This window comes from Gossypium hirsutum, chromosome A02 (assembly GCF_007990345.1).
Source record: "Gossypium hirsutum isolate 1008001.06 chromosome A02, Gossypium_hirsutum_v2.1, whole genome shotgun sequence".
NCBI lineage: Eukaryota > Viridiplantae > Streptophyta > Magnoliopsida > Malvales > Malvaceae > Gossypium > Gossypium hirsutum.
The window spans coordinates 8202213-8274301 of NC_053425.1; the positions used below are offsets into that span (position 1 = coordinate 8202213).

A 72089-nucleotide genomic window follows, 5' to 3' on the forward strand; every position below is an offset into this window, starting at 1 on the left:
GCCCCATACCCGAGACCATCGCCGGAGTCGAAAACGAGGTGTTAACAGACTTAATTCATTACTTAAACAGCTCAAACAATTTATTTTAAAAATTTCCAGTCAAGCTAGCAATCTGCGTCACAGTTGCTTAAAAATTCATATCTCGATTTCCAAAACTTGAAATCTAATTCCGTAAATTTTTCCTGAAACTAGACTCATATAGATATTTACTAATTTTTTTCTAGAATTTTTGGTCAAGCCAATTAGTACAGTTTATTAGTTAAAGTCTCCCCTATTTTAGGGTTCGACTACTCTAACCTCTGTGTATTTCGAATCAGATATCTCCCTGTACAGAGTTTCAATGACTATTCTATTTGTTTCTAATAAAACTAGACTCAATAAGGAATTTGTACATATAAAGCATGACTTCTAATTATTTTTGTAAAACTTATGATGAATTTTTAAAGTCAGAACAGGGGATCCAGAAATCGCTCTGGCCCTGTTTTATAAAAATTTAAACATCTCATAAAATATAACTCATATACCTGTTTTGTTCCATCCATATGAAAATAGACTCATAATTCTTCAATTAAATATTTTATTCATCATCTAATTATATCTCTACTATTTTTAATGATTTTTCAAACTCACGTCACTGCTGCTGTCTGAATCTATTTTATGGTAAATTTTACCTATTTCATGGTTTCCATGGATTAGCTAGCAATTTAGCATACATAACACCAAAGATGATCACGATTAGCCATTCCAATGGCTAATCATTACCAAGCATTTCCATACCACTCAATAACCATATCATAAGACCATACACACATAATGATTATAATGCTATACATGCCATGCTCAAAATATACAAGCCATTATGCCAAGATGATACACGGATAGTGTGAGCGAGCCTCCGACCGTTCCCGATTTCCGAGCTGGCTTGTCAAAACTACAAGGAATGAAAAGGAGGGAGTAAGCATAAATGCTTAGTAAGTTCACATGCAAATAGCAAGTAACATAACCATATAAGTAAACATAAAACATCAGTTGCATAATAATCACCAAGACATTCATATCATATTTTCATTTATCATCTTACCATATTGTTGTTATATCGAGTTTTCAACCTGAGGGTTAAGTACATACCTGTTCAAAGTATCCATTTCACAACACTTACCAATACGTCCCTTTCATCTCGAGTATTCCTCCATTTGAGTAGAATTTTACCCGTTGAACACATTGGAATATAGTTCGGATACATGGAAAGTTTGCACATAAGTGCCACATATGTAGCCAAGCTACCATGTAACCCGCCCATAAGTGAACTCAGACTCAACTCAATGAGCTCGGGCGTTCGCATCCATAAGTGAACTCAGACTCAACTCAACGAGCTCGGATGCCTAGTTACATCTCTCGAACTCGGACTCAACTCAACGAGTTTGGACATTCGCATCCATAAGTGAACTCGGACTCAACTCAACGAGTTCGGATGCCCAAATATCCTAGTGACATGTCACTTGTATCCTAATCCATTCCTAAGGTTCAACGGGACCTTTTTCCCAATCATGTGTCTCAACCATCTTCTACGGAATGCCGATACCGATACTCGGTAGTATTTCACATTTTCAAGTATATCACATAATTTGACATATTATCAAACAATTATCACAAGTATAATATTTCATAATAATTATCATATCATTTAAATAACATTAAAACATTTAAAATAATAACTATGTTACCAACATTTACATATGAACTTACCTCGTATGCGAAAATGGCTACTTTCACCATTTCGTCCACAACTTGGTATTTTTCCCATTTTAGCCCGAATTTTAGTTTTCCTTGCTTTATTATTTAAAATATAGTCTAATTAGGACTCACATTATTCAAATTGACCCAAAATCATATTTTGGAAAAATTACAGTTTTGCCCCTAAACTTTTACATATTTACACTTTTGCCCCAAAGCTCGTAAATTAAACTTTATCCTATTTTCTTATTTTTTATGACATGCTGATCATTTTTCCCTTCTATGGCAACATCAAATTCTCACTCTAACACGATTAAGCCCTTTTGTTCGTTTTCACTTAAAACCGAGTAGCACAAGTTGTCTAACATAATTTAAAACCTTATATTCTATCATAAAACACCAAAATACACAAATTTCACCTATGGGTATTTTTCCAAATATAAACCCTAGGTTAAATTATTGCTAGCATAAGCTAAATCAAGTTACCAGGATTCCAAAAACGTAAAAAAACATTAAAAACGAGGCTAGAACGGACTTACAATCGAGCTTGGAAGCTTGAAAAACCCTAGCCATGGTTTGTCCTTGCTATATTCGGCCATGGGGTTGAAGATGGACACATTTGGGTTTTAAAATTTGTCTTTTAATTCATTTTACCCCTAAATGACCAAAATGCCCTTTTTACTATTCTTTAAATTTTTACCCTTCCAAGCCCATTTTTGTCCAAATTGTTTTTAGAAATTGGTCAAATTCCTCTTTAAGGACCTATAATTAATAATCTAATTCAATTTTATGCGAAATGCTTCTAGAACACAAGTTTTGCAATTTATTCAATTTAGTCCATAATTTCAAATTAAGCACTTTATGCATAGAATTTCTTCACGAAATTTTCACACAATCATGCAATCATATCATAGACCTCAAAATAATTATAAAATAATTATTTCTATCTCGAATTTGTGGTCTTGAAACCACCATTCCGACTAGGCCCAAAATTAGGATATTATACATTCTATAACTAGACTCAACTCAACGTCCCTCACAAGTGTGTTTTGCATGAAACGATAACTAAGAGAGTCCTCAAATCGTTCTTATTAAAATGGTTAAATCCTCGAAAAAGGCAGCCCTTTATGAGATGCCCATTTTATAAGGACATTGGACATGTAACAGATAATTGCCTTATTTCTAAAAGTTGTTGATAAAATAGTAGTCGGGAGAGGGAACATAAAATATTTTATGAAAATATCATCCTCGAACTAAGGAATAACAACCCAAAAACCTTAAGGCAAAAATAAAAGGATGAAGTCCTAGATTATCAATGTAAGAACTATAAAAGTCCCAGATTATTGGTGCATGCCAACACTTCTCTTTAGAAACATCAAGCTATTTATTAAGAAAATTTGAGTGTTCCCGTAAGGAGAAAGGATGGGATTCCCTTGGAGATTAGTTCAGGAAATGACAAGTTAGTCCATTCTCCAACATCATTTAGGCTAAGGTCTCAATGCCTTCCTCTATATAAAAAAAATATAAATGACCAACTAAGAAAAAGAAAGGGATAACATTGATAAGTGTTCATATTTCATATATTTTAGACCCTTACGTTTAACATTTTGTTTGATTTTTAAGTGAAATATTGTTTATTAGTTCATTATGCATGTTTCATGTTATTTTTATGTTCAATTGTATTTTTAGTTAATTATGCTTTATTTTTTAAAGATTTTGATAGTTGAGATTTAATTAGGTGTTTTAGACTTGAACCAGGTTTATGGAAGCTTGAGGCTCAGTTTTGAAGTCTATTGGAAGTCAAAAATTAAGGAATTGAGATGAATGGGATGAGACGTAGCTAAAATCAAGTGACTTAGGTGAGCCTGCCACCTTTGCCCCAAGCGTCATGCCCCAGCACACAAGAACTGACACACCAGTTGTAATGCCCCAGTACCTGAGACCGTCGCCGAATTCGAGCACGAGGTGTTAACGGACATAATTCATTAATTAAACAGCTCAAACAATTTATTTTAGAATTTCCAGACAAGCTGGCTAACTGCGTCACAGTCGCTAAAAAATCCATATCTCAAGTTACGAAGCTCGAAATCCAATTCTGTAAATTTTCCATAAAAAGAGACTCATATATATACTTAATAATTTTTTTCTAGAATTTTTGGTTGGGCCAATTAGTACAGTTTATTAGTTAAAGTATCCCCTGTTTCAGGGTTCAGCTACTCTGACCCCTGTGTACTACAAATCAAATTTCTTTCTGTACAGAAATCCAATGACTATGCCATTTGTTTCAATTAAAAATAGACTCAATAAGGAATCGATACATATAAATTTTGAGTCCTAATTATTTTTACACAAATTATGGTGAATTTCTAAATTCAAAATAGGGAATCCAGAAATTACTCTGACCCTGTTTCACTAAAACATAAATATCTCATAAATACAACTCTTTTACCTCTTTTACCTATTTTATTCATCATATAATTATATCTCTACTATTTTTAGTGATTTTTCAAACTCACGTCACTGTTGCTGTGTGATTCTGTTTTATAGCCAATTTCACCATTTATGGATTTCCATAGATTAGTTAACACATAAAGCATACGTGTTATCAAATATAATCTCGATTAGCCACTCCAATAGCTAATCATTCTCAAACATTTCCATGCCATACATGAGCTATATCATAAGATTATATACACAAAAGGATTATAATGCTATACATGTCATATTCCCAAAATATGCAAGCCACCATACCGAGATGGTCCGTTGATAGTGTGAGCGTGCCTCCGACCGTCCTGATCTCCAAACCGGCTTATCAAAACTACAATGAATGGAAGGGAGGGAGTAAGCATAAATGCTTAGTAAGTTTACATGCAAATAACAAATAACTTAACAAAGCAATTATACCAACCAACATTAGCATAATATCACCAAAACATATATCACATTTCTATTCATCATTCATCGTCTTACTACATTATTGTTGTCGTATCAAGTCTCAACCCGAGGGTTAAGTACATACCTGTCCTAAGTGCCCATTCGACAACACTTGCCAATACGTCACTTTCATCTTGAGTATCCTTCCATTTCACTAAAATTTTACCCGTTGAACACATTGGAATATAACTCGGATACATGGAAAGTTTGCACATAAGTTCCACATATGTAGCCAAGCTACCATGTAACCTGCCCATAAGCGAACTCGGACTCAACTCAACGAGCTCGGGCGTTCGCATCCATAAGTGAACTCGGACTCAACTCAACGAGTTGGAAGGCCTAGTTACATCTCACGAACTCGGACTCAACTCAACGAGCTTGGACATTCGCATCCATAAGTGAACTCGGACTCAACTCAACGAGCTTGGACATTCGCATCCATAAGTGAACTCGGACTCAACTCAACGAGTTCGGATGCCCAAATATCTGAATCTATTCCTAAGGTTCAACGGGACTTTCCTCGTTCGTACTCCTTTACCATTCTCCTTGGAATACCCATGACGATACTTCGGTAGTCTTTCACATTTTTCACATAATTCATAAAATTTTTGCATGTTGTCCAATAATGACCACAAAGCATAGAATTGCATGATAACAATCATAATATCGTATAAATAGCATTAAATGATTTAAAATAACAATTATATTACAATATTTACATTTGAACTTACCTCGTATGCAAAAATGGTCATTTTTACCATTTTGTCCACAACTTGGTATTTTGCCGATTTTAACCCGAATTTCAATTTTCCTTGCTCTATCATTTCAAATATAGCATAATTAGGACTCATATTATTCAAATCAACCCAAAATCATATTTTGGAAAAATTACAATTTTGCCCCTAAACTTTCACATATCTACACTTTTGCCCCAAATCTCGTAAATTAAACTTCATCCTATTTTCTTATGTTTTATGATATGCTGATCATTTTTCCCTTCTACAGAAACATCCAATTCTCACTCTAACATGTACTTATGAACATTAGGTATTTTTACCGATTATGTCATTTTAGTTGTTTTTACATAAAATCACTTAGCAAAAGTTGTTTAACACAATTTCAAGCTTCATATTCTACCATAAAACATCAAAATTCATGCATATCATTCATGGGTAAATTTTTAAATATAAACCCTAGCTCAAAATATTGGTAGAAACAGGTAAACCGAGTTACAAGGATTTCAAAAATATAAAGAACATTAAAAACGGGCATAGAAATCACTTACAATCAAGGCTTAAAAGTGTTGAAACCCTAGCTATGGTGGAGAGAAAAATTTGGCAGCAACTTATGGAGAATATGATCATTTTTGTGTTATTTTTCCCATTTTATTTCATTTAATATCAAAATGACCAAAATGCCCTTCCTTATTAAACTTTCAAAAATTCCATCCATGTCCAATTTTTGTCTATAAACTTAGAAATTGGTCAAATTTCTATTTAAGATCTCCTAATTAATATTTCAAAGCAATTTCATACTAGAAACTTCTAGAATGCAAATTTTGTAACTTATTCAATTTAGTCCCTAACTTCAAATTAAGCACTTTATGCATAGAATTTCTTCACAAAATTTTCACACAATCATGCAATCATATCATAGACCTCAAAATAATCATAAAATAATTATTTATATCTCGGATTTGTGGTCCCGAAACCACTATTCCAATTAGGCCCTAATTCGGGATATCACACCAGCACCACACACCGATGCCCTAGTGCATGACTAGTGCAGCTTCTTGATGCCCCTACCCTATATCCCATGCGCCCCAGCATTGACTCTATCAATTTTATGAAATCCTCTACGTTTTGACTAAGCTTTGGGAAGTTTTGGTCTTTTAAGAGTTTTATGACCTCAACCAAGATTCTGTAACCTAGTTTAAGTTAATTAGATAGTATAAATATTATACTTTTAGAGGGAGCTAAGGCTTTTGGAAGTTCTTCTGACTTTATAGCTATCTTCTTGTTTATTGCTTTTTACTAACTCTATATCTTTCTAAACTCCCTTTTCTAGTCGAAGGTTTATCAAAGTTTTATTCAATAAATTTTTTAGACTTATTTGTGCTTTGTTCTTTAGTATTCACGCATCAATTGTTATTCACGCATCAATTGTTATAATTACAATTGTTTAAGCTTGACAAATATTTAGCCAGTATTTGATAGCTTAAAACGATTGCCTCGTCAATTAGAATAATTAAATCTATAATTGTTTGATTCATTCTAGTTATTAATGTTATAAGTTAAATCTTGGACGTTAATTTACAAGGTTATTTATTCGTAAAGGAAGTAATTTCAAACGAATAACCTTTTGTTTACTGAACAGGTAAGGAAAGATTGGTTGTCTAGCATTGAGTTAACAACTAAAACTAATTTACTAAATACATTGAAGACATCATTGTGTTGATGATTGAATCTATGAATCAAATAGAGATTTTACCTTTGACTAGAGTTTCTCATAATTGATTTTCCTAAAACATTTATTTCTTTCTTTCTTTGTTTTAGTTTTTATTTTGAATTTAGTTTTTGTTTTTTTATAAAAAAAACTCTCAATTTACTTTTCTTGTTTTTACTAATGAAATAAAATTATTATCAATTTTTATGAATACAGTCCTATTTGTCGCTTTCTATTAACTTATATATTCAAGTAGGTCTAAATAGCCTAACAATTTTGGCACCATTGTCGAAGATTAATGTTGATAATTTTATTTCTTTTTATTTATTTTGTTAATTCTTGTTTTATTATTATTCTTGTTTTTATTTCTCTTTATACCATGATATTCTTGTATAGGTGAGCTTGTGTACAATCCAGAGATTGAGAAAATTGCAAGAAAATTGAGAAAGGAAACCTAAATAAGTTGAAACCCTTTTTTCATTTAAATTGAATCAGATACCAAAAATGGTTCGTTTTTGTCATCTAGTGAAACCAAAATTAGTGAAATCGAATAAGCTATGACAAATACTAGAACTTTGAGAGACTTGATTACCCCAGAACTAAATCATCAACCACTTTACGTTCAATATCCTAAACTTAAGGTACCTTTTAAATTGAAATCTGGATCAACTCACTTACTTCCTACTTTTCATAGTTTTCAGATTGAATATCCTCACAGGCACTTGAAAGAGTTCCACGTGGTATGCTCTACTATGAAATCCCAAGGCGTAATCGAAGAATATATCAAATTGAAAGCTTTTCTATTTTCATTAGCAGATAAAGCAAAAGATTGACTCTTCTATCTACTTCAATGATATGTTAATACGTAGATCGAATTGGAGGTTATTTTTAGATTTTTTTTTCTCACTTCACGTGCTATTTCTATCAAGAAAGAGATCTTCAAGAATGAACAAAATGACATGAAAAGCCTTCATGAATATTGAGAGTGATTTAAACAATTGTGTCCAAGTTGCCCAAAACGTGGAATTTCAAAATAGTTGCTCATCCAATATTTTTATAAAAGACCCTTACTGTAACACCTCCAACCCATATCCGTCACCGGAATAGGGTTATGAGACATTACCGGACTTATACGCTAGCATTTATACCAAACCGAGTCATAAATTTGCATTGCCAATCAATTCTTTTCAAATTTTACCACAAAGTCCCTAATATGAGCCTACGAGGCCCAATACATGCTTTGGAAATGGTTCAGGATTAAACTGGCAACTTTGGAAATTTTTCCTTGAAGATAGGGGCACAGACCCCTGTGGCCTGGGACATGGCCATGTGGCCGGCCCGTGGGGATCCCATGGCTGTGTGGCCAGCCCGTGTAGAATTCTGACTTGCAATTTCTTAAGTATCAAAGGGGCACACGGCCTGGGCACACGCCCATGTGGCTAGGCCATGTGGTAAACTGATTTTTCACCATTTTTAAGCCATTTTCACATGATTTTGACACACGACCATGCTTGAAACCCCTGCCCTTCACACGACTAATACACACGGCCGTGTCCTTTGCCTGTGTATTATTCTGACTTCATTTTTAAGGATGTAGGGGACACACGGTCATTTCACACGCTCGTGGGCTGTCCGTGTGTCACACACGGCCTAGACACATGCCCGTGTGTCTTACCCGTGTAGACGAAATAAGGTCATTTCCTAGCTCTATTTCTCACCCAAACTTAATCATTTTCCTACATAAATCCTAGCTCTATTTCTCATCCAAACTTATTCATTTTCCTGCATAAAAACTTACATACATATACCAACCAATTTAACCAATTTCCATCATTTAATCTAACATTTCCAACTTTTAACCATACCTTGAAGCTTACCTTTACATTGGTTTGTAAATCATATTTTATGAAAGGTGATTTGTATCTTGTTGAACATGAATATACCATATTACCTCAAAATACATATTACTAGCCATTATAATGGCTAGGTTGTAAACAAACATGTTACTTCATCATTTTTCCTCATTAACCTATACATGCCATTATTTCAAAATGAGTTTATCGCTAATACCAAAATCAAAGAGTTGATAGTGTGATGATAGCTTCGACCCAATCCAACCTTTACGAGCTTCAAGCACTATAAAACAGAGAAAAATAAACCTAGTAAGCATTATATTCTTAGTAAGTTCATATAACAAACTACACTTACCATTCATATATAACAAGTAAATAATACATAAGGCAATTTATCCATCAATTTAGTAGACTAACAAATATGGCCTATACATAACCATTCAATCAAATTGGTTAGTACAAAAACATTATTATGCATCGATGAGCTCATCATGTCATTTCTTCTTATTTCACTTGTTAATACATTTCCGTTGAATGTTTGAATTTCCGATGGACCTTTCATTTTCTAGTTGTACACCCGAGGTGCACATTCCCTTTTCAAGTGGTACACACGAAGTGTACATACCCTTTTCAATTTGTACACACAAAGTGTACATAACCTTTTCAAGTGTACACATATAGTGTACTTTTCCTTTTCAAGTGGTATACACAAAGTATACATTTCCTTTTCAATACCACCTGTCGAAACCATCTTTTTAGATTTAAAAACAGGGATCGACTTTTGAAAACAAAATGTGGAGTCGCCACCAATCTTTTGTTTAGGTGTGATTGGCACACCTGATAAAACATTTTATTCTATTTAAATCAATTTTGGCCTACATAAATTTGAGAAAACGGGTTCGGGAGCCGGTTACGTATGAGGAAGGATTAGCACCCTCACTACGCCCAAAATTGGTACCAAATTGATTAAGTCATGTCCTTATGTCTGAGATTTGAAACTATTTTTGAAATATGGTTTCTTCGAAAACATTTGAATAGCTCAAGTTGATCGTCAAAATTCTTTTGTTTCAAAGGAATGCAACATCATATCCAACACGATAGGACACGATCCTTTATTCCTCAAGAACACGATAAATTTTCGACTTTCAAAAATTTATACGTTGAAAATTACAATAGGATGCCCAATCATTTAGTCCAACGAAAAATCGAAACCCAGCACGGTAGGGCACGATTCCTCGAATTCCCAAACATTGAACATTGCCTTGTTTTAGAATTTAAAGAATACGAATGAAATTCTAAAAGAATGTTTGATGATTTTGGATAAGCGGAAATCGAAATCCAGCACGATAGGGCACGGTTCCCCGAATTTCCAAGCATCAAACATTGCCTTGTTTTAGAATTTTAAAAAAAGTGAAATTCTAAAGGAAGGTTCGATTATTTTGAACAAATGGGAAATCGAAACCCAGCACGGTAGGGCACGATTCCCGAATTTCCAAACATCAAACATTACCTTCGTTTTAGGGAATTTTTAAACGAGTAATTATAAAACCAACTTGAAATGCATTAATTTGACTTGAAATAAATATGGAATAATTAGTTTTAAAGAGTTGGGAACTATAAAGTGATATTTGTAAACCCAAAAGGAAAAATAAAAACCGTAAGATAATATGCATGTATGAAGTACTATGATGGATGAATGAATATAATACATTTAATCAACTAACAAAATAAACAATTAAATTCAACCAATCTAAGAAAATATTATCAATTTTCTAAGCAGGAATAAAGAATGATCCATATAATAGAAATACAAAATGGAAAGAATACACAACGATAGCCTAATACAACACAATTAAATGCCAAATATGCAAAACAAAATGAAAATTTAAAAATGTATGAGACAAATTAAAAGAGTGAACACATAATATATTATAAATGAATTGCTGAATTTGAAACTATTTGTAAAAACAAGCTAAGGATATATATGCATTCATTAAAATACGCGTTATAGCATGAAAACTTTTAAATCAAATAGTATATGCATGTAAAAATGTTTATTAAAATACACTCAATAAAGAAAAATTTGATAATATGTAGAATGTGAAAGTATAGCAAGGATACATAATAAGATATAACTTAGAGAAATATACATAATAGATTCACAAAATATATATATAGATTTGGGAATTATTAGTTGTAAAATTTTTTTGCATGAAATTAATAATGTATATAAGACTAAGTTAATTTTTCTATAAGTCATATATGTAATAGATTTAAAAAAAACATAATAATATATATAATAAGAAAACTATATGTATAAACACACGAATTTAATGATGTATAAATCAAAAATAAATACCAATATATATATGTATATACGTATAATAATAATGTAAAAAAAATAGGACATGTGAGATTTTTCTTTAAATAACATCAATACATACTATGTAAATAAATTTAAAAGAAATTACGTATGCAAAATATAGTGAGATTAATAATGTACATAGAATATAAAAGGAGAGTAAAAACATATTGTAAAATGTGAGATTAGGAAACACTTATACATATAATAGATTTAAAAACATGTATATATACATAAATAAATTTAGAAGGAAAAATATATGCGAGAATAACATGGGATTAAATACGTATATAGGATTAAATTAGTTTGACTATAGATCATACATGTACAAACATAAGAACATTTGAATGGAATATTATGTAAATAATTAAAACAATATGATGTAAAAAAGAACTTCAAAATAATAATTCTTATAAAAAAACAAAGTAAGATTATTAAAAAGGTTTAACACACACAAGGAGAAAACTAGAAGGATATTAAAGTTACAATGAACAAAAGACTCCATTGAAATAATGCATTTATAAATATATATAAAATATTTAAATGAGATATTGCACAAAACGTTAACATGATATGACAAAAATACTTCAAAATAATTGTACAAATAAAAACGAAGCAAAAACATTAAAGTGAATCCACATATAAAATATCAAATGAATCTTAAAATAATGAGTTGTATACAATTAGTGAAAACGAATTTAAATACATAGTTCGCAAGACAATTTAAAAAAACAATATATATGTATAAAAGAGAAACAAACAAAAGAAATAATAATAAATAAAGTATATGAAAAATGAATAAATAAATAAATAATAAAAGGATTAAAATCGAACCAATCACGGGCTAAATTGAAATAAAAATGAAATTAGAGATAAAAACTAAAACAGAAAAAAAACGGGGTTGAAAATAAAAAAAAAAGAGCAAGGTTTGAGGACTGATTAGGAAATTGTTCCTCAAGTCCTTTGCGCATTGTTTCATGCAGGACTGAAATGAATCAGACACAAAAACCTGAGGCAAAATAAAAAAAACTAAAAAAAAAGAAGAAAATGATCAAGTCGATAATCGCAGAGGAGCGGAGGGATCAAAGTGGCAAATAACCCAATGATCTGAAACGCGCGGACCCCCTGGAGCGGGTCGGGTCGCGCATGGATAGCCCGATACCGCTGTTTCAACGCTGGCCTCTTTATTGCAAAACGACGTCGTTTTTGCTTTACCATTTAAACCATTTAAAAAAAATAAATTCATTCTTCTTTATTTTTTTTAAGAAAACAAAAACACTCCCCCCATCCCCATTTCCTCTGCTAGGGTTTATGCTAGCCCATCTTCGCCGCCGTTATAGGTCCACCGTGGGCGGTGGTTAGGGTCGCGCGAACAAGGCTTTTTACCCCGATTTTGAAGTGCTCGAAGGCCATGTTCTTTTAACCCCAAAAGCATGAGAGAAGGGACCTCCGTTTTCCTCTCTGGAAATCGGTTCCAACGACGGAGCAAGGACTCCGACGTCGTGACTTCAAGGTTCAAGTGAGTCCTCTTTTCTCTTCCTCTTTATTTTTTGTTTCAAAACCGATTTAAAAATAATAAAAAAAAGATAAAAAGGAAAATAAAGAAACGGAAAAAAAAAGATGAGAGAATGAAATTCAACCTTTTTTGTTTTTTTTATTGCTTAATCGTCTCTGTCTAAAAAAACATTGTCTTGGTTTCGGGTTTTTATATCCGAAAAATAATACATCTTAATTTTTCATTTTCTTTGCGTGTTCCTTCTGTTCTGTCTTCATTTTCCTTTTGTTCTGTTGGCTTTCTTCTTTTTGTGTGTTTGCAGGTCTATGGAGGAGGTCAATGGGGCGGAGGCTTCCTTTTTGGTGCAAAGGACGGGCAGAGCCGTCCCTTGAGAGATGTTTGCGCCGAGGACGCACGTGGCTGGCAGAAGGGAGGCGCGACGCTAGGGTTTCGGTTGGCTGAACTTGGTTTAGGCATCGGGCCTATCGGGCTTAGGTCTTTCTTTTAATTTTGGGCCTATTGGGTTGTAATCTTGGCTGAGTTTAGTTGGGTTTGATGTTTGGGTTGATGTAATGGGTTTGGATTGGGCTTTTAATGGGCTTATTATTTGGTTTATTTATGGCTTAGTGGGCTGGGCAAAATTTGGGCTGTACACCACCCTTTCGAGTCACATCCTTTTTCATGATGAGATCAAAGGATTATCCTTTCGGAACAACCTTTACTGCAACATATGCAGGATCTCATATACACGGTAATCACCTGTCCAATCGAAAATCAATATTCAAACGGATTCATGAATCGAAAATCAATATTCAAACGAATTCATGTAATATTTCATCATTTACATGTAAATCACAAATCAACATTGGTTTATTACATGTGCATACCAATTACAAAACATGATACACATGATTCAACAATCAATTCAACACATTTACATGCATAATTTAGTTATACGAACTTACCTCAACAATTGATCGTATCCACTAATTCGAGACTTTTTCTTTCCCTCGATCTTTTTATTTGTTTTAAACTTCCGGATCTATATAAATAAATTTAATCATCAATTCTATGATTTTATATTCAAACAAGCCCATTTCACATTTTAGGAAAAAGTACCATTTTACCCCTAAACTTTTAATTAATTCCAATTTCGTCCCTAGGCTCGGAAATTGAAATTCATGCAATTTACTCCTTATTCCAAGCTTATTAAAAATTCCAATATAACTTTTACAGCACATGTATTTCATAAATTTTAGAATTTTTTTCAAGAATTTCACTACTTTGCAATTTAGTCCCTACACATGTTTTCACTAAAAATCACTTTGTAAAAGTGGTTTATTTATCAATAATCTTTCATTTTCTATCAAAAAATTTCAATTTACATCATATTCATCCATGGGTAATTTTCTAAAATTTGGTTTTCTTTTAATTTAATCACTCAAATAAAGAAATTAAGCTTTCCCGATCTCAAAAATATAAAAATTACTAAAAACGGGACATAGAACTTACTGATTCAAGCTTGAAAAGTTTCCTTTCTATCTCCTAGGGTTTCCATGTATTTTATAAAGAAGAAGAAGATATAAAATGAGTTTTAATTCTATTTAATCATTTATCAAACTTTATTTAATTCAATTTCCAATTTAATCCTTAACCTTTTTCAATTTTTCCATGGATGACTCATTAAAAATATCTACATATTTTTCATTAATGGTCTAAGTGCCATATGACTTCTCACTTTGAATTCCCTAGCTATAGCTATTAGTATGCAACTTTAACATTTTATTCAATTCAGTCCTTTTTGCAATTAGACACACAATTGATAAAAATTTTCTATAAAAATTTTCATGCAATATTCCTATCATAATACCTATCATTTTATGAAATTTAAATAATTTCATTTTTCGGACTCGGATTTGTGGTCCCAAAACCACTATTCCAATTTCACTGAAATTGGGATGTTACACTTCCAACGAAGCAAAAGATGATGGATGCTGCAAGTAGTGGTGCTTTAGTGAACAAAACCCCTTACAAGGTTAGGGAGTTAATTTCGATCGTGGTTGCCAATTTACAACAATTCGGGTTCCAACAAGAAATATCGAGAAGAATGAACGAGGTAAATTCATCTTATATTGAAAATCGTTTGGATGAACTAACTTCTCTTATCTATTAGATGGTTGTAGGAAATATCCAAAAAGCTAAGGCGCACAAAATATGCATTAATTACGACCACTAAGCTGATTCATGCCTTACACTTTTTGAAGATACAAATGAACATGCTAATGCAGGTAGAGGATTTCTTGGACCCTCTCAAAAGAGATATGAACCTTACTCGAATACTTACAATCTTGGATGGCGGGATCACCCGAATTTGGGTTATGGGCAAAGACAACAAATTTTCCAAAATCAAGTACCATACTAACGCAACTGTCATCTTCAAAACAAGGTATGTCTCTTGAGGATATAATCACATCTCTTGCTAATATAGTTCAAAACACGATCAAGTATTGAGAACCTAGAAAAAAAACTGTAGAACATATAGAATCAACTCACAACCATATTGAGTAGATTGGAATTTCAAGGTAAGTTGCCTTCTCAAACTATTGCCAAACTAAAACAAAATATTAGTGCTATTACTTTGAGAAGTCACAAGGAACTTGAGGAACCTAGACTAGTTGAAAAGATTTGAGCCTTCGAAGAAGAAGTTGAAAAAGAAGTGGCTACCTAAAAATAACTAGATGTCCAACCAAGTAAAGTAGAACTCAAACCGTTGACGATACTATTGCTTTTTCCAGAAAGACTTGCAAGTATTAAAAAGGTGAAAGAGGATGAAGGTATCCTAGAGACTTTTTGCAAGGTTGTGGTAAATATTCCTTTATTAGATTTTATTAAACAAATATCTCACTATCTAAATTTCTTAAGACACTATGCATCAATAAGAGGAAGCTTAAAGGTAATGAGAAAATAAGCATAGGTGATAATGTCTCTACCGTGCTACAAAAGAATTTACCTTTTAAATGTAAGGACCTAAGTACTTTTCTATTCCATGCAAGATAGGTAATGTCAAATTTAAGAAAGCTATGTGTGACTGAAGAGCGTCTATGTCGTTGTCTATTTACTCATCTTTAAAAGTAGGTCATTTGCATGAAACTGATGTAATTATCCAACTTATTGATAGGTCTGTGGTCTACCTAGAAAGATTGTTAAGAGGATTTCTTGTACAAGTTGAAAGTACGTCTTTTTTGCTTTCAAAGAATTTTTAACCTTGGCTCTTGAATTTTTTTGAAATATTAACCCTAAAAATGGACGGAGGAAGACATTAGTGTAGGAAATCATATGTTTCAAGCTCAAATTCTTCTTCAAGAAGCCAGTCAAGGGACATAAAGTGTTACTGTGGTTAGGGGTGAGTATTAGATTGAGTCGAATCGAGTTAAAAACTTTTGAGTTAATCGAGTTGACGAAATCCTATTTTAACAACTGAACTCAATTTAATTTTTTTTAATTGAATTGAATCGAGTAAAAAAATTTGGACTCAAGTCGAGTGGAGTTAACAAATCTTATCATTTATAATCAATGTTGCGTTTACAGGGACCAATTATTTAACTAGTAGACAAAGTATAAGATTATTTAACTATATAAACAATATAATAGTTTTGCCTTTTAACTTAATGGGTAAACATTTATCAAAACGACACAGTTTTACCTTTAACTTAATGGTTTTGACTTTTAACTTTAGAAAAGGTAAACATTATCAAAACGACGTAGTTTTGCCTTTTCTTTTTCGGATTTTCAGATAACTCGAATTGTGCAATTCATATTCGAGTTAAATCGAAAAACTTAATTTTTTATTCAAGTTGATCCGAATACTTGATTAACTCAAATAACTCGAACTATTTAATTCAAAATTTAAATTTTCTATCGAGTTTTTCGAATCGAATTAGATTTTACTCACCTCTAATTATTTTGAAGTTATTGATGCAGAATTATGAGGCATCCTTGATGGGTTACAAATTTCTCTTGATTGCGGCTTTCGGAAAGCCATCATTCGAATATATAACATTGAAGCTGTCAATCTCATTCATAGAGGAGTTCGTGATGGTTCTAATTCTGCTTTAGTTACGAGAATTATTTTGCTTTTGAAGGTTCTCAGTCAATGGAACCTTCAGCATATCCCCAGAGAAGAGAATAGTATTACTGACATGATAGTTAAACTTACAAGAGACAGAGAAATAGAGTTGTGGTTGATTACCAAGAACACTACGAGATGAGTTTTATTACTGGTTGATAATTAAGTTGTAATTTTCTTTTTTACTAAAAAATAAAAGAGAATGAGAAAATATTTTTTTTTATTTTGATAATACACAAAATATGAGTGTGACATAAGAAAATATATTGATATTACACAAATTAATATATCAAAATTAAGAATAACAATAGCTAATGTGAATTCGAAATTTGAGGAATTTCGTATGCTTTTACAAATTCAAATATTATAAGTACAATGTATAGTGAATTTTTGAGGTATTAACCTTCAAATATTTATTATCAAATTTGTTTTAATATTTAGGTTATAAAACCACATATATAAATCTAAATATGTTATCGACTTTATTTCTTTTTACAGATTCAAATATTATAATTATAATCTATTAAACTTCGGATATTTATTATCAAATTCATCTTATTTTTTAACTTATACAATCACATATAAATCTAAATATATTATCAACTTTATTTTAAAATTTTAAATTCCTCCGTATCTATTTTAGAGTGCTAAATATTTTTGGGTTCATAACAGTCCCTCCAACAATGTTGGGTCCAAACTTGAATTTTTTTATAAGCAATGTTTTTTAAGTCGGATCGGTGGTCAAATTAGTCAGGTCACTGATTCACCGATCCAACCAGTTTAATTGATCTAATTAAAAAATTATTAAAATTTTAAAAAGTTTCAATTCAATCGGCTCAACTTTTAGTTTAATTAATTTTTAGTTGGTTCAACCGCTGATTTAATCAATTTTTAGTTGATTCATATTGATTTCCAATCTAGCCGATTTAAAAATATATTCTAGACTAATACTTCGACAATCTAATTCAAATAACATTGCTTATTATAAGTGTAATATATCATTACACGTGACACCGGAAAGTGTATTTAGATGGATTTAATATAGTTATACATGTATATGAAGAGTTTAAAAGTGTCTACTCCTCTACTTCTTCCCATTACTTGTCGCCGTCGGTATGAAAAATATATTTCAAGGGTTTAATTCTTATTAAAAATTGTATGTGAATTCTCATAAGAATCACGGACTCATATTCAATAGTTTTCCATATATTATGGTGAAAAGCTGCAAGGAAATGTTTGGATTTTGTAACAGAGATTAAAGGACAAAAGAAAGGGCAATGATAAACTGCAAGACTACTTTTCAAAGAACAGCTCTGGGGATGTGATTTATCATTGATGATGGATTCATAACTAGCTAGCTAGCTAGTTAGTAGTTAGGGTGCCTGCAAGCTAAGCCTTTTCACATGGGATTCTCATATAGAATTCAGAGGAGTTCAGGTTCTGTTAAAATAGGGCAACAGCGGCATATCAGAGAATATATAGCAACTGCATAAACAACAAACTGAAAAACAACAACGTTTTAGTGACTCGGATTTTAGCATTGTGGTTCCAGTCTTTAACCCACAATCTAGTTTGGAACCTTCAACCACAAAGCAATCATTTTCAGTTCAAGAAAAAGCTGTCGTTGGCTTCTTGCCTTGCAGGATACAGTAATTTTAGCCTACCCTTTCCTTATACTTTACACTAATGTAGTATTCGAAGATATATAATATATGTCTTTGACCAAAAAATTATTATATATGTAGGAAACTTTTAAGCATTTTTATATCAGATTGTGGATAACTATTTTATATTCTTCTTTTTTGTCAGCTTAAAATATGTAAAGACCGCTATTTCTGAACCCAAAACTAAAAAGAAAATTGCAGTCAACTGCTTGGATATTTCTGCAGGGCATTAACCTTTAGATATATACGCCGCTCGATGATAATTTTTTTAGATTTGTGACGTATTAATTTACAATTTCATTATTTTAAAAAAATTAATATTTTTACAATAAAATATAATTTTATCATATATAATTTATAACTAATCATTTCTTAAGGAGTTTGCGTAACAATTTTTTCATCTGTCTAAATTCATCCATGTGTATAATGTGTGTGTGGGAGAGCAATCGATATACTAGGGTACCAATAAATATCAGGTGCAACAATAAAATCCATAAAAATAATATCGTTAAAAAGAGCAATTACAAATTCTAAAAAAAGTTCATTATTCATGATTTCTTACCGTTATAAACCAATACAGTGCATTTCAATATAGTATTATAGTACTAAGATTTTGCAACTAATATAGTTAACTAAAATTTTACAATCAATATAGTCACCATAATGATTCCAATACATAGTTAAGATTTTGCAAATAAATAGTGATTTCAATAAGTACACTTGGCCACCGAAATGTTAAGATTTTAGTAACTTACCATTATGGTGATTTCAATGCAGTGCAAATTAAGATTTTACAAATGAATCGTGATTCCAGTATATTGTACTTATCCACCAAAAGATTAAGACTTTACAAATGAATGATGGTGATTACAATACAATGCACTTAGCCACCAAAATATTATTGACTTTTCTGAAACGATACTTAGTGTTATAATCTTTCTGAAATAACACTTAGTATTACAATATTTTTGAAATGACATTTTGGGACTTTTCTAAAATGACACTTAGTGTTATGACTTTTTTGAAACGACTTAATCATCTTTTCACCGTGTTTACATATACCTTTGAATCAAAGTGTAAAAGTATACCATACAAATTTTATTTTATATTTCTCTTGAGTGATTTTTGGGATTATTTTTTTTTAAAAGGTGCAATTATGTAATTCAAAATGTGAGTGTAAAAATATACCTACAAACTTTTGATTTTTGATATTATTGAATTTATATGCGCAATATGAAAAGAAATTGTATTGTATATTGAAAATATTATTTCTTAATCGTAATGTATGTTGAAAATATTATATTGTCTTTGTTCAATACATGACGAGGAAATAACTATTTTTAAGAAAATTGTATAGACACGTCTCCCTTTCAATATTTTTGTATTCAAATTATTTTATACATAATAATAATTTGAAGAGACTTATTTATATATGTGAGGCAATTATTAATAAACATGTTAATATTTTATATACGCACTAAATTATATTTTATATTTTATGTAAATATTATATATAAATATATTTTTAATTTAAATACATATTTATAAATATTATTTTATATTATTATCAATTAAAACACATGCATTATTTTATAATCATAATTCATATTAACATATGCACTCATTAAATTATTTAAAATTACTTATTAACTAATTGATTATTAGATTTAAAATTTTAACAGATCTCTATAATTTTTAAGATTAAATTTATATTTAAATAAATTCGTGCATCATGATAAAGAAAATATAATGACAAAAATCCTCGTGCATCAATATTCTCTTACTATTTTGTTATTGTCTTTTGTTTTAAAATTTTTAGTTGATGTTTTGCTTTAAAAAGAAATATAATGATAAATTTAATTTTTAATGTTTATATGTTTTAATTTAATTTTTTATTTTTTTAAATAATTAAATTTGATCATTAAGATTTCAAAATAAGTAAAATTGTTGTTCTTTAATAGAAATATTGATTAGATTATTAATTTTTTAACAATGCTAACATGATAATTTGTGTGGCAATTCATGTGTATTTCATGTTGATATGACACTATTTTTATATGTCAAGTCAATAAATAATTAAAAATTATAGAAATATTCAAAATTAAAAAAAAAGCATAAAAACACATGAATTACCTCGTGAGTTGTCATGTTTAAAATTTTAATATTTAGTCAATATTTTTATTAAAAAATCAATTTAATTTTTTTTTAAAAATTGATAATTTAATTTAATTTTTGTTAAAAGAATTAATGATTAAATTTAGGTGTAAAAATAATAACAGTGAAACTGAATAAACTCAAACATCTAAATTTGATGTTATATTTTTTAAAATAGATGACGTTTCATTACATCATTCACTATAATATCAACTCTAAATTAAAACAGTTTATTTATATTTAATAATTAGAATGAAGTTAAAAGAATATATTTCTTAAATTGTAGATGATGATCATTATCTCAATTTTTTTTTGGTTTAAAAAAGAAGTAAAGACTATTACATAACAATTTGTTTAGTAGTAGATAAATCTTTAAGATTTTCGTGTAGTGTATTTAGAGTAAAATTAAAGGGTTGAGACTAACAATGAACGCCAATGCCTATTATTTTTGCAGCTTTTGTTAAACAATCAGCCAGCCTATTGCATTCTCGATATACATGTTTTAAGTTGGTATTCCATTCACGGCTCAACAAATCTCGAATCACATTAACGACATGTGATTTCGGCTTGTGTCTCGTCGGGTTCCCTTAATATGTACCAAATAATATTTCTTTTTGTAGGAAAGACTTTCACTGAAAATACTCCAATGAAAAATTAAGAAAAACCTATCTCAAGCTATAAGTTTCATCGGATAAAAGATTGTATGAAACAATAATATTCTTTACTCGAAAAAAGCATTGTATGAAATGTTATAATTTAGGGTAAAAATGCTAGTGCGAGATTAAATTATTGAAATAAGGATACAAATAACATAACGTCACTATTTTATATAATCTTTTTCCAAATTTTTTAATTTACTCTATTCTAAATCTCTTAAAAACTTTCAAATTAATTATTAACCAAATCCGAATATATATACATAACTCTAGTATATCAATATATCAAATAATATCCTTAAAAGAATATATTTCTTAAACTAGAGTGTATATATATGTATTATTATGCAATATAAGATTAAGTAATAGATTTAGGTGTCCTTGAAAATTTGAACGCTGGAAATTAGGGAAATGGCCAAATTTTGGTTGATGACATATATACAAAAAACATGTGAATGATTACAAAGATTCAACGAATCACTTGATGACAATAATGTTCCCTTTTTTGTGGTGCAGGCCATGTAGCTACTTCAACATTTATTGTCCTTGCTATATAACAAAGCCTCTCTCTCTCTCTCTCTCTGAAACACTGCCACCTGCACCCTTTCATTCATTCATTCAGTAAATTACAAAGGGTAAACTGCTCGGTTAGTCATTTAATTTTAGGATGTTTTCGTTTTGGTCATAAACTTTTTTATAATTTTGTCACCTAATTTTTAAAATATTTTTATTTTAGTCATTCAAACATTAAATCATTAAGAGCGGTTGATTGTACACTTTAAATCATGCCCACATCATGTTTTAAATTCAATTAATTGATTTATAAATTTATGATGTTCTCAATTCATAATAGAATTGTTGAGACCTTAATTTTCTTGTTTCTGAAGTTTCATATCATGTTCAAACATTCCCTTGAATTGCTTGTTGGACGTCATGTTTTTGCTGTGTGTCTGGACAGTTCTTTGGACAACAATTTGAACATGTCCTTAAGACATCTCAAGATAAGTTTAAGTGTTTGGCTATTCTAAGCAGCAATGAAAGGGGCATTTTTGCTACACTATGGAATGAGCATTTCTTTTTTATCTTTTCAATTGACTTAGAGAAAAAAGAGAGGAGGGTTTGAGAAGATTGAGCATGCTTATCCTTTTGCTTGGAGACCAAGCTAGATGTTTTACTTGGATATGAAGGCTTTTATAAGAGGAGATAATAAAAGAGATATTTTCAGCTTTTAAATGAAAGTTCAAAGTCTATTAAAACACCACTAAATAGACTCTTGTATTAGCCTATAAATAGGTTGATGATAAACTTCCTCATTAGCCAATTGGGGGTGCATTTAGACGCTCCATATTTAGGGATTCTTATGGAGAGAGATGGTATGTAATGTGAGGTATTTGGGGAGAATGATTTTTAACAATTTGGGGAGAGTGGTTTGTAACATATTGGCTTCAATTTTGGGGCTGCAATTATCCATTGGGAGAGGGTAAATTGGTAAATTCAAATTGCGTTAACAAATATCGTGTGCTATTTCTCTTTTTACTTGTCTTTTTGACTCACATTTTGGATTTGTGTTTATCTCTCTTGCTTTTTTTCATGTGTTGATGTGCATAAACAGTTTTGTCGAAGCCTCTATTCAAACATCTGTCTGAACAACAAATTGAAAAAAAAAAAAGAGAGTAAAGCGAGGCTCTAACTAGAATATTTAATTATGGAACTTGATAGTTTATTAATTTGATATCTTTAATTCTACTCATTGAAGATTATTTCATTTAATAAAATATAATTAATAGTTTTTTTTCATGTGAAATTTAAACATTTTATTGAAATAATATTTTAATTAAGATCATTTTTATTTAATAAATTACAATTAACAAGCTTGCTTATATGAAATTGCTATAATTTTACTTAAAATTTTAGATAATATATTGATATAGATAACTAATTTAATAAAGAATGTACTACATAACTATGATTGTTGCTTTTATAAGTGAAAAAATTGTTATATAGTGTTAAAATCAAAAATAAAAAATCGATTCTACTAGAAATTTAGCTGTTAAAATATATTTTTTAACTCATAAACCATAGTCCCCAAAACCTAATTTAATTAATTCTTAAATATATTTTTAATTTTTAACTCTTAAATATAATTTTTTAAACTTAATTAAAAAATTTAAAAAAATCAACAGTTGATGACGGTTTGTAAGTTTACGAACTATCAACTTAGAGTTTTCCATAATTTTATCTTCAATGCCAAACAAAACCTAGAATTATTTGCATCACTTCTTTACTCAAACGAAGAACAAGCAATTAATTTAATTAATTGTAAGAATTTTTCTTTTTCTTTTAGCTTAACATGAAAGGTTCGAGATTATATAATCAAAATAAATTTAAGTTTTATAGAAAATTATTAAACATTAGTTATTTGAGTTGATTTTGTTAAGAATAATTGGAACCCTAAAATAAAATTTTAAATTTTAAAAAGAGATTAAATTAATTAATTTCAATTGGCTAACACGAGAGATAACAAAAAATTCAACATTTTATTTATTTTATTTTGATGTTTTAAAATTTAAAATTTCAATATTGAAAAATTAAAGAAATTTAGAACTTTCAAAAATGGGATAAACAAGTATAATATGATAAATTTTTAATGTATTATTTTAGTTGTTATCGCCTTTTCACTTTAATCCCTAATCCTTTTACCTGGATCAAGATTCAAAAAAAAAATTTGGTGTAAAAAATAACGTGATTTAGAAGTTGAGTGACAAAAATAAAAGAGCAAATATGATGTAAACATGATTTAGTGTGCACAATTAACCAAATTAATGATTTAACACTTGAATGACTAAAATAAAAATGTCCTAAAAATTAAGTTAACAACTTTGATAAGTTTACCCATTATAAATCTTAAAAAACAAGATATTATATCTTGAAAAGATGCATTAAATTTTCACGCAACCTGATGAAGTGGAGCTCATACAACTCACCATGGAGAGGATTGGGAAAAAAAAGGGGGTTATAAAAAATTGGAAGTGAGGGTGTTTGTGGCAGTTAGCCCATTTCAAGAAAGATCCAGTGATCACTACAGAAAACTTCTACTATATTTATATCCCACCTCATAGGCTGAAATCCAAACTTTTTTTTTTCTTTTAGAGACAAAAGGAGAGAAATGGGTGACAGTGTAGGAGATGAGGTTTTCGTTAGGGAATTTGATGATGACAGAGATATTGAAATGGTGGGGAAGCTTGAGAGAAACTGTGAAAGAGGGTCTAATAATAAGGGGACCTCCATTTTTACAAACATGATGGGTGACCCTTTGTGTAGAATTAGGTTCTATCCAGTCCATCTCATGCTGGTGAGTGATGTCGACTTCCCAAAAACATATGTACATAACCCTAGCTACATAACCCTAGCTCTAGGCTAAATATTTTCTTTTTTCTTTTTGGTTTCTTCTTTATCTCTCAAGAAACAAAAAACATTTCTGTTTCTAATGGTTTGTCGATGTTCCTTGTATTTGGTTTACTTTTTTCTTTAAGGAAACCCATTGTCCCCATTGAGATCATTGTTGATGTTGATGATCTATATAGCATTTGGCGGCTGATGTGCTTGAAAAAAATGGCCTACAGGTAGCTGTGCTGCGCGAAAATGGGGAGCTTGTCGGAGTAATTCGGGGCTGCATCAAGCATGTGGGGACCAAATTTGGGGGAAAAAATATCAAGTTGGGTTGCATTTTAGGCCTTCGAGTGTCTCCAAAACATCGGTATATTCTCTCTCTCTCTCTCTCTCTCTCTCTCTCTCTCTCTCAGCTCCTTTATGATCATCTTCCCTTTAGGGCAAACCTCCCCCTCATCATCTGTCCTTAATTGAAGGCATAACACTACTTATAACTATGAAATAATTAACAAAAATTGAAGGGTTTCTTTTTCTATCTTTCCCTTCACTTTTTGAATATATTTAGAAAATTTATTCACATGAAATACATGGATATGTCAAGATTAATGATATTTTTCCCCTAAATGTATCCACCAAAACCCTTATATCTTTGGCAACTAATTTGTAGATTTAAACAAAATGTAGGCGAATGGGGATTGGATTAAAGCTTGTGAGAGCAATGGAAGAATGGTTGATAAACAATGAAGCACACTACACATTCTTAGCAACAGAAAAGAACAATGTTGCCTCTACAAATCTCTTCACTACGAAATGTAATTATAGACACTTAAGCTCATTAGTCATATTTGTTCAACCAATCAATTTTGGAATGGATCATGGGGGTGCATCACAAGATATTAAAGTAGAGAAGTTGAATATAGATCAAGCCATTTGTTTCTATGATCACAAGCTTCGAGGCAAAGACATAGATTTGGCTGACATTGATGCAATCCTCAAGGAAAAGCAAAGCCTTGGCACATGGGTATCTTACTTCAAACAAGATGAATGGATAGGTTTGCATAGTAAAGAGATGAAGAATGAAGATATTATTAGTACAAGTCCAAGCTCTTGGGCCATGTTTAGTATATGGAACTCATGTGAAGCTTACAAGATTCATATAAAAAAGTACTCTCATCCATTGAAGTTTTTCCATGAAACTTTGAGCCATGCAAGAGACAAGATCTTCCCTTGCCTTAAGATCCCAATATGTGACTCACTTGAGAAGCCATTTGGTTTCTTGTTTCTTTATGGACTCCATGGAGAAGGTGAGAGGGTGGAGGAGCTGATGAAATCTGCATGGAATTTTGCATCCAGGTTGGCTGAGAATGTGAAGGACTGCAAGGTGATTATAACTGAGTTAGGTGTCTCTGATCCTCTAATGGAACATGTTCCACATTACTCATCTATGTCCAGAATCGAAGATCAATGGTACTTGAAGAAAGTGAATGGATCCATTAACGATGAAGATGAGCTAGGCATGGTGGGAGAACTGGGAAATGTGGTGGTTGATCCTAGAGACTTTTAGGTTTCTCACTCTTCACAAAATTAATGTAAACTGATGTTAGTTTAGTTGTGGGATTTTCCGAAAGAAAAAAACAAAAACAAAAAAAACTTAGAAGTTTATTATAATTTGTACCTCGTTATATTAATTTAAGCCTGCCATTACTTTTCTCATTTGTATGCTGGATGAAACTTTCAAGTCAGTCAACCTTTTGGATTACATAATAATGTATGTATTTGATATATCGTTCATCAATATAATAAGTCTTAAATATACATATCAAGAGATCTGAGAGAGTTTAAGCCAACTGGATGATAAAATAGTTCATTCATCTTGACAGAGATTAATTATACAAAGATTGATTGAAGAAATTAAATGGCTCGTCATTTCATGCAAAGATTTTGAAAATTCAATAATCAATGATTTCCTAAGTTTAGCTGTGAAAAAGATAACGATTGACTGAAAACTGTGGCTTTTGGTTTGGACAAGTTTCCCAAATTTTAGCTTAAATTCATCAATTAATACCGTTGATTAATAGGAGAGCATTTATTTTTGGGATAAACGTACTGAACAGGTCCTTTTGTGTACGTTTATCCCATTGGTTTGGAAAATGTATAGATGAATTGGAATTTAGATAGTTAATTTAGTCGAAATTGTGGTTAATTATAGCTCAAGATTAAATTGTAAAGTCTAATCGCTTTAGATTTTTAATTAGTAAATGACTTGAAGACTTAAATGTATGTTAGTGAACAGTATGATAATATGGCCATTAACTTAAGTAAATTAAAATTTGTTTAATTAAAATAAGGTTAATTAACAATTTAATCCTATTATATAAGTAGAATTTCGGTAAAAAGAGAGATAAACTTATCTTCTCCAACCGATTCTAAGTGAACTTAAATAATCAATTAGCTAATATTTGTTTGTCACAATTCCGCAATGCATGCAAAACATGAAAGACAGAAACACAAAATATATAATAAATAAATGTAAAATTAACTTTATTTATTTATCAATCATTTAAATACATAAAAAATTATTATATATTTACATTCTTCTCATAGTTTCAAGTTTACCAACAATCTCCTTGATTGTATCCTTATCCTCTGTGCTATACTCATAATTTTCAAAACTCATAATGTTAAATGTTGTACGTTGTTGAGCGTTGACATGAAATTGAGTCACACCATCATAGGATGTTCTAAAGTATGATGGAAACTTCAGCCAGCCTTTGAAGATAATAAATCTCTCTCTTGGATATTAACATTGTTCTACAACAAGCAAACAATCGCCATCTAAAGAGCGAGACTTTCCATTGGGCTAAAATTGCTTCTAAATCTTGTATGAGCTTTACTTGGCCTTAATTATTTCTTGTCTTTCTGCCAAAAAAATGTTTACAATATCTAGAAGTGTCATGTGTATCAAACTTACACCGTTACAAAAAAAAAAATCAAATCCTTGACAAAATGAAAATTTAGGTATTAAATTGGGATAAAAAAACTCATTAAGTACCAACTTGAAAGAAAGTGACAAGTTCAATGGCTAAATGACTATTTATACCATAATAAAATAACCATAGTAAATTCTTTGATTAGTGAAATTCTTTCAAACACTAATATAATCTCTCAAATTAATTACAAAATAATTTTCTTAAATGATATTATTTATATATAATAACTTTATGCTGAAATTTTAGTAAATGTGATTAGTGAAATTATATTTTCTTATTTATTTAATTTTTTTAAAGTAATAACAATAAAAGGGGTCTACCAAATTAAAGAAAAAAAAGCAATAATTAGAAAAAATAGAAGTGTATAAATATGTGTTAAACTTAGTGAATACCAAGCCTCTACAATGCAATAAAACCAAAAAATACAAAGAAACAGGAAATAAATATGGAAGTGAAGAAAGAAAGAAAGCAGAGAGATACTTATAGAAACCGAGAAATTAACCTTGTATACTCTGTTCAATAAAACTTGTTTCATTAGAAAATTTATAATCTATATACTTAAAGTCTCTAATCATCGCCTTAACGAATCACTAACAGCTTAACAACCTACTAACAGTTATTCAAAATAGAAAATGTTTATAACAAACAAAAATGAAATGGTGAGCAGTCAATGGCCTCCACCCACTACAGTTCCAGAGTTGAGGAAGAGATGATTTTTCGGGTTGGGAAGCGCAAAAATTGCCAACAAAGCGCTAATGGCTGCCACAATAGAGCCTAACACAAAGGCTGGTAAGTTTCCACCACCAAATGCTGCATCAAGCGGTCCACTAATCACTGATACAAACATCTGCCAAATTTACCAAATCAATAAGAAAACACTTCATTTGTGCTACTTTGAGACAGAACTATATCAACAGCAAAATTATCCCAATAATGAAGAATATGATGCTTTTTACCTGTGGAATAACTATAGACAAGTTTAGTACTCCCAATGACAGACCTAAAGTTTTTAGATGACCAACAAAATTAGTTGGTAGCCTAAATATAGACAGCAAATACATCAAGTGTCCACCAACAAGTAAAAACACTATGACATACCTTGACCACCGCCGGCATCAGCGCAATATGTGGATGCCAATGCGAATGGAATGCTAAATGTTACCTGCATCAGCCAAACATCAAATTTATTCAGTATTTTCAAGTCCAAACTCAACTAAAGAATATATTTTAATCAAAATTATAATAGAACTTTAGGGTTTTAGAAAAAATAAAAGACCTTAAAAACACATAAACTTAACTATAGTATAATGCATAATTCTTATTCTTATAAAATTTCTTAAAATGATATTTTTAATTGTGATAGTATTCTAATATATTTTATACAATATTTATCAATTTATTCATAATTTCTCGAACCTTTAGATATATAATATATAATATTTTATTTTAACAATGAAATATTTATAAAAGTGAATTCTTCTTTTGGCTAATTGATATTTTTCACGTTATGGTATTTATATTTATAGAAGTATTAATATGTTTTTTCCTTTCTTTTTTTTCTAAGAGGTAAGGGAAAAAAAGAAAAGAAACTAACCGAAAGTGGAATACCCAACAATCCAAACACAGCCAAGGCAAAGCTTTTGACGTTGCTGGGAGGAGAAGTCAAGATTTGGGGTCCTTGTTTAGCCCTCCAAGCCTCAGCCACCTTGGTGATCCACACGGTCCCGGCCAAGCCTGCAGCCAAAATGAAGTTGACAACCCCCCACAATTTCTTGACTCCTCCAACGAAGCGACTAACAGGCTCCAACCCCAACGACGTAACCGCCAACACTATAGAATTTATCATCAGACCCAACGCACCAGCTCGCACTCCATCATCATACAATTTTTGTTCACTTGAACTTCCCTTCACTTTCCCTCCGAATACCTCCACTCCCATCCAGTCAGTGTCGTACAACAAGAAGGGAAACCAGGCGATCCAATTAAGACAAGTCACGAGAAGCAATATCCACATTGGCTTTTTCAAGGTCTTGAATGCCGTCACTATCTCCCCAATGAAAGGCTCGGATGATCCTCCTTCGCCTTCGTCTAGAGATCCGTTACTCTTTAATGGAGTCTCTTTCACAGTGGTAATCGCGGTTGTAGTCACCGATAGGAGAAAAACAATGTCAATGATAAAACAAGTTTTGAGGTTTGCACAGTAAACGTCACAGGCAGTTGTTGTTGTGAAAGGTAAGAGTTTGTAGAGATTGGAATAGGAACCAGCTGCATAACCTAAAACGTTCCCGATAGCCATGAAAAAGGAGAACCAACCATTGGCGATCCTCATTCTTTTATGATCATTTCCGGAAAGGTCGGCCAGAAAAGCACGACATGGACCTTGTAGCATGTTGTTAGCCACATCAAGGATCCAAAAACCTGTTGGAAACGTGATGGGCCGAAAATTTACTTTTTATTACACACTCAATATATTACAATACGAAGATTACAAATATTTTCTCAATGACTAGATAGTCTAGCTGCTGCTAGATTTTAACTCACTCAAGGTTTGCTAACCTTCTCACTCTCACTCACGTTGCTTCTCTTATTTCTTTTTTCTTCTAATTTTTCTTCATTACAACACAAGTTCAAGCCTCTATTTATAGGCTGATAAAGTGACAACAAATGTGGCTATTAATCCACTTAATTTCCAGCCACAAAACATCTCAATAATGGAGCACTTTGTATGGCTAAAATTTCAGCACTTTGCATGGTACAAAATTGCTCCACATCTCATGCTTCTAGATTATGCTTGGAGTGGGTTTGATTTCTAACACTCCCCCTCAAACCCAACTTTCATACCGAGCTTCTCTTTGAATTTGTTGAATGTCTCCACTTTCAACGGCTTTGTGAAAATATCTGCCAGTTGATCTTCTGTCCTGCAATGGACCAACTCCACGTTTTTGTTTTTCACTTGCTCTCGGATAAAATGATACTTCGTATCGATGTGCTTGCTTCGGCTGTGCGACACCGGATTCTTGGCAAGTGATATAGCGGATTTGTTGTCAACGTAGATGGTAATTGGACCTTCATTTGAAACACCTATTTCTCCCAAAATATTCTTCAACCACATTGCTTGGCATGTACAAGTTGCTGCGGCCATATACTCTGCTTCACATGTTGAGAGAGCAATTGTTTGTTGCTTCTTTGACGACCATGAAAAAACTGCGGAACTGATGTGGAATGCATATCCGGAAGTGCTTTTCCGATCATCCAAGTCTCCCCCATAATCGCTATCTGAGTAGCCAACTAATTTTGAATCTTGTGAGTGGGTATAGAATAAACCATGGTTCATCGTACCTTTGATATATCTCAAAATTCTTTTTGCGGCAATTAAGTGGTCTTGCTTCGGCTTCTCCATGAATCTGCTCACCAATCCTACTGCATATGTAATATCTGGTCGTGTGATTGTCAAATACCTTAAACTTCCAACGAGACTTTTAAACAACGTCGGATTTATCGACTCCCTTGTCGAATCAACACTTAGCTTCATCCCTGGATCAGCTGGCGTGACTACTGGCTTGCAATCCTTCATTTTGAACTTGTTCAAAATCTGCTCCGCATACTTCTTTTGAGAGACAAAAATTCCATCTTGCATTTGTTTCACCTCGACTCCAAGAAAGTATGACATCTCACCGATATCTGTCATTTCAAATTCTTCAGTCATAGCTTTCTTGAAATCATCAGACATACCTGGATTGTTTCCGGTGAAGATTATGTCATCCACATATAGGCATACGATCATGATATCTCCATATCCATTCTTCTTTGTGTACAGGGTGTGCTCGTGCGGGCTTTTGATGAATCCATTTCTTCGGAAGTACTCGTCGATCCTTGTGTTCCATGCTCTTGCGGCTTGCTTCAATCCATACAAAGCTTTCTTCAATCGGTAGACTTTGTCCTCCTTTCCTTGTATGCTATATCCAGGTGGTTGTTCTATGTAGACTTCCTCCTCCAAGTAGCCATTCAGGAATGCAGACTTGACGTCCATCTGATAGATTTTCCATTTGTATTGTGCTGCGACCGCTATGAGAAGCCTAATTGTGTCTATTCTTGCGACTGGAGCAAATATTTCATCATAGTCCACTCCTTGTCTTTGCTTGTAGCCTTTGGCGACTAGTCTTGCCTTGTATTTCTCTACTTTTCCTTCTTTGTTGGTCTTCGTCTTGTACACCCACTTGACACCAATCGGGCTATGTCCTTCTGGCAGACTTGTTAGCTCCCACGTGTCATTCCTTCTTATTGCAGCAATCTCCTCGTCCATGGCCTTCTTCCATTTATTGTCTTCAATTGCTTCTTCGTATGTCACTGGATCACATTCTGTCATTAGACAGAATAGTGAATAATCGAACTGCGTCTCTACAGGTTCCGTAGAATTGTAGATGTCGTTGAGACTCCGTGTTCTTGTGGGTGCTTCATCTGAGCTGCTGCTTCCGCTGCTGCTGGTTGGTGACGAAGGGGCTGTTGTACCAGGACTTTGATCATCGCCTTGTTCTTCTTGGTTGATGACATCATTGTTGTCTTCGTTGAAAAATAATCCTTCCACTTTCTTTTCTTCTTCACTCCATCTCCAGTAATCCGCTTCATCGAACTCGACATCTCTTGAGATAATCAATTTCTTAGTAAGAGGATTATAAAGTCTGTAGGCCTTACTTCTTTTGTCATAGCCTATAAAGATACACTTCTCTCCTCTATCGTCAAGCTTTTTCCTCTGTTGCTCAGGAACGTGTGCATATGCAATGCATCCAAAAATTTTGAGGTGTCCAACTCTTGGCTTGTGATCGCTCCATGCTTCTTCTAGTGTCTTGTGTCTTACACTTTTTGTTGGACATTGATTCAACAGATAAACTGCGCATTCAACGGCTTCAGCCCAGAAAGTTCTCGGAAGGTGTTTACCTTTTATCATGCTTCTTGCCATATCCAGAATTGTCCGATTCTTCCTTTCTGCAACTCCGTTTTGTTGTGGAGTGCGTCTGGCTGTTAACTGATGAATGATTCCATGATCCTTGCAGAAACTTTCATAAAGCTTTGCAGTATACTCGCCTCCTCTATCGGATCTGAGTATCTTCAAATATCGACCACTCTGTTTTTCCACCATTGCTTTGAACTCCTTGAATTTTTCTAGGGCTTCCGATTTTGCTTTGAGAAAATAAACCCAACATTTTCTGCTATAATCATCAATAAAAGTTAGGTAGTACCTGTTTCCACCGAGTGATTCAATGTCGTACGGACCAGATATGTCGGTGTGTACAATTTCCAATGGTCTTCTAGCTCTTCGAGATTTTCCTACTTCAAATTTCTGCCTATGCTGCTTTCCTTTGACACAGGCTTCACACAGTTGATCTGGATGATTAATACTTGGTAATCCATTCACCATATTTGTCTTCGACAACAGCTTCAAGCCAGAAAATCCGAGATGTCCGTACCTTAAGTGCCACAACCATGATTCATTCTTCAGATCCGTCTTCATGCATTTTACTTCTCCAGACTCGATGTCGAGGGTGAAAAGACGATTTCGCGTCATATCAACTCGAACAACTAATTCTCCACTTTTGTTCCTGATGGCGAGTGAGCGGTCTTTCATATGAACTTCATATCCTTTTTCTAGGAGTTGACCAAGACTGATCAGGTTGCTCTTCAAAGCTGGTACGTAGTAAACGTCTGAGATGTACTTCTTCTCTCCATTCCTTTGTGTTATAACAACCTTGCCCTTTCCTTTGATTTCTGCATGTGAGTTGTCTCCAAAAGTTATTTTTCCATGAACTGTTTCATCTAATTCTGTGAACAGCTCCTTTCTTCCACACATGTGGTTGCTTGCACCGTTGTCGAGATACCACACACTTCTCTTGCGATCTTCATTTTCTCCGTAAGTGAGAAAGACACTTGATTCCACTTTTTCGTTGCCTTCTGCTGCGACTGCTACATGGTTTCTTTCATCCACTTTGTGTGTTGATCTGCACTCGTAACTGAAATGTCCATACTTGTTACAGTTGTAGCATTGTACCTGAGATTTATTTTCTTGAAATCTGCCTCGGCCACGACCTCTAGATCCACGTCCACGGTTGGATGTTTGATAATCTTTATTTTCTTGATATCTCCCATATGATTGATTTCCACGTCCTCGTGATCCTCTTCCTCCTCTGTTTCCACCACGATAGCCTCCACGGTATCCTCTGCGGTTTCCTCTTCCTTGGCTAAAGTTATTACTTGTTTCTCCGTCGTCGACGGACAACTTGCTATGCAAGGCTTGATCAAGATTTTCACTATCTTCATTTAGCTTCATCTTTTGCTCATGGGCTTGCAGAGAACCCACAAGTTCTTCGAGCGACATCTTTGACAAATCTTTTGATTCTTCGATGGCAACGACTACGTACTCGAATTTGCGTGTGAGTGACCGTAGAATTTTCTCCATCACTCTTACCTCGTCAAGAGTTTCTCCATTTCGTTTCATTTCATTTACCACCGATTTTACACGATTGGCATAGTCATCGATATTCTCGGAGCTCTTCATTTTTAACATTTCAAATTCAGCTCTAAGTGACTGAAGGCGTACCTTTTTAGCTTTTTCTACACCTTGAAATGATTTTTGCAAAATCTCCCATGCATTCTTCGCGTTCTTCACATCTGATATTTTCTCGAAGGTTGATTCATCCATACCTTGAAAGATACTATTCAAGGCCTTTTGATCCTTCTTTCGTGCTTCTCGTAACGCCTTCTTAGCGTCATTTGATAAAGCTGCTTCTGTAGCGGCATCTCCGGGCTCGATGTATCCTTTTTCAACGATCTCCCAACAATCTTGCGAACCGAGCAAAGCCTTCATTCGAATGCTCCAATTTCCATAATTTGTCTTCGTCAATTGTGGAACTTGTAGCTGAATTACGTCGCCCATATCGACTTGTTAGATGAACACCAAATGTACTCCGAACTGGACACGAACCGGACACGAACCGAACTCCGAACCAAGCTCCGAACCGTAGCTCTGATACCACTTGTTGGAAACGTGATGGGCCGAAAATTTACTTTTTATTACACACTCAATATATTACAATACGACCACTTGTTGGAAACGTGATGGGCCGAAAATTTACTTTTTATTACACACTCAATATATTACAATACGAAGATTACAAATATTTTCTCAATGACTAGATAGTCTAGCTGCTGCTAGATTTTAACTCACTCAAGGTTTGCTAACCTTCTCACTCTCACTCACGTTGCTTCTCTTATTTCTTTTTTCTTCTAATTTTTCTTAATTACAACACAAGTTCAAGCCTCTATTTATAGGCTGATAAAGTGACAACAAATGTGGCTATTAATCCACTTAATTTCCAGCCACAAAACATCTCAATAATGGAGCACTTTGTATGGCTAAAATTTCAGCACTTTGCATGGTACAAAATTGCTCCACATCTCATGCTTCTAGATTATGCTTGGAGTGGGTTTGATTTCTAACAAAACCTGTAACGAAGACAGCAACAGCTCTAGGCTTTGTGGGATTGTCCAGTGAATCACCAGCTCGATGGCCTATGTCTTTGGCGAAGCCAATGAAGAAAACAGCCATGGCAACTAAACAAGCTCCAGCAGCAATGAAAGGTCGGCGACGACCGATGCGAGAGGTGCAATGGTCACTGAAGTAGCCTACAATAGGTTGAACGAGGAGGCCAGAGATGGGGCCACAAAGCCAAATGAAAGCAGCCCAAACGTGAGGAACACCAAGGGTTTGAACATAAGGGGTTAGTAGAGAAAGTTGCAGAGCCCATCCGAACTGAATCCCGGCGGCAATAGCCGAAACCATCACTATATTCCAAATCGGCTTTGGGGGACCGTTTCCGCCAGTCTCCATGGTCATTATTTTTCAATTCTATTAAAACAAAAGATGGATGATTTGATTGACTGAAAACTGCAACCGAAACAAATATATAATCAATTAGAATGGTTTATGGAAAAGGAAAGAACTCATAAATACATCTTTCCTGTTTTGACTATCAATTTATTTCGCATTCTCCCTCTTATAGATAAAACCGAAAACGTTGTAATGGTTGTGTCATTACTGAGCATCAAATGCAAATGCTTGAAGGTAGACAACGGAATTTGAGTGATTTATTAAAAAAGAAATGTAATTAATTTAGATTAAATAATTAAATAATAATAATTAGAGTGATTTACTAGGAAAGTAGACCTGTATTTTTGCTGTGGATGAAGCTCCAACGTGTTAATACATTGGATCATTTTACATATTTCTTGGTTCCAATAGCTAAAATCGCACTTTCCATACCTTGAGAACTTTCCTTATCTGCACTATGACTTCTACGAGATTACCAACGCTTAAAAATATAGTGAATTAGAATGGTTGTAAGAGAAGACATTAAATATTGTAACATATAAGGAAAGATAAAGAAATGTAACAGGTTGGGCAAAGGAAATAACTCATAAATATATCTTTCCCGTTTCGGCTATCAATTTATTTTATTTTATTTTTTAGTCAATGGCTATTAATTTATTTCACATTCTATCTCTTATTTTTTGGATGTCACACAATTAATTAATTTTTGCCATAAAATCTATATTGGTACATACATATGTCACACAATTAATTAATAACCAACGCTTAAAAATTAATTAAAAATATATATGACATACAGGTCGCATCCACAATTAATTAATCTTAATTAAAAATTAAAATTGTATAATAATTTTTGCACATGTATCTCACACAAGTAATTGATTTTAATTAAAAATTAATTGTAGCGAAAAAAAAAAAAGGAGACGCGGCTAATTTTGAGTAGTGGGACGAGTGGGGGAAGGGAATTGGGGGCTAAATTTAAGATAATAGGTTTCCTTTTCTTAAAAATAATTAGGCTGCTAAAGATAGTAATAAATGGGATAATCAATTGGATTCTGGGGGTAAAAATTGGAATAAAGAAAGTACTAGCCCTAAGTCTTACCCTGGGTTGAGATATTGGCCTTTCAGTGGTAAGGAACGTAGAGTTGTTAAGCAAATTATAAAGCTTTTGTTGAAAGGGTAGACATGAAATGGAGAAGATTATTATGTTTTTTCTTCCAAATTTTATAATATATATCTTTTTAGTTTTTATATAAAAATGTGAAAGAAAACACGTTAATAGTAGCATTTTTTTTAAGAAAATAATAGCATAAAGGGAAACATCAACCAATTACATCTTAATTTGATATCGACCGATTTAAGTTAGCTAACAATAAACTTTTCACTGTATCTAGGGAATCGTGGTATACTTGCAAACTTGAAACTCCAAAAGTATAACATTCAGTCATATGATTGACAATTTTATTATGAATTCTTGGAATATGATGAATCCTTACTCTCTAATTCCTTCTCTGGATTTGATGCAGCAATCGTAACTCTACTAAACTGCTATTTTCTCCCCCACCAGCCAAACGTAACTCCACTTATAGTGCATCATCACATTCAACTTTATCTATCTAAAACCTTTCTCCCAGCTGGCTAGAAGTAGACCTTTCAAGATTGCTCTTGCTTCTACTTTGAAAACAGAATCCTTACCAAAAGTCATCAATAAACCACATAATAACTAGTTAGTATCTGAATCTCTAAACACATCTCCAATGGATGAAGAAAGACTGTTGGCTGAGGCCGCACTATCCGTATTAAGTTTTATCCAGCCCCTCTCCAGTCGAGCCCAATGCAACAACGTGAGCATAGGACTTGGCTGAAACAAACTCGAACTAGATTCTGCATAATTCCTTGCCCATGAATGACTTGTAACCACAAGTTTGAACACAACTATGGTTATTAGAAAAAACAAATGAGTTTCGATCTTTCCAAAGCAACCAACATATTATAGAAAATAGAGTCTGCCAAACCGTATTCTCTGTACCACAATTCCCTATATATTGCATATTCCAAAGAAACTACTCGTCAAGTGGAAGAGAGAAAAAAGCATCCTGAACTTGCTTCGGAATTACCGATAACCACACTAATCTAACAAATAGGCAATCTCGAATCACATAAAATCCCGTTTCCAACACACTTAATAGTAACATTTTTTTACTTTGTAAAATGAAAAGAATTTTAATAATTTTTTAATTGAGTTAGAACCTAGCAATTAGACATAAAAGAATAATATGAATTAAAAAAAAAGGCAAATATTGCAATGATAGTGTTTTCATATTTAATATTGTTTATAATTTTTTAAAATAAGTTAATCCTTGAATAAAACTATAAACCTCATGTATAATGGTACCTAAACCTAAATCATCAAAGACCCAATCTTAAGCAGCACCTCAAAACTAGACAGAGGCTAAGGATGACGCTGCCTCCGGAGAGGTGGCACAAGCTGAATAAGGATGGTGGAGTTAATAATGCCACAGGAGCAGTAGTTGGTGGAGACTTTATACGGGATTCATCAGGCTGCTGGGTTATGGGATACAGTTGGAGTATTGGTTGCTGCTTGATGTTGCCAGCCTAGCATTGGGAGCTGTATGACGGCTTGTCTGTGGCTTGGGATGCGGGTATTTGATGCTTGGTGGTGGAATCTGATAGTCGGGCTGCGATGGACCTTGTCACGGCTGTTACCAGGGAGGAGATGTTGGAGCTCGTAATGGCTGTTCGTGGCCTTTTGTCTCGGTCGTGGCAGGTATCGGTGAGTCATGTTCTGCGGGGTGCAAATACGGCAGCGGATTCTGTTACCAAGCTCGCTAGGGATTGCCCATTGGGTTTGCAGCTGGTTTGGCACCCTCCTCCATTTGTCAAACTCATGGTTGAATGGGAAGAGTAGACCACCTATTGTCAATGACTGTTAACTTTGGTTGGCTTTTAGCCTAGGTTCATTTTTGTTTTCAAAAAAAAAAATTCAATCTCAATTTTATCATTCAATCAAAATTATTTTTTAAAGATATATTTTTTTTACAAAAACTTTTGTTTTTATCTACGTTTGTGGATATACAATAATAAAAACCTGATACTTTTTTAGCATGCTTGTCAAGATTCCATTTGTGTAAGGAACCGAGAAGGGCCAGTGCAAAGCATGGGTGAAGGGATTTCGGTCTGGTCCCAACTAGTTCGGGGTGGGTTAAACACAATACTGATGGTGCTGTTTCTGTAGGTGATGTTAAGTCCGGGGCTTCTGGTTTGATTAGGAATGCGTTGGGAAATGGGAAGTTGGCTATAGCAGATTCATTGGTGTGAGCAACGTTCTTGAAGTAGAACTGCATGTTGTTTTGGATGGCTTGAAGATTGCCTGGGACGAAGGCTTTTAGCAAATACTGTTGGAATGTGATAACCTTCATATTATTAACTCCACTTATTGGTCGAGGCAATGATGTATTTAGTAAAGTTGAGGAATTAAGTAGAAGGAACTGGGCAGTGCATGTTTCGCATATTCGAGGGATGGTAACGTCGGTAAAATAGCTCTAACAGATAGACCTGGGTTGCAAGTACTTTTAGACCCTTTTTCTGCTGTTCTTGACGTGTTGAATGATGATGTTTCAGGCCTGTCTAGCTATACGAATGCTCAACACTTTTCCTTTGTATTTTGTTGGCTTCTAGCTAGTGGTGAGCATCGCCCGGTCCGGGCCGGGCCGGCCGGGCTCAACTAAAATTTTAGGCATGTTTGCTAGGCTCAGGCCCGGCCCGGCTAAAAAAGCCTAAAATTTTATCTAAGCCCGACCCGAATAAAAATGCTAAAATCTGGGCCAGACCGGGCCCGCCCATATTAATTTTTATATTATTTTTATATAATTTAAAATATATATAATGCATCAAAAATACTAAAAATATCAAAATAAATATTTTCCAACAAATTGGAAATAAATTTTAACAATATATATATACTTAAATAACACTGCATCTTAACAATCAAATGTCTCTAAAATAATAACAAAATTAACAATAAAATAAATTTTATACAATATCTAAACAATAACAACAAAATAGTAGCAACATAATAGTAAAATGGTAGTAAAATAGGGAGAAAACAACAAGAAAATAATATTAAAAAAAGCAGAATTTTTTTCTTTTAGTGCATTCGGGCCGGGCCGGGCCGGGGTCGGGCAAAAAATGCCTTACTTGAGGCCCGGTCCATTTTTTAAACCGGCATTATTTTTTTTCCCAAGCTCATTTTTTGGGCCTATATTTTTACCCAAACCCTCTCAAATTTCGGGCAGGCCTTCACCCGGCCCAGCTCATGATCAGGTCTACATCGAGCCTCCTTCTATTTTCACACACACAAAAAATGAACTATGGACATAATCACAATTGAAATAGTAAGATTATTATATGATAACATTATGGAAAGAAAATTGAAAAAATGAAAAATTGAAGGGTAGAAAATTAGAAATATGAAAGATATATTTTATTGTTATAAGTGTGCTTGGTTGGGAGGATGAAAAAAATAAAAGAAAAAATATTTGAAAAATATATAATTTTGAACTAACATGCACATCTCTTATTTTCTTTCCTCCTATCGTTTTAATTTGGAAAGATTAATTTTTATGCATTAAGATAAAAATGCACATCTCCTATTTTCTTTCCACTCACTTTTCTTCTCTACCAATACACATTCAAAATTTATTTCTTTTCATTTTTTTATTCCCTCCTTCCATCCCTCCAATTTTTCACCCAACCAAGCACATCCTATGTACTAGAATTTTAACTCTTTCCCTCAATTTATGATGCTAAAAAAGTAATAAAAAAAGGGTAAAATAATAAAGGTTAAATTGTACCATTAGTCACTAAGCTATTGGTAAGTTTTTATTTTGGTTACTTAACTAAATAAAGTTACAATTTGATAACTAATCTTTTCAAAATTGTTTTTATTGTCACCTGACTGTTAAGTAGCACATTTTTATTTGATATAATAACAATTTTAGTGTTTTATATTTTTTGTCAATTGAACCCTAGTTCTATATAAAAATTATAAAAAAAACTCAAAATTATTTTTAAAATAGAAAAGTTTATAGAAAAATTCCAGAAAAAAAATGAAGAAAATTATCCTTCACTAGAATCCAATAAAAAAATTAAAAATAGAACAAAATCAAAATAAATGTTAGATTATTACATGCTTTCATAATTTTTCTAGAAATCAAATTAGTAATATTTAAGTCAAGTTTCATGCCTCTCAAGAACATCCACAACTGATATTATAAAGGCTTGTGAAATCGACTCTAATACTCTTTTCTAGCCAAAAAAATTACAAAACATATTAGAAAGTTTTCTTTATAGACTCAATTCAAATTTTTAATTAATTCAAATTATTTTTTTAAGACCCAAAATTATATTTTGATTTTTTTATAACAAAATTTCATGTAAAGAAACAAAAGAGGTAAAAATAAATAAATAAATAAAGAACCAATAATATTGTTTAACTTTTTTTCCTATGTTTTTTTAAAAAGAAAGGGGCATCGGATATTTCTATTCATATAATATAGAGAGAAATTTTGGAGAGTTTGAAAACAATTTTCTTTCATTTTCTCACTTTATCCATTTTTGAAAATTTTATTTATTTTTATATTAATTTTAATTTTTAGATTTTTTTAAAAAAATTGAAAAGAATTTCAACTTTTATCATTTTATAATAATCGAGGTGAAATTGATAGAAAGTATAAATTTTGAAGACTAAAATTACTATTATACCAATTAAAAAATATCACCTAATAGTTAAGTAATAAAAAAATAATTTCAAAAAATTTAGTGACTAAGTTGTAACTTTTTTAAATTAAATGATAAAAAAAACTTTACACTAATTGTGTAGTTACCCAATAATAAACTAGTTTACAAAATGAGCAACCTTTGGTTTGAACATTTTAAAGACAGACATGGCCTATAAGTAAGGCTTTCTAAGCCTCTATCTGTACCCAAAAACAAAAAAAGAAAGCCATACATACATGGCCTGAAACTGCATCAAATACAAACCTTGAGAAAAGCATCTTCCTAATTTAATTCTGAGTTAGTCCGTTGTCACGACTCATCATTTTTCCTAAAGTACAAATTGAACATATGTTCGGACATGAATCCGAGTAATATAGTTGCGCAACTCTTGGAAGGTGGGAAAACTTGGATGAAAGCAGCATATGTACTATCTTCCTTTGAGATCCACAAACTGTGAGAAAACGGTACTTCGGTTTGAATCAACGTCATCATTAACTATCGCTTCATCAGCAGCGATGGTTGCTGTGTGTGTAGCATAAGCATTATTGGCCTTGTTTTCAGCCACTAGCATCCCTCCTGGATGTTCCTCCAATTGAAGGGAAAACTCGAGATTCCACAGCACATCACCCATCGAAGGTCGATCAGTCCCATGATCCAATAAACACTTTCCTGCAATCTCAGTGAATTTCCTAAGGCAATCTGGATTAATCCTTCCCTTAAGATGGGGATCAATGATTTCATGGAGTGTTCCTTTCCTTTCGCAAATCCGAGCGTAATCTCCAAGACTAACTTGTTCCTTAGGCAAGCTCGCGTCTAGTACTGGTCTTGCGCACAACACTTCAAAAAGGACTACTCCAAAGGAGTAAACATCGGATTTTTCGGTTAATTGTTGCCTACGGAAATATTCGGGGTCCAAGTAACCAAAACTACCTTTCACCATTGTACTAACATGATCTTGTTCTAGATTTGGACCGGTTTTCGATAGTCCGAAATCGGAAACTTTGGCTACCCATTTCTCATCCAATAAAATGTTTGTAGTCTTAACATCTCTGTGTATGATTGTGTGCCTTGCGCCAGTGTGAAGATAGTGAAGTCCTCTTGCAGCTCCAATGCATATTTCCAATCTTTGTTTCCAAGGCAAGGGAGGTTTATTTGTCTTATACAAATGTTCCCTTAAGGTCCCATTAGCCATATAATCATAGACCAAAATCATCTCTCCGCCTTCTTCGCAAAATCCGATTAATGACACTAAATGCCGGTGTCTAAGCTTCGACAGCATCTCGATTTCAGTCTGGAATTCGTGTACTCCTTGTTCCGAAGAAGGGTTTGATCTTTTGATAGCAACTTTAGTTCCTCCATCTATAGTACCCCTGTAAACATTTCCAAATCCTCCAACACCGATAACGCGTGATTCATCGAAGTTCTTGGTGCCATGTTTTATCTCCGACAAAGAGAAATGCCTGCATAGACCGGCAGCAAGGTTCGAAATCTGGCTACCGGGAAAGGTTTTTCCGGTTGACGATGAATGTGAACTGCCATTCGTTATCACCGAACTGAGAGTTTTTCCGGTTTTCTTCTTTTTCTTTACAACAACAACAACAACAATGGCAACCACTAAAGCACAACTAGCAACCCCTCCAGCAACCCCACCAGCAATCAATGGCCCATTTCTAGCCTCTGACTCTGAGAATCGTTTACTTTCTGCTTCTGCATCAGTAAGCATTTGGGACGGCACCGGATTCGGACCAGCCAAATTCATATTGGTGTCGTTAATTTTGAAAATCTCCAAGCCGTTAAGAAGTGCATTAAGATGCTTGGGTTTCATTGATACGGTGGGATGCAATTGCACCCACATCTCCTCGTCTCCGGGACTATCCGAAACATAGGCCGCAAAATCTTTATAAATAGGTCTCCCCTGACCTCCAACCCATGCAATTATATCACTCGGACTTTGTGCTGTTTGATTGTTAATATAAATATCAAACACTCTTTCATTTATTTTATTAACCTCATACTCACAAAAATGGAGCCTAACAACATATGTGAAATTTGCATCAACATGAAAAATCCAAGTGAGGTTATAATTTGCATTAACGCGGGCACTCGGCCCCATCGTTCGCCCCGTAGAGTACACATCCACCGGCGCAATCACTTCCGGTACGCTTTTCGAGTATTGGATGCTTAAGTTTTTATCGGCCCTGGACGTGACACCGATCCCGCTGCCAAACAAATACGGGAAATCGTCGTACCACGTTCGAGTAAGCCCGGAATCTTTGTTGGGAGGAATGAACTGTCCACCTACGTTTAACCTAAACATTGTTTGCAACGTACAGCTAGTGAGTTCCAAGTATTGATCACTAAATCCAAGGAAAATTGCAGACTTTTGGAATATATCTGGCATAGGCACCAGTTCAATGCCATTAACGTAAGCATATGATCCCTTAGCGGGAGTGATGGTAACATTGAGATCACCCGATCCAACGGGTGTTAAAGAGAATTCTCTTATAATGTAACCCTGCGTGAAAGCTTTTGCGGTGATGGCGCCGCTGAAGTTGTGGAGAAGAGTGACGCCGTTGGCCACAACGGAGAAATAGGAGGTGAAAGGGTCGAGACCGTTGTAAGTGGAGGGGTAAAAATAGAGCCTGAGCCAATGGCGGGTATTGGGTGTAATGGGGAACTTGTACGATGTTGATGATGATTTGAAAATCCTCGCCGTCATGTATGGAACCGCTGTTGGCAACGAAGGGTCCTGGTATTGAGCCGTGGCGGCCTCTGTATCACGGGAAGAGGTTAAAAACTTGGCGTCGGGACCCCATTTCTGACCATCGGCATCGGTGGCGGCGTCTTCTGATGCTCCACAAGAAAGGATATAGCCCTTGTGTATTGAATCTGGATTACTTTTTGCAAGAAAATGAGTGAAAAAACAATAACAAAGAGCGAAAAGCAAGGTTTTAGAGATGGATTTCATCATGTTTGAGAGAAAAATTTCAGGAAACGAGAGAGAGAGAGAGAGAAAGGGTAAGAAGCAGATTTTTTTTTTTAATTTATTATTTCTAATTCAAAACATTGATGAAATCCATAGATTAGTGGGGAAATTTTCAGGTGAAAATCAAAGAATTACGTTAAAAGAGCGAGTGGAATGAATGGTGACTAATTTAAGTATTAACATAAAATAGATGAACGCCAAATCTGCAGTACGATGAATTGAATGGCCTTTTTATAGAAGGGGGCCACTTGGCCTTTCTTTAAGCTTTTAGGCTTACCATCTCTGAAACTGCCCTTGCTTTCCACTCTGTAACCGATTTGAAATTCTGTTATTTTATCCCTATTCAATAACTGATGAATTCACCTTCAATTTTTAATTTTTTATTTCTTAAAAAGTGGAAATGGAATAATTTAAATTAGGATAATTTTTAGACATCAAATTTTAAAGACATACAAATAGTAGTTTACATTATCTACATACATGACATTAATAAATAATTAAAAATTAAAAGAAGAGATAAAAAATGAAATCAACGATTAAAAATAAAATAAAATAACTAAAAAACCGTTAGTAGGAAATTGAAAAATTATAGCCACCACTAATTGTATTATCAAATTATGTTATTTGATTAAAAGTTAAAAAAAATGGAAAAAGCAAAATTGGACTGCATTGAAACTAAAATTAAAAAAAAAATTAGATGCACAAAAATATAAAAATATTAGTTTTTAGGAAAAATGACTATTGTAAAAGAAGAAAAGATGTTTATTTATTATTTAAAAATTAATTATTTTAAGTAATGTAATTAAAGTTAAATTAAGTTGAAGAATATAGTATAAATAGATAATTCAAAGGGATCACATAGGAAAAGATACTCTGAATCATAGAACTATAATGAAATTTACGATTAACCAACATTTATCAAATTTGAAAAAGAGTCAAAAGAAATGGTTTGATCATCTTATTTTGATTCCTCGGATTGAGAGATCCATGAATCGGGATCATAATGCATATAAATACAAATGGTCCAATGAGAGCAAGAATTTTTAAGAGCATTTGAAACATTTTGTTTCTGAGCAGAAATGTTGTTTTTAATTAGTGTTCGATCGATTACATATTAATCAATATTCAATTTATTGGTATGAGGTTATCGACAAAAAAGATTTGTCTAAGTCACTTCGTTTCTTTTTGTCCAAGTTGCTTCTTTTTTAGTCTAACTCACTTCTTTTTTTCTTTGTGAATTTCGGGAATATCCCCATTCATAGGTTTGAGATCCACATCTATGAATTGAAAGTTCCAAATGATCAACTTTACAATCAGTTGTTAGAATCAATAAGTCTTTAAATCCTTCATTGAAAAAATTGAAACTTTTCTTTTGGATGATCATAATACTTCTCAAAAACCGAAAGTGCATAATAAAAGAATGACTTATATTAAGATGATCCTAAAAACTAAGGTTTTTAGGCACTAATAAAATTTCGCCACATCATTAAATTTTATAGACAAGAAATTATTATTATTATATTATTATTATTATACACCCATCTATATTCAACCTACTCTCCAACTCCATATTTTTTATAAAAAAACATAAATAATTAAAAAAAATCAAATAACAGAGAAACTTTAAGAAATTTACACAATTCTTATTAGTGAAGATTCAATAAATTATAATTTTTGATTTTAAAAAAATGTAAAATAAAATATAATTATTCATTTTTGCAACATAAATATGAGATTAACGATAATTGAATTCACAATTTGAAAATTGTTATTTGATTTTCTCAATAATATGAGTTCTTATTATGAGTGAAATTGTTGATTAAAAAATTTGTTTTAATAATATTAATTTTTTATAAATTAGGAAAAACTGTGAGATAAAAAATTTTATAAAAAAAAATTAGTTTCAAAATCATATAAACCATAAGATATAAACTTAGTTTCAAACTATTGGATAAGCACAAACAGTGGGATAAAAAACTTATGTCAGCCTTAGGGTAAGTTTATTTTGAAATTATTTAATATTTTTATTTTAATTACTTATGACTCATCCCTACAAAAAATAGAGTTGAAGAGTAGATTAAATATGAACGGGTGTATAATAATAATTTTATATCTTTAAAATTTAATGATGTGATAAAATGTTAATGATGCTTAAAAGCCATAGTTTTTAGGATCATCCTAATATAAATTATTCTTATATAATAATATTTTGCTATCTTTAAAATTGGATAATGTGATAATATTTTAATAGTACCTAAAAACTATGCTTTTTAGAATTATCCTGATATAAGTTATTCCCATATTTAATTGCATCTTCTTTTCCTAGCATTGTGTAAGTTCAGGCGAGTAAGAATAATTAAAAAATTAGAAATTGACTCGAATCGAAGTGTTTAGACAATTTTTGAAAAATAAGTTTAAAAAATATGATTATTCGAAGTGGTTATTTGAAAAATAATATGAACCAAATTGGATTATATTTTTTTATTTAATATATAATTGATTTTAACTTTTATTATATAAAAATAAATAATTTATATTTGAAATAGTGAAAATAATTTAATTTTAAAACTTTTTAGAAATATTTATAAAAGAGGATTAGAAATTTTGTCTAATAATATTAAAAAGCCATAAAATAAATATCATTTTATCAAAGTAAATTTAAAAATATAAAATTCAAAATCAATATGAAAAAACCAAAAACAAATCAAATCAAACTTAATTATAATAAACGGTTCAAAAAATCCAAAAAGTGGAGCTACTATCCTCCAACTAATACATGCAAGAGTGTGGAATCTTGATAAAATTATATTTCATTGACTTTTTCTTTTTCAAGGTATCTATTGGAGCCAGCTCAGTAACTAATCATTCGTATTCTGTAGACTTATTAAGAGTGTAAAATATTGGCCACAAATTTTAAAACTACTTCATACCTAGAATGAAATCAAACCCTCAATCACTGGTTAAGATATATAAACACATTTTGATTATTCGAAATGGTATAAGTGAGAAATGAATGTGTATCAAATTCAATAATAAGTTAGAAGTAATTCGTATTACTTGCATTAATTATGAAATTTCGGTCAATTAATTAATGAAATAATAGTCATTAATTTATCATGTGTGATTTGAACGAGAATATATATATATTTTAAAATTCACATAAGATAATTTTAACATTAAATTTCAAAAGTTTTATGATTTTAATTAGGGATTAAAAATTTTCCAATAATCAAACTAGAGGTGAGTCCTATAAACTTTTTAAAGTAATTAGACAGTCGATATACAATAATTAAAAATAGAAGGCTTAAAGATAAATTTGGCTACTAATGTTTACATGTTTTATCAAAATGACTTTAGTTGTACTTTTTAGTCTTTTTTGGCCATCAACCTTTATTCTTTTTTCTAATTGTTTTTTTTAATAGATTTGATGAAAGTATCGTTAAAAAAGTTAACAGGATGATGTAGAATTTTATACGTGGGATATTTTTAATGAGATGTAAGTTATTACTTAGATAACCCAACAAAATAATTACATGTGGAAAATAATAAAATAAATAAATCATTAAGTTAAAAAAAATAAACGTAATTATCTAAAAAAAGTTTCTGAATGAATACACACATTCAGTATTTTCGGTTCGATTTATTAATTATCTTCTTGAATCCTCCTAAAAAACAAAAGTAAGCATTTATTTTGAAACCTTTGTTTAGATAATTACGTTTATTTTCTTTAAATTAAGAAGTATTTTTTAGTTTCATGTATGTTTATTTATTTTATTATTTTTCATATGTAATTATCTTATTGAGTTACCTAACTAATAAATTACATCTTATTAAAAATATTTCTCATCATCCACGTTAATTTTTTTAACAGTACTTTCATCAAATCTATTAGAAAAAGAAGTTTGAAAAAAAAAAGGTTGATGGCCAAAAAAGGCTCAAAAATACAATTAGGACCATTTTGACAAAACATGTAAACGTTAATGGCCAAATTTATCATTAAGCCAAAATAGAATTTAACTACCTAAATCTTATACCTCTAATATTGATGCAAACAAATAAAATTAATATGGGTGATAATTAAACAACTATCTAAAAATAATTATAAGAAGTAGAAATTTACGGTGGCCAATAGGAGTGTTCAAAATTCAGTTAAAATCGAATTAACTGATCAAATTGATTTAATTCGGTTAATCGGTTGGTTAATTGATCTAGTTCAATCAGAGGTCAGTTACAGGTTTTTTGAAATTTTGTTTAATGGTTAATTCAGTTCAAAATCGGGTAATTAACCAAATTAACCGAACTTAATAAATAATATTATATATTATATGTATTAGGCTATTACTAGTTCGGTTAATTAGGTCAAATGAACATTATAAATTTATTTATTTTTTATATATTTTATACCTGTTTTAACCAAAAAAATAAAACATATAAATTTCAGTTAATTCGGTTAAATGACCAAATTAACCGAAATATTTTGATTCGGTTAAAACTTTTTTGAAAAATTTTCGGTTCAGTTAACAATTAAAAGATTAAAAACTTAGATTAATTTAGTTAATACTAACTTGGTTCGGTTAACCGATTAGTTAACCGTTTGAACACTTCTAGTGAGCCGATGAGTTTCTCTATTTCCGAAGTTAATGATAACATGGGTGAATTTGTGGGAGTTGAGTGCAAAATGAATATGTTACTATGTGGTCATATGTTATAAATTGCAACAACTTATTGCACATGATGTAGTTCTAAGTTTTGGCACAAACTGAAACAAATGAGAGCATAAACACAAAAAATAATTATATAGTTTAGATTTAATATGTGGCTTGGTGTAGAGAAAAATTTTATTACTAAATTATCTATACAAGCAATAATTTAAACTCAATCTAACACATTTAAAGAAAACTAATTATATTAAAAACCTACAAAATGGGAGAAACTCCCTCTCCGGTTGACTTTGTGGTTGGAACGAACTCTGCAAGTTCGAATAGTGGAGTGGGTAGGGCAACGAAGAAGGTTAGACGACGTATGGATGAGCCTTCAGATTCGACTTATCCGACTGTGGTTGGAAATGGACAGGCCATATAAACTGAGACTGTGAATACGACGAGGATATCTTATAAAACTAAATTGATGGGTGATCCGATGAGTCACAATTCGATGGTAGATTTAGAGGAAGCTTTTGAATTGCAGGATGGACACATGACCACGGTGCTAGTGGGTGGAGTTCCATCAATTACTCTCTCCAATTGTGTTTAGCAGTTTATAGCGTGAAAAATGGCCCTAACTGTTGTGGTGAAGGTATTGGGGAAGAAGATAGGGTAATTCATTACTTAATAATGTCTCTTCACTGTGGAAACCACAAGGTCAATTTCAATTGATGGATTTGGAAAACGATTTCTACCTTGTTCATTTCCAAGACAAGGATAATTTTGACAGAATTCTAATGGATGGTCCATGGGTAATCTTTGGTCATTATCTAACGATAAGACCTTGGCCCTCAAATTTCTCGGCTGCTAACACAGAAGTAGATAATCAAATTCTTTGGATAAGATTGCCTAGTTTATCAGAAGGATACTACTCGAAAATGTTGATTCGGGCTATAGGCCAAACAATTCGGCCGGTAATTAAAATTAATGAACATATGAATACAACAATACGAGGAAGGTTCGCTCAGTTGACGGTGTGTGTAGATCTCAAGAAACCTTTTATTTCTAAAGTTCGAATAAATGGTAAAATGCAGAGGGTCGAATACAAGTCTATACCAAATATCTATTTTACTTATGGTTTATATGGGCATCCAACTGCAGTCTGTTCAGGTGGGAAACCCGACGGACACCACTGCACTAGTTATGGAAGAATCGGATCTTATTAATAAGGTTGAAAAAGAATCATTTGGTCCTTAGATGTTAGTGGAATGAAAACAGAAAGAAAGGTTTAAAGGGTCTACAATGGTGGCTAACGGTGGTCAAGACACCTGATCAAATGGATCACGTCTCTCTATTCTGGAGGAGTGCGGGATTGATAGTGCAGTCATTAATCCTAGAGTTGATTCTATTTCTAAAGAAGGAAACAAAGAGGTTATGGTAGATTTGCCGAGATATGTGGAAGGGATGAATTCGAAGGCGGTTGATGATGGTGGTGGGGATAGGAAAATTGCCTCTAGGGAAAAAGAAAAAGGAGTAGCTGTGGCTAATGGACATAGGAAAAATTTACAGATATTGAGACCGAATAATAGTGGTCCAGGGCTTCATTTAAGTAAAGGTTTTAGTGGGTTAAATAATAGAGCAAGTTTGGTGGAATCGGGCTTTGATCGGCCGTTTGGTAATTTGAATACCCAAGCTGTGAATTCTAAGACGAACCTAGATAGAAATAAACACAAAGCCTATTGTCTTGTTATTGCATACGAATCAGGCTCTAGGAAAGAAAATGAAATGTTTCGGTTTGGTGTTACAAGAAATGAGAGTATGGAAAGAGCAGTGGAGGTCACTGTCGAGGCGAACATGCACCGTAAGAAACCACCTGATATCGGCCGGACGAATCATGATCAACCTATGGTGGGAATTTCGGAGGTTATGGAAGGTCATTCAAGCCATTGAAAATTCCTGTCAACAAAACAAACTGGAGGATCCATCGAATTCTTTGATGGTTGGTATGGAAGTAGAAATGAATCAGGATGAGGAGGTAAGTCGTTCATTCCTCAGCCATTAGTTTGATTGTGGGTTTCAACTATCTATTGCTTATGGTTATGGATTTTAAGCTAATTTTTTTGGAATTGTCAAGGAACAGGGCATCCCCAATTCCATAAATTTATTAGTGAATATAGAAAAGAGTTTAACCCTGATGTTTTTTGTATTTTTAAGATGCGAATTAGTGGTGAGCATGCTGAAGTTATTGTAAGGAGAATTGGTTTTCTGAACTCATGCAGAGTTAAAGCAAAAGACTTTGCAGGAGTAATTTGGGTTTTCTGGAAAGATACTGTACATGTTGAAATTCTTGATTTACAACCTCAAGCAATTCATATGAGGATCTGGAATACTTATTGTTTTTCTCAATTTCTTTGTACAACTATCTATGTTAGTCCTCAACCAACAAAAAGAAAAATGTTGTGGGAATATTTGGGTTCGTTGGCAGAACAAATTATTGAGCCTTGGGTTTTGGCTAGAGATTTCAATGCTATTTTAGATTCTTCAGAATAGATTGGTGGTGCAGGTTTGACAAGAAATAAATGTCTGTATTTTCAGGAATTCATGTTTAATTACAGCATCTACGATTTAGGCTTTTGTGGGTCACAATTTACTTGGAGTAGAGGGGGTATGTCTCAGCGGTTAGACCGAGCAGTGGGTAATACAGCTTGGTTCTCCTTTGCGCCGAATTGTTATGTTCGAAACCTTTATCGTCTAAAATCTTATCATCGTTCGATTTTACTTTATTTAAAGCCGAAAAAAGAAAAGAAGTTAGACAATTTCGTTGTTTGGAGAGTTGGATGTTACTTACAAATTTTAAAGGGTTACTTTTTTAGAGTTAGAGGAATGATGTTTCCGTGGTGGACAATTTGTATCAATTTCAAGTAGAGGTTCAAGACTGGAATAAGACAGTTTACGGTAAATCTTTCAAATAAAGTGCCAGTTAATTTCAGAACTTAAATGGGTCCAGCGTATTATGGAATTAATATACTCTCAGTGCCTTTATAACAGAGAGCTGGAATTGAGATTATAAGTGGAGAAAATTTTGCATCATGAGGAATAATTATGGTTCCAAAAATCATGTTCTAATTAGCTTGTAAAATGAGACAGGAATACCATATTTTTTTCATATTCATACATTGGCTAGATGACAAAAATAACAAAATTGTGGATCTCAAAATTGGTAGTGAGGAATGGTGTTTTCAGTCGACGAAGATTAAAAAACATGTTGTGTATGATGGTCTTGGATGTAGAGATTCGTAAGGCAGTGTTTGATATGGTGCCACTTAAATCACTTGGAATTTATGGATTTCATTTAAAATTCTACCAATCACAATGGGATGTTGTAGGGTCGACGGTGAGTAGAATGGTTTAGCGGGTAATAGAGGGGCATTCTTTGGATCGAAGACTGAATAAAAAATTACTTGTTCTTATTCCAAAAGTTCAATGACCTGAGAAGGTTTTGCAGTTTAGACCTATTAGTCTATGTACGATAGCTTACAAAATTATCACTAAAGCTATTGTCAACAAATTAAGATCGTTAATGATGTAACTGATTAGTCAAAATTAAGCCAGCTTTGTGATGGGCAGAAATATTTCGGACAATATTATTGTCACTTAGGAAGCTGTTCATTCTATGAAAAACTTTAAAGGAAGGAAGTTTGGATGATCCTCAAAATTGATTTAGAAAAGGCATACGACAGATTAAGGTGGGATTTCTTAGAAGAAACGTTGTCTGTTGTTAGTTTTCCAACTACTCTAATTCATGTTATCCTTAACTGTGCGTCTTTATCATCTTTTCAAGTTCTTTGGAATCGAATGATGACTGAGGCTTTCGAACCTTCTCGTAGTATCCGGCAAGGGGATCCCCTATTACCCTATTTATTTATTCTATGTATGGAGCGGATGGGGCAACTAATCAATGAAACAGTTAATCAAAAAAGATGGGTTCCATTGCGATTGTCTAAGAAGGGGCCGAATATTTCTCATTTGTTTTTTGCAGACGATTTGTTGTTATTCTGTGAGGCTAATTTGAGGCAAGCTGATATTGTTACTAATATGCTAAATCAATTTTGCTACTACTCGGGACAGAAGGTGAATAAAGGTAAATCCCGGCCCAAATCTTTTTTTCACCTAGTGTTCCAGATGAATTATCTTCGGCTATTTGTAGGAAAATGGAGTTTGTGTGCACTGATGATCTAGGGAAGTACCTTGGCATGCTGATTTTACATAGGAGAGTTGATATTCATTCATTTGAGTTTGTTGTGAATAAGGTCTATGACAAGTTGAATGGCTGGGTTGCAAAGAAGCTTTTGTTGGCCAATTGGGTTACGCTAGCAAAAGCAGTACTCTTGTCTATTTTGAAATATTTCATGGCAACGGCTCAGATGCTGATTTCGGCCTCTAGAGAAATTGAAAAGTTGGCTTGGAATTTCATTTGGGGATCAACGGTTGAGACGAGAAAACCGACATTATTTTGTTAGGATGTTTGTTGTACTTCTATGGCTGTTGGTGGGCTTGGTATACGTAGCTTGATTGACCAAAATAAAATTTTCTTATTGAAATTAGGATTCCAGTTGTTTATGAAGACAAAAGCCTTATGGGTACAAGTTGTAAGAAACAAGTATAATTTGTGTGGAGTTTTACCAATCGGTATTTCAAGAAGTAATTGTTCTTCTTTTGGAGGTCGCTCATGAAATTGTGGGCAAAAGTATTGGACAAATGTTTATTGGGCAAAATGGGATAGGTGTCTGGTGAATTTTTGGAATGACATTTGGATGCCTCAGGTGGTAATTTTGAAAACATGGCATACTAGAGGGTCAAGTTTGGATGATGCTCTTCGAGTTAGTGATTTGGTGGATGATAATGGTAATTGGGATTGGGGCTATCTAAGAAATTTACTTCCTGACAGCATTGCTTTGCAAATAGGCATAGGAGTCCCACCTTTGTTAGATGTTGGGCCAGATTGTCTTGCATGGAAATGGGTGACTAGGGGGATGTTCTCTGTATATAAAACTTATAAAGGACTGATTTGGGTGTCAATGCACATACTTAGAAAATGATCTGAAAAGCAATAGTGCCTCAAAGAGTTAGAATGCTCATGTGGACTCTATGGCATGGAAGAATTTTGACTAATGATGAAAGGGTAATGAGACACTTGACAAATGATAGAAGTTGTAGGAGGTGTAGCCATGTTGATGAATCAGGTATTCATGCTTTACGTGATTGCAATTTTGCTAAAGCGGTGTGGTTGTCAATTGTGCCAAAACATAATCAGGTACAATTTTTCTCCTTTTCGCTTTAAGACTGGTTGTTGTAGAATTTGCAAAATATAGGTAATTATAGGTATCATGATATTGAATGGCAAATGTTCTTCCCAATTATTTGTTGGCTATTATGGAGAAATAAGAACATGTATTTGTCTTCAGTAGGCCATAGTTGTGGGTAAGAAATTGTGGATACAGGCATAAGTTAGGCAAAAAGTTACAAGTAGTTGAACACGGCATTATTGCATGATAATCCAAGGGTGACAACCAACCAGTGGGCATGTCCGACTAGAGGATGAGATAAACTTTATCTAATTAAATTGAATTATTTGATATTCTAAAGTCATAAGAATTATTTATCCTCTTTATCGTGATACATAAAGGTTTTGTTTGGACTTAACTCTTCGTAGTTGTTGATAAACATATAAATTGTTCAGAAACAAGCTCTTTAACCGTACTAGAGAGCCTAATTTGACATATTAAATTACGATAGATCAACCCTAACCTACTTGTAGAGACTAAAACTCTACTGAAGATGCACCAAATAATTTCTTTTTGATTAATAGATAAAGATTCAATTTTTTACAAAACCTTAAAATAAAAATGAATTCTTCCATAGCAACATGAAAGTCAAGCAAGCAAATGTCTAAAAAAATAAACCATTACTCAAACTCCAAATTCACACTTTGAATTGAACAATAGAATTGTATTAATAGCAGTAGCAACAACAATAGTAACACACATTAATTCACACTCTGAATTGCGGTAGTAGAATTGCAATAGTAACATACATTACTCCCCTATTTTGCAAGATTTTTAAAATTGGATTGGTGGTCAAACTAGTGGTTGAATGGGTCAGGCCATCGATTTGTCGGTTTGATGTTTGATTAAATTAATCATTCAAAAGTTTATAAAAAATTTAAAAAAAATTACATTAGAAATCCAATTCAACTAGTTCAATTGGTTTTTTACTCAATTTAATCGATTCATATTGGCTCTTGATTCTATCACTCCATATGGGTTCTCAAGTTAACCAATTCAATGTCCTTTTCTAGATTGGTATCCCAACCAATTCCCAATTCAATCAGTCCAACCAACTATTCCGATTTAATTGAAAAATCTAGCCATTTTATCAAAAATTCAAGTTAGTTGTGTCAAGAGGTGTGCCAAGCTCAAGTGGCACATAATCTTTAGATTTCATAAAATTTTCAACCCATAACATAATGAACAAGTGAGTCCAAACATATGAAACTACTTCCGCTCCCATCACAATGTTTAAATAAAATTAGCAAGTCAAGTTCCAAGCAATATTAGATCAATGATTCAATATGTAATCAGGTAAGCTACAAAACAACCATAAAATCAAATGAAATTCACTCCCCTTGGCAACAAAATTAATGCAAGTTTATTGTAAAACTTGATGCACAACTTGTAGTACCAAATGTTCTAAGACAATATGTAACAATTCAATTTCTCTCATTTGCTCCTTTTTTCCCCTTGTCAATTTACATCAAATTCATTAAAGGGAATAAGATGAGATATTACATCATCACAACAAGAGTTGTAATTTATGGAATAATATGGACATTTTCCAGAAATATTCATGAAGATCGAAATGTCTTCAACATGATCTACCTATGTTGCAACGTTGTGTTTCATTCAAGCATCAATCTTTTATTAATCTTCAAAACTGATATGTGATTGGTTTTTTCTCACACTTTCTTGTAAATTTTTCAACTCGTGGTTTGTCTTGTGGAAACACCTTGTGCCTTCTAAAATCATTGAGGAGCTTATAACATAAAGGTCTAATATGACCTGCAACACCACAATAATAACATATAGGTTTACCTTTCAACTTGTTCCATACTTCTTGTTATCGAGATATTACCCTTTGAGATGTGACAACATGAGATGAAACATTCTTGGTATTTCTCCATATTCAATCATTGATCAACCTTTTAAAAAGAGTCGAATTTGACCATCCACATTTCAAAAAGAGTCGAATGATTGTTTTTCTAATGAAAATACTAACTAAAAAGTTAAATTTTTAAATAGTATAATTCAGATGGCAATCCACATACAAAATCATTTGAATCGAACAAATAGATATAAAGTAGCAAAATATTTTTTTTCTATTGAAAACTTATACTTCTATATGATTTCAAAATTTCATTTCGTTACTATTAATTTTACTTATTTGTACAAAACTTAAAATTTGTTGATGTTAAATTACTAGATTTTGTATTGTAATAGAAATATTTAAGTTACAGCATTAAATCCTCTTAACTTTTTTTATTTACAAATTTTAATCCAATCATTCAAAAACTTTCAATTTAACCTGTTTATACATGTCATGTGTTCAACTAGATAAATTTCAAAACAAGCCAAGTTGATATATATATATGACTGACGTGGCATATATTATTGGACAGAACTTTGAATAAAGAAAATATTAATGATCTCAATTATTACATTTTAATTCGATCAAACATCCCTAAATTATGATTTTTATTTTAAATTAGTTCTTAAACTTTAAAATATTCTAATTTCATTCTTAAACTATCGATGTTTTATCATTAAGGCATTTTTATTACTAAAATCATTATTAGACATCATATGTCATGTGTCATAACTTTAAATTTTTTTAAAGAAAACTAAATACTATAAAAAAGGATGTCATAAATATCTTGGTTTTGAGGTTTTCAAAGTTTTTACAGGTGTTTTATCATTCACTCCCACTTTTTTCGGTTTTACTTTATTTTCAGTTTTTTACTTTTAAAAATTATGTGACAACTTTTACTTTTCTTTAAAATTTTTGTTTTAAGTTATGTCACATAATATTTCATGTGTCATTTAATAGTTAAATTAACGATTTTAATAATGGAAGAACTTGATTGATATAATATTAATAGTTTGGCTATGTAATTAGAATACTTTAAAGTTTATAGACCAATTTAGAATAAGGGTTTCATGTGCAATTAATTATATATTTTTTTAAATAGAAGGATTTAATGTTTTTTACTTTTTAATTATGAGGACTAAATATCAAATATTTCTAAAGTACAGGGAGTAAAAGTGATTTTAACCAAGTATTTAAGCAGGCGCAGACTTTAGTTTGGTTTAAGAAACTGAGCGGTTTAGCCCAAATGAATGGGCTTTGTCTTCAAATGGCCGACAGCAAGAAGTTAGAAAACCGCGTAAACGAACATCAAATCATTGGTGGATGCCGGGCCGACTTGTTTCTTATAATAATTCGTACAAATTTCCTCGTTACCCACTTTCTCAGTGTTCACTTCGCGTTCTTCCCCGCAACGCATTAATTTTTTATTCTTCTAATGTTTCTCTCTAATAAATAATGGCAGAGGAACTCAACAGCTTCTCTCAAATGTATCTGGACATGAACATGGAAGTCCCACAACTCAAACCTTTTTCTTCTTCTTCTTCTTCTTCTTCTGCTGTGTTTGAAATCGAGGTTAAGGCCACGTTTATCATTGTCGATGAACTGTTTGAGGAAGCCGGGAGGATTCTTTCTCAAGTGACACACGAGTTTCCTTTCGACGACTTGATTAACGACGGCAACGGTGCCGTTTTAGACATGCTTAACTCTATGCGAGTCCCGGTTCAACAGTCCATGGTGGAAGAAATAGCAACCACAGCAGTTCGCTTGGCGGCGGCTGCTAGGGATGCAGATGGGAAGGTCTTGAGAATGGAAGTGGAGATTGAGGCTGTTGTAAATGAAGTGCCTGACTTTGGGAGTGATGCTATGGATATCGAAGATGATGATGACAATGAAGGGGTGGCTATGGAAGTGGTGGCGGAGAGTGTGAGGAAAACGGTGGTTGAAACGGCGGAAAAAGATTGTACGATTTGTTTGGAAGAATTGGCAGTGGGTGGCGAAGCGGCTCGCATTCCTTGCTCGCATGTTTTTCACGAAGCTTGCATTGTAACCTGGCTAAAGAAGAAGAAATGTTGCCCTTGTTGTCGTTTTGATTTCTCTAACTTGAAAAGTGAAGTTTAGGGGTTTTAATTTTTTTTTAATATTAGTTTTAATTATTTTAAGAAGCTCCTAATTTTGCTTTTTCTTTGAAATAATTCCTAATTGTAGGAAATTGTTTCCGAAGTGTAATTTCATAAGTTTTATTAGAATAAAGTGATTTTAATTATGATTTTATCCATGCTAAGCTGAGTGATACTCAAATTTGAAGAAAATAATTTTAAGAGACTTTATCTTTTATTTAATGGGTAGATATAGTTTGATTTTAAATTTTATTAAAACTAAATGTGATTATTGAATATTGAGAGATGTTAGAAAAACGTATATTAAAATTACGTTTTTATCACATAATTTTTAAAAATTATTTATGTAATAGTCATTAACGTTGTCGAGTTGTAACAAAAATATATATAGAAATTGATAGCTATATTATTTTTGTGTATAATAAATCTAGATAAATGGATGTCAAGATTGTTAACAATAAAGAATAACAGAGTTTTAAGTAAAGTAGAAGAGATGAGAGTAAGTGAAAATCTTCACATCAACTTTATTCAGTAAGGGAACCTATAAATACGCAATACATATAATAGATGAAAGCTAAAAATTAGCAACTAGAAGAGAAAATTGGAACTGCAACCTAATAACTAGGAAAGTGATTGCATGAATAATAACTTCCCAGGGATTATGATATTAACAATAAACTAGAAGATATTATTAGTTTTACTTAACATTCCCTCCCTTAAATTGGAAGTTTCTAAAACATAGATAACTTCAAAGGTTTGATCATTATATTGCTAATTTGATCTTCACTTTTGCAGTAGCAAAAATCTATTGTTCCATCTTTTGTGAGATCCCTTAAGAAATGAAACTTCACATCTATGTGCTTGCTTCTTCCGTGTAGAACGAGATTTTTTGAAAGTTTAATGGTTGAGTTATTGTCTCAATAGATTGCAATAGCTCCTTCGTTTTTGAACTGCAAATCTTCAAGAATTTTCATTAAACAAACCGCTTGACATGCACTTGAGAAAGAATCTGAATTTTTTATATGTTTTATCACCATGTTTTTCCGCTGTAACATTTTGAGCCCGCCAAAGTTGAGATGCCCTTGGTGGAAATGCCATAACCAAGCCTCATCCTTCACTTTTGCTAAGAGACATGAATGAGTGAGACTTTGGAGATACAGCAGAAACATCCGATTTGATGTCATGTTCACCTGAGCGATTAAGCACAATTTCTCATCTTGAATTCTGTATACTCCATTTTTAATGAAGACTTCGTACCCCTTCTCTTGCAACTGACCCACACTAAGTAAGTTGGTCTTCAAATCTGGAATGAAGAGAACATTAGAAATAGTGTGGATAATTTCTCCTTTGGTTTGAAGAGTGATTTTTCCTTTTCCCATGACAGCTCTTATTCTGCAAAATTAGTTGATTCTTCCCTATTTTGCTTATTTAAATTATTTCGACATTCTAACTGATAATAACCATACTTGTGACACCTATAAAACTTTTGACTTGTCTACTGATCTTAGAAGATTAATTGCTGAGTTACAGCCTCCTCGTTCGCGTCCTCTTCCTTAAATTTGACTTTCTCGTTGTCGTTGTTGCTGTCGGTGCCATTGATCGTTACTTCTCTCCTCTTTACTTCTGTCTTTACCTCCTTTAAACATTGAGTGATTACCTGTTGAAGCTTTCAACACTTGCTCCTCATTGTCTTGCTGCTTAATCTTTTGTTCATGTATTAGTAAAGAGCTTTGCAGCTCACCAAGTGAGAGTTCATTAGTATCCTTGGATTCCTCAATTGCATAGACAACAAAATTGAATTTTGGTGTCAAGGATCTGAGTATCTTTTCAATTATGATGATATCCTCTAACTTGTCGCCGTACATCCGCATCTTGTTGATGATTGCCATGACTCATGAAAAATAAATTGTAATTGACTCACCAGATTTCATCTTAAGGTTTTCAAACTTCGTATGAAGTGTTTGAAGTTGTTGCCTCTTTACTTTTGTTGAGGCTTCATACTTTTGCTTCATTGAATCCTAGATCTTCTTGGAGGTGTCTTTGCAAAGATTGGTCTCCAAGATTGAACGATTGATAGCCTGAAACACATAATTTTTAGCCTTCAGATCCTTCAGTTTCATTCCTTCGATTTATGTCATTTGTGCGTTTGTCATTGTTGCTGTTAATTCTGGTACTCCATCCGAGACAACTTGCCAATATTCTTTTGATCTCAGAAAATTCTCCATTAACATTTGCCAATGGTCATAATGACCATCAAAGCGAGGAATCACTAGTTGTACAAAACTGTCAGAGGCCATTAGTATTAAATAAAACCAAGCTCTGATACCACTGTTAACAGTAAAGAATAACAAAGTTTCAAGTAAAATAGAAGAGATGAGAGGAAGTGAAAATATTCACATCAACTTTATTCAGCAAGGAAACCTATAAATAGGCAGTACATATAACAAATGAAAGCTAAAAATTAGCAACTAGAAGAGAAAATCGAAACTGCAACCTAATAACTAAGGAAGTGATTGCATGAATAACAACTTTCTAAGGATTAGGATATTAGCAATAGACTAGAAGAATTGACATTATTACTTTTACTTAACAAAAATTTAGATAAATCTAGACGTCAGTTTGTCTAAATTTATTTTAGACATACATTTTTTTTAATTTTATATTTTGATAATTTAAAAAATTATAATATAAAAAACTTTATTTTTTATTTCACATGCATAATTAATATGGACAAACAGATGTTCTGATTTAGATGAATCTAGATATCCATTAGTCTAGATTCATTTTGGACGTGCATTTTTTTAGTAATTTTATATTTTTATAATTGTAAATAATAATAATACAAAAAAATTGATATTTATAGAAACATTTCTATATATTTTTAGAATTTTATAGAATTTCATGTTTTAATTTCTAAGAGTACAACATATTTTCTATTAGATACTAGATAAACGGATGACAACAACTGTGTTGCTCCTAAAAGATTCCACCTTGATGTCTAAAGAGGATCACCGCCGAATATTGAGAGGAAGGGTGCGTTCATTTGTACAATGTAACATCGCCGATTCGACTTTTTAGAATTTTATGATTTGTTTTAAAAACGTATAATTATAATTTTAAAATTTCTTTTATAATTTTAGCAAATAAATTACCAATTTTAAGATTTTTTTAATATTTTTATATTTGAATTTTTTAGAATAATTGTTAAAAAATATTTAAATGTATTAAAAATGATATTTTAGCTATAATTTAAGAGTAAAATTAGTTATTAACCCATCGAGATAACGTATCATATTATCATTTTATTAAGGAAGTAATAAATGAATAACCAAAATGCAAGAACTTGATAACGCGACTAGTATGTAACTTTTGAAAGTTGCATGTCCAAAATGTAATTTTAATCAAAATTTAGTGACAATTCATGTAGTTTACAAAACTTTTATTACTTAAATGAGCTTGTTTATGCTTTTTTTTTCTATCATTGTTAAACTACTCATAACTCTCCCGGATCATTAAATTGGAGGATATATTAAATTTATTTATATTTTACACATCAATTTTCAAATAAATAAAGATAGTTATTTTATTTTATTTGAAAAATCTAATTGTTAAATATAGATTCACTATTATAAAAATATTTAAAGCCAAGAAAAAGTAAAGTTCAATATGTAAAACAAGTAAGCTTAAATTAATATATAATTATTAAAATTAATAATTTAATACAAAATTATAAATGATGAGTTGAAAAGATTATTTATACTAAGAAAAGCGGTTTAAGAATTTAACCTTAAAGAGTTGAAAATTGAGTCAATGGTTGATTTATGATGCGTACCTCATAATCTATATAATTATATATAAAGTCACGTGTAACACTATGGTTCATTTTTTTCATATAAAAAATAGTTAAATTTTAAATTTTTTAAAATTTGAAATTTAATTTATATATTTTAATTTTTAATATAATTTAGTTTTTAGTTTTTTATAATATTATTAATTAGTTTAAATAAATAATAAATTTAATATTTTAATTAAAATGTTACATGATTTTATATAATTTAAATGTTCATCGAGATTAACCGTGGTTTTCAATTTCTTTTACATTTACCTTACTTTTTTTTCTCACATTATAAAAATAAATGGTCAAATTTTAGTTTAGCCCATGTACTATATTGAAACTTGAGATTTAATCTATAAATTTTAATTCTTTACATCATTTGATTTCTCTACTTTTATAACGTGAGTAGTTAGTCTAAATAATTAATATTGTTAACTATTTAAATCAAAATCTTGAGGCAAAGTTTTCTTAAAAACATTATTCTAATAGGAAACAATTATTTTTTATCATGACAAGTTTAAATGTGTGTTATTAAGAAAAAAACCTAATCAGCATTTTCAACATTATTTTATTATTATATAAGTATCGAGTGAATTTTTTTTAATTTCAAAATATCACATTAAAAAATTTAATAGTGATAACAATTGAACTTAAATTTTTAAATTAAAAAAGCAGAAACAATAAACTTTTAAAAGTAAAAATTTGAGGGACTAAATTCTCAAAATACAAAATATATACAAATTTAGAGAAAATTTTAATATTCAAAAGTTTTACTTTATAATTTAACAAAAAAATAAATAATCAAACTATTTCTTAAAAAATTTAAAAATCAAATTTAAAGTTATCAATCTCAACTTTAAGGTTAACCCACCAATTAATTTACTACAAAATATTAAAAAAATAAAGAAATCATGTGAATAAGCCAATGTTTAGAAAAATGATAGGAATAATTTTTTTTATAAAAATACCTCCAATTAAAAGCGTTTTCAAATAATTTGCAAAATAAAGCTTCTAACATATTTCTGTAATTTTTCCAAACATTAGCCTATTCACATAAATTTTATTTTATTTTTTGGGGATTTTTTTAGTAAATCAGTCAACCCACCCACTCCCTCCCAAACTGTCTTCAATTAAGCCCCCTAAATTAGCAACAAAAGGTATCTGAATTTAGCGAATTTAAACTTTGGAAGTATCCAAAAAACCGAGGGTGGAAGTACCCTTTCTTCAAGCCTTTTAACTCTAAGCGGAAAAGTGAAAGCCGAAATCCTGACTAAAACAAGGAGAAAACACCCCACTAATTAGATCGTGTAAATAAACGCGCCACATGAATTGGACCTAACGTAAAAACCCATCGCTTTCACTAGGTTTATACTAACCACGTGAGTTAATAACGCGTGAAAGCTCACCCATGATCTTTGCTGTATTTAAGCATTTGGTCAAAAGATAGTTTAACTTTGACTTATTTAACTATTTATTATCTAAAGGCTGATTGACATGCTTACGCATTTCAAATTAATTCAGAAATTATTAAAAAATCTATTTTTTATAAAATATTATTATTATAAATAACAAATATTATTCTTGAGAATTTTTTATTTTATGTAAAAATTTAGAAAAATTCAAAAATTATATATAAATTATATTTAACACAACTTAATTTTAAACAAAAATATTATTATAATAATATTAATTATCATTAAAAAAATATTTAAAAGAAATTGTATATTAATCTTTTACAGGAACAGGTGTCGGACACCAACTTAACTCACCAAACAGTTTAAATTCATTTGATAATTATGAAATTAAAAAATAAATAAATAAATAAACCGCCAACAGGAAGAAAAAGGAAACGGGTGGAGTTCTCTGAGTTTTGGCTTCCTTAACAGAGGAGAGTGTTGAAGTGGAAGAAGGTGATAAAAAAAATCTTTGAATTTTAATTTATTTAATTGTCAAAGCTTTGAAGCTTCGCGTGTTTTTCAAATTGGTTGTGTAAAGGAAGGGAAAGCAAACAATGGAAACGCCGCAAGGGGAGGAGCTCTTGAGGAAGATCCAAGAACTGGAAGTAGGGCATGCGCATCTCATGCGAGAAATGTCAAGGTTAAAACAATCCGGTGGTGAGTCAATTCACGACTCAACTAGTCGAGGATCCCACCGTACTTCCCCTCAACGGCCGTTATTTCTCGGGGACGCGTTGGCTGCTGCCGGTTCTGGTTCTGTTCGACTTCCGTCGCAAATAGAGAGCGGGAGCTGCGGCACCTCAAATGGCCACGGAGGAAGAACAAGAACCGGGAATTCATGGACAGCGGCCGCTAATTTGACTAACAGTCAGTTTTTAAATATTTTACAGTCTATGGGACAATCTGTTTATATATATGATCTTGGAGGCCGTGTATTCTATTGGTAAGTTTAAACTTCAAATAGGGTTACTTTCTTTCCTTTCTTCTTCTTCTTCCTTTTCAGTTGCAATGTTCGTGATTTTTTTTTCTAAACTAACGATATGATTTAATCTTGTTTCTTAGTATACAAGGTAAAGATTGTCATCTCTGTAGGGTTATTTTTCTTAAAATTTTGTGTGTCTGTGTTTTTGCAGGAACCGAGCTGCTGAAAAACTTTTTGGTTATTCAGAAGCAGAAGCTTTAGGACAAGATATTATTAAGCTTGTTTGTCAACCTAAGTATTTCAGGATTGCAGTTAATATAGTTCATCTGGTTACTGCTGGGGAGAGTTGGGCTGGGTTGTTTCCTATTAAGAATAGAATAGGGGAGAATATTTCTGTAGTTGCAACTGTTACTCCTTTTTATGATGAAAATGGTTCTGTGGTGGGAATCACTTGTGTGACCTGTGATTCGCGGCCTTTTCAACAAACCAAGTTTGAATTTTCAGCTGAAAGGCAACCGGAAGGAAATTCTTCAGCTTTTACCCGGTCTAAAAACGCCATCACGGTTAAACTTGGTCTTGATCCTCAGCAGCCTCTGCAAGCTGCAATTGTATCAAAAATATCAAATTTGGTATTATTAGTTTCTTAATTCTTTATATATGCTTATTTTTGGTTTCTTTTGTTTTGATTTGGCTGATTCACTAGTTAACCAAAGCAGGCGTTCAAGGTGAGCAACAAAGTGAAATCCAGAATTAGGACAGGCGAGAATCGTGTTGATCCTTATGATCATAAAGAAGACGTAACTCACAGTAGAGTCTGTACATCTAAGGGAGATATGCGGCCACCCACCCATGGTGTACTTTATCCTTTTGATAACGAGTCCACTGTAATGAACTCTATAGATTTTGGTGATGAGAATGAAGGAAAACCTGCAATCCAAAAATTTACGACCTTTATAGCTCTGACAGGGATATCTTTGCCTTGGAAAGGGAACAGTCAAGAAGAATCAGAGGCCAAGACTACTCATTCCATAAGGCCTTGTGAGGGTAATGATCAAGAGAATGAAACATTTCTGCTAAAGGGCCCATATTTGGGTACAAAACCAGAAGACCATATTAATAAGTACGGTAGACCTATCAACAATGACGCATCAGGTTCTTCATCATCTTCTGCTAATGTTAACAGCACAAGCAGTACCAGCAGCTCGGGGAGTACTGGTGGTAGTCCTGTTAATAGAGTTGATATGGACACTGACTGTGTAGATTATGAAATCTTGTGGGAAGAGTTGACGATCGGAGAGCAAATTGGGCGAGGTAATTTCCTTCAGTTAACAGCAACTGGGAGACATGAAGGAATTATGAACTTGTTTATAACTGGAGAGCAATTACTTTATGTTAAAACTCTGTACTGGTTCTACTTCATTCTTACTTGATTTCGTGGGTAATATCACAACATGAATTATTTAAGTACTTAATTCTCCTTTGCTTTCCTTGTAGGTTCTTGTGGAACGGTATATCATGGTCTGTGGTATGCATCAGTATGTTCTCTTACTCCTTTCACTGCCTTATTTTTTGGGAGGATAAATAAACACATTCTTGATGGTACTATATGGTGTTGAGTTCGTATAAATTGGAAAATTGGTGACACACCCATCAGCCAATTGTTCTATACGGTGTTGAGTATTATAGGTTCGTCACCTACATTGATCCCTAAGTCTAATATAGCCAATGCAATATGAAAAATCTGGAGTTCATTTCGGGATCTTATGCCATACTTGCAGTCCATTCCGGTTAATGGAAGCCATGATGTCATTGATATACATAATTAAGTTTTTTAGGGCTAGTTTAGTAATGCTTTTAAAAATGCTTTTAAAAAGTGATATGGAGAAGTGCTCTTGAAAAATTTAAGTTTAAAATTTAAATGTTAACATTACTATTAAAAAGTGCTTTTGGAAAATAAAATGTTTAGACATATTATTATCATGTAACAAACATGCATTTAAATAATATTTAAATTAGTTAATATTATTATATTTTAGTAAGAATACAAAAAAATTATTATAACTTCTTGTTAATAATTTAATATATGAAATATAAATTTTAAATATTTTTAAGCAATAAATATTAATTATTTATAAAATTTAATTAGAATATATAAACTATATTTTAAATATTTAAATATAACAATTAAATATTTGTAATTAATATTTTAAAAAATACTTTTTTATTTTTAATTAATGATTTTAATATATTTACAATTAAGCACGAAAAAAATAAAAATTACTATGTTTATTGAAAGGTGAAAAAATAAATACACCAAAACTACTTTTAAAAAGTCAAAAATTTCAGCTAAAATGGTAGGAAGCGTGAAAAAAAATGTAAATCACCTAACTATTTGTGGAAATCAACCATTTTCATGTTATCGCAGGATGTTGCTGTCAAGGTATTCCCGAACCTGGAATATTCAGATGATGTCATACATTCTTTTAGACAGGAGGTGTGCTTTATTGTAAAATTACATTTAAATTGCTTTACAGTCGCCAACTGGCTAAGATAACTGCATTTGTTATCGTTTTGAGTTACTTTCCTCCTCTTCTAATTCTGCTCTGACTATTTCCCTTCTGCTTTGAAGGTTTCTCTGTTGAAAAGACTGCGGCATCCAAATGTTCTGCTGTTTATGGGAGCTGTCACTTCACCTCAACGTCTCTGCATTGTTACTGAATTTCTTCAACGGTTCGATCTCCACCTTTAGAAATTCCTTTTTGGATTTATGGAACATTAACATTGCATATCTATTGTTCTTTGAAACAGTAGATTTGTTGGTTTGATTTACTTCAACGTTAATGAATGGTTATTTATATTTTATCGATGTAGTGGGAGTTTGTTTCGATTGCTACAGAGGAATGCTGCAAAATTAGAGAGGAAACGGCGTGTTCATTTGGCTTTGGATATTGTGAGTCTCAAGTAGTTTTGGGTTCTCTTTTTTTTCTGCAACTTCGTGATGTTCCTCAAGTTGTGGTGGGTGTACGTAGTGCCATCACACGCCAATCTGCATTTTTTTAATCTATTCTTGTTTGCACCGCTGGAGTGCCCTGCCCTCATTGATTCATCTTATTGATTGAACTGCTAAGGCACGAGGCATGAATTATCTTCACCATTGCAATCCGACTATCGTTCATCGTGATTTGAAGTCTTCAAATCTCCTAGTTGATAAGAATTGGACTGTGAAGGTTTGCTTTAGTTTTGTGCATCTGTTTTAATTGGAATTGGGGTTAAGTTAGAATTTTTTTAGGTACCAAAATTAAATTATATATTTTTATGATATTATAAATATAATTTCATTTTTTAATAGCTTATATTTTATAATTTTTAAAAGAATAAATTAAATTTTATTATTTTTAGATCAAAATATATTTTTTATTATTAATTTAAAATTTTATAAATCATAAAAAATTTAAATGAAAAATCTTTTATTTTAAGGGGATCTGTGCCTCTACAAACCCGGCTCCGACCCTGATTGGAAATATAGTTTCAGTTTTGCATCAGGGTTTCGAAGATTCTTGTTTTAGGGCTACCTTTTATTTGACCAGGTTGGCGATTTTGGTTTGTCACGTCTCAAGCATGCAACGTTTCTCACTACTAAGACTGGGAAAGGAACGGTATTGACTGAAACTTGTAGTTCATCGAAAATATTAATCTAAGTCTAAATCATTGTGAGAGGATGCATAACTTAATAGTTTGGTTGAATTTTCTTGTAGCCTCAATGGATGGCGCCAGAAGTTCTTCGCAATGAACCTTCCGATGAGAAGTATGTTGCAAATGACTCTTCTCCTCTCTTTTTCACTTCACACAACATATCCCCATCCCAGAGCCCAATCGCGTTCACCATTTTTATTCTCTGCCGACTTTATATTTCTTGTTCTTTCTTGGAAACACATAGGTCCGATATTTATAGTTTTGGAGTCATATTATGGGAACTTGCTACTGGGAAGATACCTTGGGAGAATCTCAACTCAGTGCAGGTATAGTTCTCAACTTTTTATTTTAAAAAATGCAAGATATTTGCATGCGAAGTGTCTATCATCATCAATCCATCTGCATCTCTTCTAAAGAGGTGATCCTATGTTGGATCCCATCTTTGAGTCGTATTTTCACTTTATAAAGTACTTAGCATTGCAAGTCTTGTAGCTCTGCATATATGAACAACAGTGTGTTTAGCATACTTGTAGGTAATTGGAACTGTCGGGTTCATGAACCAACGACTTGAGATTCCGAAGGATTTAGATCCACTGTGGGCTTCGATAATAGAGAGTTGCTGGCTCAGGTGGGTTATCTCCTCGTAACGTTTTCATGTTTGGTTTCAGTTTTTTTAGATCCGAGCTGTAGCATACCGCTACATAAGTTAATTCAATATTATGAACCACATACCATTACAAGCCTCAAGCATCGCGTGATATTTTTATCAAATTACGTACGATAAGATGTGATGACCTAATTATTTAAGAACCATTTACACAATCGGCTTTGGTAGTAGTTTAGTTATAATTTTGATCCGATTGTCTTCAGGATTAAAGCAAACTTTGTTTCTCCTCTAGTCATTGTAATTTTCAATTGTGATCTGACCTATGAAACTATAACTTTTTCCGAAACCAGTGATCCTCGAAGTCGGCCAACGTTTCTGGAACTGATGGACAAGCTTAGAGAGCTTCAAAGACGATGCGCCATCCAACTTCAGCAAGCCCGTAACTCGGCTGGAGACGGCTCTCAAAAGGGATCATGAATCAAATCCAAGTGTTTTTGGATTCATTTCTTCCCTCGGCAAAAGCTCTCGATTGATTGAAGCATGGGCATTCTTTTTGCTAACATTTACACTCAATTGCCGGTTGTTGAATGCAGAATTGACACCTAGACTTGCGACATTGGCGATGAAAATCTCAGGCTGGACAAAGATGAAAAGGAGACGGTACTTACCATGTGAGCAAGCCCGAGCTTAATGGTGATTGGATTGGTTGTTAGTAAATGTCGGTTGTTCTTTTTCATGTCAGCTTGGATTTTTTTAATATTATTTGATTCGCAGGGAATGTCAATAAAGGCATATTAGATATATATTGTGAATAATCCTCTTCTATATTGGAATTTGTAGTGAGCTTGGGGATAAACCCGGCTAAGTAAGAAATAAGTAAAATAATGAAGAAAATTGAAAATATCGAACACAAATATTTTATGTGAAAAATTTTTCTAAAGAGGATAAAAATCACAGGTAAAGATAATTTCACTAAAACGAAAAAAAATGAAGAGTATAAAAAATGAAAATAAAACTAAACTCTGAAACCAGAAATAAGAACTCTGACAATGTAAACACAAAATTCTCTAAAAACTTGTAAAAGTTAATACCTAAATGTGTAATGAGGTTATCTTTCTAGGGTGGAAAATGGTCTATTTATATGCTAAATTTGTAGGTCGACTAATTTTAAAATAACCTACATTAATCAAAGTTTAAGTGAGAAATTAAAAACAGAGTTTAACTGAGAGAAGAAAAGTAAAAAAATACAAGGTATAACTTCACAAATCTCCACCTTGACCCGTATTTCTATAACGCCTTCTTTACCAAAGCCCACCACAGGCTTTTCTCGAATTATGCAGGATATTAACTGAGTCGAAGTTATGCTTAGAAGCTAGAAGACTTCTAGTCTTTGACTTGTGCATTGCCAAATCAAAATTAACCCGGGTTTGATTTCCACGGATACAGTGCCCTATCTTTCAAAACCTTGCATCCAAAAGAGAACCTCTCTTCTACGAAAAGGTCATACATTTTCCCCTTCTATGACCAAGTTGTCTTCGCTTCAAACGAGTCGACTTCAACTCCTTAACAGATGAGGGACATCTTATTTCACCGGTAATCGTTAATCATTCCAAAACGTAAAGATTACAAATCATTTTACCTTTCATCCAAACGAGAGCCCCACAGGATACCTTAATGTCACTTGACTCAATGTTAATTTTATAACCCTTTGAGTCCAAATTTCCTAAGGAGATGAGATTTTTTTTTAAGTCAGAATGCTTGACATCTGATAGTGTCCTAATTGTCTCATCATGCATCCCAATCTGAACAGTACCAAATCTCGATCTTACTAGGTGAACCATTTCTCATGCACACAGCTCCACCTTCAACTGAATTATATGTGGAGAACTAGTCTCTGTAGAGACACATATGTAAACAACACTACGAATCCAGGATCCACTCAGACATAATCTCAGAGTTTTCACTTGTTGACACCAACAAGAATCATCACCCTTGTCATTGACCAAATTAGCACCAACTAAATATTCCTTGCTGTTCTCAGTAGCCCCTTTTATTTTGCAATTTGTAACAATCTGCCTTGACATGACCTAACTTCTTACTATAGCGACATCTCTTGTATAGCTTTGTTGATGCTACCAAAATCGAGGCTTGCCTATCTAACTTGCTATCCAAACCAAACTCATTTTCAAGTTTGTCTTTACTCAACAGATGACTCTTCACATCCTCAAATGAGAGATTATCTCTGTTATAAATCAGGGTTTCCTTGAATGTATAAAGGGGGTAAAGAGCATAGTCTGATCTTCATCGTCAATTTGAACCTCAATATTTTTTAAATCATTCAAAAGAAGCTTTTTTTATAAAAATAACCCAAATTCTTTATTAATTATAAAAATGACCCACTTTTTTTATGTACGTAAATGACCTGAAATAAATAGTGAAAGTTGGTAGAACCAAGGAGATTGGCACCACCTACTTGCCACGTTAGCCAATCATTAGATTCTAGGATTAAAAAATCAATTTTTTGGGTAGAGCCAATCTATTTGGCGTGACCTGTATAAATACCACTCTAATACCAGTATTTTTAAATATTTCGGAGGCAAGAGAATAAATAATAATAGGGGAGCCAAATAGATTAGCGTTACCACCTTTATTATGTTAGAATGTTTTTTAGTGATTTTTATTTTTATTTTAAAATTAAAATTGTTTTTTTATTTGATTGAGCCATAAAGAATGGTATGAGTATCATGTTGCCATTTTTTTGAGCTTTTTAAATTGTTTTTGAATAAAAAATAAATTTTTTTATATTTTAGCAGAGCCATTCTCTTTACCCATAATGATGAAGATTTTGATCATGACGTTAAAGATTTTAGTGACCCTGATCTTGATGAAGTTCTGAACAATGTTAGTTATAAAAGCTCGAAAAAGGTTGAAAATGTTCACGCCTCTTCTTTCGGGAACCGGGGTTGTGGTATTATTTTACGGAATGATCTTGGGTAAAAATATGGGTAAAAATATCGATAAAGAGAATGGTTCCACCAAAATAAAAAATTCATTTTTACGATGGTCATGCCATTCTCAATGGCACCACTTTATAAAATTTTTATTTTTTTATTAAAAATAATTTTTAAAAAACCTCAAAAAT

At 32.4% G+C, this 72089-nt stretch overlaps 5 protein-coding genes and 1 long non-coding RNA gene across 6 annotated transcripts; 4 read left to right on the forward strand and 2 right to left on the reverse strand.

Annotated features, from left to right (window-relative positions):
- Positions 1-12563: 12563 nt before the first annotated feature.
- On the forward strand, positions 12564-13696 carry LOC107938661 (uncharacterized). The gene is made up of 2 exons (XR_001694953.2): positions 12564-12847; positions 13146-13696. It is a non-coding gene; the product is annotated as an uncharacterized lncRNA (long non-coding RNA).
- Positions 13697-24407: 10711 nt separating this feature from the next.
- LOC121215474 (probable N-acetyltransferase HLS1-like) lies at positions 24408-26577 on the forward strand. The gene is made up of 3 exons (XM_041090057.1): positions 24408-24775; positions 25047-25180; positions 25498-26577. Exons 1-3 carry the CDS (start codon positions 24590-24592, stop codon positions 26375-26377), a joined length of 1200 nt encoding a protein of 399 aa, XP_040945991.1. The 5' UTR covers positions 24408-24589; the 3' UTR covers positions 26378-26577.
- Positions 26578-28301: 1724 nt separating this feature from the next.
- On the reverse strand, positions 28302-35857 carry LOC107938655 (sucrose transport protein SUC8). Its single transcript, XM_041090058.1, has 5 exons — positions 35301-35857; positions 29398-30221; positions 28902-28965; positions 28760-28803; positions 28302-28650 (listed from the first exon to the last, which is right to left on the reverse strand). The coding sequence occupies exons 1-5, from the start codon at positions 35689-35691 to the stop codon at positions 28471-28473; spliced, it is 1503 nt and encodes a 500-aa protein (XP_040945992.1). The 5' UTR covers positions 35692-35857; the 3' UTR covers positions 28302-28470.
- Positions 35858-41528: 5671 nt separating this feature from the next.
- Positions 41529-44679, reverse strand: LOC107938662 (receptor-like protein kinase ANXUR2). The gene has a single exon (XM_041090063.1). The coding sequence runs from the start codon at positions 44453-44455 to the stop codon at positions 41912-41914; it is 2544 nt and encodes an 847-aa protein (XP_040945997.1). The 5' UTR covers positions 44456-44679; the 3' UTR covers positions 41529-41911.
- Positions 44680-57771: 13092 nt separating this feature from the next.
- LOC107938652 (E3 ubiquitin-protein ligase RNF12-A) lies at positions 57772-58434 on the forward strand. The gene has a single exon (XM_016871873.2). The coding sequence runs from the start codon at positions 57772-57774 to the stop codon at positions 58432-58434; it is 663 nt and encodes a 220-aa protein (XP_016727362.1).
- Positions 58435-64107: 5673 nt separating this feature from the next.
- On the forward strand, positions 64108-69803 carry LOC107938654 (dual specificity protein kinase shkD). Its single transcript, XM_041090066.1, has 14 exons — positions 64108-64178; positions 64264-64668; positions 64859-65276; positions 65364-65958; positions 66142-66182; positions 67073-67141; positions 67277-67377; positions 67519-67597; positions 67776-67874; positions 68235-68303; positions 68403-68452; positions 68585-68666; positions 68874-68968; positions 69298-69803. Exons 2-14 carry the CDS (start codon positions 64280-64282, stop codon positions 69422-69424), a joined length of 2214 nt encoding a protein of 737 aa, XP_040946000.1. The 5' UTR covers positions 64108-64178; positions 64264-64279; the 3' UTR covers positions 69425-69803.
- The last annotated feature ends 2286 nt before the right edge of the window (positions 69804-72089 follow it).

Excerpts from the sequence above, each read along its gene's own strand:
- LOC107938652 (XM_016871873.2), top strand. The coding sequence starts at position 57,772 with ATGGCAGAGGAACTCAACAGCTTCTCTCAAATGTATCTGGACATGAAC.
- LOC107938662 (XM_041090063.1), bottom strand. The coding sequence starts at position 44,455 with ATGATGAAATCCATCTCTAAAACCTTGCTTTTCGCTCTTTGTTATTGT.
- LOC107938654 (XM_041090066.1), top strand. The coding sequence starts at position 64,280 with ATGGAAACGCCGCAAGGGGAGGAGCTCTTGAGGAAGATCCAAGAACTG. Across the intron at positions 68,453-68,584 it reads AATGAACCTTCCGATGAGAA|GTCCGATATTTATAGTTTTG; the intron begins GTATGTTGCAAA and ends GGAAACACATAG. Across the intron at positions 68,969-69,297 it reads ATAGAGAGTTGCTGGCTCAG|TGATCCTCGAAGTCGGCCAA; the intron begins GTGGGTTATCTC and ends TTCCGAAACCAG.
- LOC121215474 (XM_041090057.1), top strand. The coding sequence starts at position 24,590 with ATGGGTGACAGTGTAGGAGATGAGGTTTTCGTTAGGGAATTTGATGAT. Across the intron at positions 24,776-25,046 it reads ATCCAGTCCATCTCATGCTG|GTAGCTGTGCTGCGCGAAAA; the intron begins GTGAGTGATGTC and ends AATGGCCTACAG. Across the intron at positions 25,181-25,497 it reads CGAGTGTCTCCAAAACATCG|GCGAATGGGGATTGGATTAA; the intron begins GTATATTCTCTC and ends AACAAAATGTAG.
- LOC107938655 (XM_041090058.1), bottom strand. The coding sequence starts at position 35,691 with ATGACCATGGAGACTGGCGGAAACGGTCCCCCAAAGCCGATTTGGAAT. Across the intron at positions 30,222-35,300 it reads TGTTGCTGTCTTCGTTACAG|GTTTTTGGATCCTTGATGTG; the intron begins GTTTTGTTAGAA and ends CGTTTCCAACAG. Across the intron at positions 28,651-28,759 it reads TGTCTATAGTTATTCCACAG|ATGTTTGTATCAGTGATTAG; the intron begins GTAAAAAGCATC and ends TAAATTTGGCAG.